The following is a 72,089-nucleotide window of genomic DNA, read 5'->3' as shown; positions in this document are numbered from 1 at the left end:
GAAAGATATGAGAGTTACAAGTTTTCAATGTATAATCAAAGGTGGTGCCAAGAGACATGACTTAGGGTATAGCCCAATGCTAATTTAATGAGGTTGCCATTATCACATATTTTAGGTTGGGCAGACAGCATTGATGCAAAATTTTTAGTATGACTAATAAAATGCAAAAATTTTTAGTATGACTAATAAAAATGTCATTGAAGAAATAAGTTTGACATTATTTCATAGAATATACCTTCTTGCCGAAACCGGTTTGGCTCAAGCCAAAACTGGTTTGGCTCAATGGATAGAGTGTTGGCTTGGGGACTGAAGGGTCCTGGGTTCGATTCCGGTAAAGGGCATATAACTTGGTTGCGGGCATATCCCCAGTAGGGGGTATGCAAGAGACAGCTGATTGATGACTCTCTCTCATCGATGTTTCTAACTCTCTATCTCTCTCCCTTCCTCTGTACAAAATCAATAAAAAATATATTTTAAAAGAAAGAATATACCTTCTTCTTCAGTAATCAGTGAAGAGTGTTCACTTCTAACTTGCTTACCTCCTTTCCTCACAAGGAAGCATCCAATCATGGAGAACACAGTTGAGGAATATGTTGCCATGGCAGTTCAGATGAAAAGATATTGCTATTGTGTCCTTCCATCATATTTTTGGGAACCAACATTTTACAGGAGCAAAGCCATCACACACAAGCGGTTTTCCAAGAGGAAGAAGAACACATGCCAAGAACAAAATCATTGTGTGGGTAGAGGGAACTCTCTGCTATTGGAGACCTATGGCTTGCTTTAATTCACTAGGTTGCATTTTATAAGATAAGAATTTGTATAAAGTACATAGAATCTAGTGGCCTCTCTGCTAAATGTGGCCCACAGATGCCTTATGTTTATCCAGTAGAATGTTTAACCAGGCTTTCTGGTTAGGGAGCAAACACCACAGTTGTTTATAGAAAGTGCTACCTAGCCTCTTCCCAGGTTCAAGTTAAGAGTCTGGCAATTAAAGGTTCCCCTTCTACAGCAGGTACAGGGTTGCTTCTAATCTAGGTGGGTCAAGGTTCATGGCTTGGTGAATGGAACACAGAACTCAGCCCCAACTCACCCCTTTTGTGCAGTTTATAATTATCACAACCATGCGTAGTGTCAGATATTTTCTCAAACTATGAATCTTCAGCTAAAGCATTTTGTCCAACTGTTTTCTGCTGTTATGAACACAATATCCCCCCCCCCCCGTTCTCCATATAAAATTGAAACACTGAATAAATCTTTTCACATAATATAACATTTTCTATCCTCCATGAAATTCAGGTATTCCCAACCACCATCACCACCACCATTTATAATCACTAGTATAGAAAATGCATTGGGAAGATAGCTCTAAATATACTGAATCCTCTTTTCTTGATTTCGATAAATTTGTATTTTTTATTTTTTTGCCTTACTGGAGTTTTGATCATTAGGTGCCATTCTTTTATTATGAAATGTTTGAAGAACATCTTACCCCATTATTCTTATTGATAAACCCAAAGGAGCCCACTATACCCACTCATTTCTCTTTTGGAAAGCCTTCTCTTCCTCCATTAGAGAATCATGTTATTATAACATTTGGCAGTATTTAGCAAATGTAACACTGTTTACAACATGCAGCTGGGTTTCATTTCTAAATACAACAGAAGAAATTATGAATAAGTTCAAAGAAAAAATTTTAGTATGACTAATAAAAATGCACATATTACTCAATAGAAATAACCTAATTGAAGGTTCTTTGCTTTTTCATAATTGATCTCACTTTCTCCTTTATAGTTCTAGGAAACGAATGAAAACACTCACAGAGCTGTTTTTTCTCTAAAATCTAGATGTTGCTAAATTCTCATCAAACGCTGTGGTTGATGACAGGTACAAGGAAATGGTAGACATATAAATGATCCAAATTATAATTGGTAATTAGCTCCCAAATTATTCCTGACTTTTTCAGTTAGAACGAGGACACTTTTAACAGTTATGTGATTGCCACAAAGAAGTATAAATATCTTGTTCAGACCTAATATTCATGTATTTATGTGGAATATAAGTAGCTGAAAATGTTTTTTGCCCATATACAACAGAATATATATATATATATATATATATATATATATATATATATTACACAATATATATATATATATAGCATTTTAAAAATCTTTTCTTTTCTTTTTTTATTGTTTGAAGGATTACAAATAGTAGTACATATGTCTCCTTTTCTTCCCCCTTGACCTTCCCCCAACTCCTCTATTCCCCTCCTCCCCCTACATATGCCTTCACCTATCCCCCCCCCCCCCCCCCCCCCGTCTTGTTTCCACTGTTTATGTTTGTATGCATGCATACAAGTCCTTTGGTTGATCTCTTACAGCCCCTCCCCCCAACCTCCCTTGCCTTCCCACTATAGTTTGACACTTTGTTCAATGGTTCTTTATCTCTATAACTATTTCCCCGCCCCCATTTCTTTTCTTAAAAAAATCTTGCAACTGAAGACTAGGAATAAACATATAATAACAAAAAATGTTTGAGTCCCATTTTCAGTGTCCAACAGTTCTGAGACCCAATTTCAATTTCAAACAGTTCCTATGTGTATATGTCAGCAATGATATCTGGATGATGGACAGATGGTGGCAATGCAGGTCCGACCCTCTCTGGTTTGGTCCTGGCAACATGCAGCAATGCACAGCTGCTGACTGCTTGAAAGAAAATATTTTATAGGTTAAACCATTATCAATAAGGATTCTTAAAAAATGTCTGGCATCATAAACTATCATTATAAACTCTTAGTTTTAGCTAGAACATCCTTGTACTAGGAAAATGTATTTCTTCCCTTCTTCATGATTTCAGCTATTGTACATATTGTTATTCATTTTAGTCACGATGTTCTGCTAATCAAAACTAGCAATATAATCTAGAGAGATCAGGGGAATTAATTAGGTACATCTCATTTGTACTCTGCTAACCTTATCTATGTCTTCCGTTTAGGAAAAAGAGCCCATCATTGACTGATAAACCAAGGAGATTCTATTTGCTTTATAGAAGGATCTCTGAAAAGGCTGGCTATGGTTTCTAAATCTTTTAGTTCCATCCTGACTCGGCAACACTTGAAGGCTGACCCTGAAATGGAAAGCATTGTACTATGTGTGGAAACCAAGTGGAGGTATTACCATTTTAGCTGATTTTATTCATATGCTTTGTCTATTTTATCGAGAGAGGGAGAGAGAGAGAGAGAGAGAGAATTAATTAAAACTACATGCAAGAAAATGGCTTACAGCCTCAAATGATACTTCAAGACCTTACCACTTATTCTTAAATTTATTTATTTTATTTTAAGAACTCACCACTTCTAATTGCAATAATTTGAATGAAGACATGTTGGCAAATTTATCTGCTTTCCAAATTCAACAAAATGGATCTAGTCAGAAAGAAAGTGTGAAACACAAATTTAGTTTATTAACTTTCATTTGAAGGGGAATGATTAAAAATGGAAATAACATTCTTTTTCTTTCTAGGGGTTCAGAAATATCATATTTATAAAAGATTGTTCTTTCTAAGTCAGATTAGAGAGCTAGAAAGTCATGTTACAATGAATAGAAAGATGTTGGTTGCTCAGGGTGTGCAAGGAGCTGGGCATCACTATTCTCCATATCAAACTCTGGGCCAAGAAGAAATAGGACCCTGGACCAGGGCCTAGTTATCTCTCAGGGCCCTTGCCTACTCAGAACGAAGATTGGACAGATAGAGGATGTTACCTATCTCCTCAAATCATTGTTTTCTATTAATGGCCTTTGTGTCAACTTAAAAAAGAAAAATTTAAAAAGTAATGTGACACATTTTCAATGTTAAATAGCAATTTGATAAACTATTAGAATCATTTTTTTGTTTTGTTTTGTTTTTTATAATATCTGATTTCTGGTAATTGCCCAAAACCATTTCTTTTTATAGTTATACAAAGTTCTATAGGATCTCTGTACAATGAAATGGAAATAATTGTTATTCAAAACGTATTTTCAAATTTTACCATCTACAGCAGGTTTTAGAGAACTGTTTTTTCACATCCCTTTGTGTCTGTTGTTAGCTCCTACCCTGCCAATAGCAATTATATGGTGGCGTTAAATTGAACACAGATATATTAAAGCTCTGACAAGTTCATTTTAGGTTTGTTTGTTTTTTGCTATAGTGGTAGCTTCTTAAATCAAATTTCCTTCAGAATATAATAAAATTGTGAGTCTCATGCCCCCTTCTGAAATTGGGAATAACTTTGTTACTGGCCCTGAGAAATTTGTGCTCCATCCACTAATGGATCAGGTTTACCACTCCAGTGCGGGCAAGAGCAACATTCCAATCTTTCATCTGATTTTCCCAGAGACTGTTTTTGCATTGCCAAGGGTAGCAATGGCCCCAGAGCAGTGAATTTATACCTCCATAATGAGTATGGTTAGTCCACAACTGCATGCCAAGTACATGTTCATATCATCTTTATGACCCACATAATATATCATGGAGCTACATGCTGAAAGGAAACCAATTAACCTTTAATGAGATGATGAGGACACTGTAGGACCTTTGGCATTATGGGAGGTCTGCAAATTCCCAGATGGAAACAACATTCACCTGGACTCTATGCCACTATGGATCTGCAGCCTATGTTTGGCACCAGCCTTTTTTTTTCTTTTTTTTTTTTTTTTTCAGCATCTACCAAATCTGTCCTCAAAATCAAAGCAAAGTAAAGCAAGTCAGAATGCTACCCAAGGGAAGCGTACCCAGCTGGGTTGATATAGAGGACAGGGAAATAAGTGAAATTTCTAATATAGCTATCTTTAAAATCTTCTCTAGTTAAAGGGAATTATACACTCTGTAAGCTCTTCACAGACCATTCTGCCTTTAAGCACTTTAACCATGCAGGTATGAAATTAAAGAAACACGCTCACACCAAACAGTGGCATTAATATGCTCACTCTCATCACAATGGAACATGACACGCTTTTTAATACTGCTTGATTCCTATTAAATTTCATTTGAAGATAGAGGTTCAGTGAGTCGAGCTAGACCTAGTTTCCAGGATTCACATAATTTCTGAAATTACAGATACAGGATTTGTTGTCTGACAAATGTGCAAAAGAATAGTGCTCACGAAGTGTTTATTGTTCTATCAATTGAGAGAGAAGTCTCTTTGGAATTGTTTGACCTTCATTTCTGTCATATGAGTTGATAGTTATTCTAGAAAGAAAATACAGAGCCTGTAAAACATCTTTCTCTTCATATTGATCTTTGCATTGAATCTGGACAAACGTTTTTATCTGGTGGCACATTAATGTGGCAAACACTTAGGCGTTTATCTGGGAAAAAGTGATTAGGTCATCTGGGCTTCTCCACAATCACCTGTTCGATTTTCTACACATAAAAAAGATAGAACTTTATTTCCTTTTTTTTTTTTTTAAAGCTCAAAGGAGGCTCAAATAAATTCAAACAAATCAATCTCCTTCCTTTTATTTATTACAATCAAGAACAATTCTCAGTGGTCTTTGCTTATAAACTGCATTCATGTTATATGATAACATTAAGAGAAGACCTTCAATTTTATAGGCTGTTTAATCTATAAAATAATGATGTTACCTCACTACTAGTGATTCATATTTTTATAGCAAACATTCTTATTAATGCTAGCATCTTGTCAGGGCTAGTTTTGAATGCCATGGAACCACTACTTTGTTTTTCCTAAAACAGTACCTTAAGTATTGGCCTCTCTCAAGTTTGTTTAGAAGAATGGAGAAGTATGACAGGACTATTTGGGAAAGAGTGGAGCTCAACATGCTAACAATTTCAAACCATTTTGATTGTATCTTTAGTGGCAAGTGAGCTACATGTAGGATGAAAGTATGATCCCATCACTGGTGTCATGTGATGTCTTGAGAAAAAAAATATTCTGAGACTTGCAAGGAAATGAGTGGAATTTATTTGCATGGAACCAAACCCCTGAGTTGCTTCTCCCTCTGCCATGGAAGAAGTGTAGCTGTGCCCTCAGCAGAGATAGGTTTAAAGCTTGTTGTCCAAAGTTTCCCTTCCATATTTGCACAGTTCAATCCAGTATTGGGCCAGCTTAGCTTGTGTTTCCAGCTGCAATCCATCAGTCCATTGCCTTTGGGGTTGGCATGGCCATGGGCCATGTAGCTTCTGGGAACACTGCTGAAAGCAAGGAAGTAGGAATTAAAACCGAGGAACAAGAAAGCTAAAAAAGAGAATTTCTTTGTCTGAGGAATTAAGTATTTCTAAATTTTCATGGGCTTGCAGTAGCCCCACCCTTTCTGATCAAGGATCTCTGTTCCAAGTTCAACTGACAGGGACCTTCTCTCTGTCACTTTGACTTTACTATTATTTTAAAGTCTTGAACTATTGTCTTCAACAATTGTACAATTTTTTGTCTATTTCTACAATCTGAATAGACTCTTGATTTATAGCCATATTTTCCAAACTCTTTTTAAAAAAATTTAATTGATGAGAGGAGGTTTGTTATTCTACTTATTTATAAATTCACTGGTTGATTCTTATATGTGCCTTGACTGGGGATGGAATGGGCAACCTCGGCCTAACAAGACCACACTCTTACCCATTGAGCTACCTGGCCAGGGTCCTGACTCTTCTTAAGTCTCAACTTTCAAAAATTTATATTTCAGTCATTGTTTATCAAAGTATTAATACAATATAGACTAAAGTAAATGTTACTTGTATCCAGAGATACAAGTTACTTGTAGCCCTTTCCCTTACTAAGCACATAGTCTGAAAGACACGATTCAAGCAAATTGAGATTCTTTTTTATGCAGACATTTCTGGATTGTGTCTACATAAGGGACAGAAGACCATTATAGGTGAGGGAGAGAGGCCTGAAACAAAAGAAACCATTCTTGTCTATCACCTTTATCCTGGACTTCCAATCTCCAAAATTGTGAGAAAATAATTTTCGATATTGTTTTTTCCCCCCAGCCATCAGTCTGTGTTGTTTTATGACAACCCTAGCAACCTACCTAATACAGATGAACTATGTCCAGCTGCACAGTTGTGTTCCATGATGTCAACTAGGGTTTCAATCACATCTTGGCTGGCATGTCCAAGATGGCTCAGTGTGTTTGTTAAAGTCTCTCCCTCTAGTGGCACTTATTCTTTTAAGCACCAAGAGGCTGTTGTACCCTCCCTCCCCCTCTTACTATATAGCCTTCCATGGCTTTGGCATATGCTGACTCTCTTCCCTTAAGTGCTGCCTTTCGCAGGTTTTGAGCTTAATGCTTCAGCCCACCTCACATAGCTTCAAAATCTGGCAAAGAGAGCTTTAGTATATTTCCCTTCTTTTAGAATAACTTGGTGCCAAAATGCTATGAGATGGGGAGCTATTTCCCTGTGCCTTCTGGCTAGCCTCTAGCCTTCTGCATTGTCACAGCACTCAGCAAATTTCATGTTGGGGAAAACAGCTGCACATCTGGGGCTCTTCTAGATCACTATCTGTCATGCCAGTCAGCATGACCAAAAGCTCTTCTGAGTTCCCTTTCCCCTAGTAAGAGTCCTTCTACCTCTAGTTAGGCATCCTCAGTCTCAACAGTCCTCTCAGGGAATAAACCCTGCCCTCAATTCACCCAGGCACACTCTTCTCTCTCCATAATCTAATTTATGGAGTCTTCTTACTTCCACAGCCCTACGATGTTTTCAGAAGAATGATTTTTTTTTTTTAAATAATTCATTCATTTCCTTCCATTGAACCTTATTATATCTTTCTTGGAAGTGGAAATTCCCAAATTAAATATAATCCTAACTGGTATCTATAAGAACCTAAACAATATAAGCTCCAACACATCTTTTTTTTAGTTGTTGGGTTTTTATTTTTTGTTTTTTTTTAATAACACACCCAAATTTTCTACCTCTAAGTCCCTTCTCCTGCTGGTTGAAGCAACCTGTGCCAGGTGGAATTTTGTATGTTCTCAACTTCTCACTTTAAATATCACTCCTTAATGCAGTCTTTTCTTCAATCTTCAATTGGAAATGACCTCTCCTAGCTTTAAAACACATTCCATATCTATTTTACCTTCTTAAAATATGTAATATTGTCTTATCTTTTCTCTTTTTACAAGAAGTTAATAATTTTATTTCCCTCAATAGGGAGATTATAAATGCCTTGCAAGTCAGATGCAGGCAAGTTCTTACACATAAGTACTGTGCTTAACTCACTTTATAGGTTCTTAATTATCCTGCACATAAAAGGTTAAGATGCAGCAACTGATCACTTGACAAATTTCTATTCTCTTCTTACTGTCTCTATCTTTGTGCTAGGCATAGAACAGCCACTTTAAAAATAGCTTTATTGAAATATAGATGACTTACAGTATCAAATACTGGTATGAATTTGATGTATACCAGTTGACACATCTACACTAATGAAAGAGAAACATGCAAATTGACCATCACTCTGCTACGTCCACCAACCAATTAGGAGGGAATATGCAAAATAGGACAAAGATGGCAGGTGCCCATCAGCTCCAGTAATGGTGGCCAGGCAGGGCAGGACTCCTGCTATGAGAGGGAAGGCGGTGTGGTAGGGTGGTGAATAGATCTACAGGAGCGGCACTCTGGCCACAGCAAAGACAAAGACTGTAGACTCTGGAGTCTGAAGCAAAGACGAAGAAGGCAGACTCTGGCTGGAGTCTGCAGCAAAGATGGCAGACTCTCGCCACAGCAAAGGCCTGGGTCCAGGGTGCCAGAGGGAAACTGGTACTGGAAGCCAAGGGAAGAAAGGCCTATTGCACAAGTCTCTTTATGCAACCTGCCACTAGTTTAAATATATGAAAGCCTAAAGGACCATTATGACTGTATGACCCAATGACGGAACAACCAGCCAGTAGCTATGATGCACATTGCCAACCAGGGGTAGATGCTTAACACAGGAGCTGCCCCCCCCCCAGTGGTTAGTGTGCTCCCACAGCCAACCTCCCATGGCTGGCCAACCTCCTGTGTTCCCTCCCCCCGAGACAGCTGGCTCCCATCAGGACTGTGAGATATGGCTCCAATAGGCCCCAATTACCGGCCAGGCTGAGGGACACCGCCTATGCACAAATTCATGCACCAGGTCTTTAGTTTTAACATAAAGTTACTCCCATGAAACCAGATCTACAATCAACAAAATGAATAAACCTATTACTGCAAAGTTTTCTCATTGTGCTTTGTAATCTCTCCCAAACGCAAACAACCACTGATCTATTCTGATCTATTCTGAACCTGTGTTTTCATGAATTTTATATAAACAATTAGAGGCCTGGTACATAATATTCGTGCACTGAGTGGGGGGAGGGGTCCCTCAGCCCAACCTGTACCCTTTCACAGTTCTGGACCCCTTAGGGTTGCCTAAGCTGGCAGGCAGACACTCCCTGATGGGTCCTTAGCACTGCTGTGGAGGCAGGAGCGGCTCCCGCCACTGTCCCGACCCGTGGAACAACAACGGGGGCACGCAGGAACCACCTAAGAGAATGAATCAAACAAGGAACGCAAAAGAATGGAGGCAAGACAAGATTCTGATCAAGCCTCAGTTTTATTCTCTGAAATGGCTGTATTTATACAGCAGAGACAAAGGGGGGCAGGGCCGCCTATGCAGGGGGGGTCTTTGGTATGGCAACACAGGATTGACTAATTGCCAGAGGCGGTGTGACATTCCAAGGTGCAACATTCCAAGGCTGGGCTATCTAGGGGGGGGGGGGGGATCGGGAAGGGGAAGAGGCAGGAAGACAGGAGATGCTAAGCCCCAGGTTAATCTTATCTTCTGGCCAAGCCCTCAGGGCACCTCATAACTTCTGCTAGAAGGAACTTAATTCTATTTCCTTAAGACTGAGTTGCTTGCCTCAACTCTGCAGGCTCCCAACACGCCACCACCGCTGCACTCGATATCCATGATCTCAGCTTTTGGCTGAGTGGCACTCCCACAGAAAAAGTGCCCCTCAGCCAGAAGCCAGGCTCGCTGCTCCTTAGTGCTGCCTCAGAGGCAGGAGAGGTTCCCACCACCGCCACTATGCTTGCCAGCTGTGAGCCTGGCTTCTGGCTGAGTGGCCCCCCGCTGTGGAAGTGCAATGACCATCAGGGGGCAGCTCCTGTGTTGAGCTGCTGCTCCCTGGTGGTCAGTATGCATCATAGCAACCAGTCATTCCACTGTGCGGTCAATTTGCATATTAGGTGCACATTAGGTTTTATTATATAGGATCATATTTTTTGTTTGGATTATTTTGCTCAACACAATTATTTTGAGATTCATACCTGTTGCATGTTGATGGATATTTGGATTGCTTTTATATCATGATTATCTATACCAATAAAAGACTAACATGCAAATTGGTCACGATGCCCTCACAGTAATGACCAAACAGCAGGCTGCGTGGGGCAACAAGGTTGGCAGGAGGGTTAGTGTGGGATGACCAAACGACTGAACAGCAGGCTGTATCAGGTGACTAGGACAGCAGTGGGGTTAGTGAGGGATGGCCAAATGACTGAACAGCAGGCTGTGTGGGGTGACCAGGCTGGCAGGGGCGGGAGGGGGAGAGGCAGTTGGGGGTGACCTGACTGACAGGGACAACCAGATCAGCAGGGGGGGAAGTTAGGGGCAATCAAGCTGGCAGACAGAGGTGGTTAGGAGTGACCAGGCTGGCAGGGGGGAGGGGTAGTTGGGGCAGTCAGGCAGACAGGCAGGTAAGCATTTAGGAGCCAGCCATCCCCGATCCCCAGGATCAGGCCTAAGATGGCAGCTGGACATTCCTCAAGGGGTCCCAGATTGGAGAGGGTGTAGGCTGGGCTGAGGGGACCCCCTGGCCTCTAGTTACAAATAAAGCTATTTTGAATATTCATGTACAAGTCTTTATATGGATATATGTTTATTTTTTCCTTGGTGAATAGGAGTATAATGGCTGAATTATATTATATGATACCGTGTTTCCCCAAAAATAAGACATCCTCCGAAAATAAGATCTAGCGCATGGAAAAATAAAACATCCCCTGAAAATAAGACCTAGTGCATCTTTGGGAGAAAAAATTAATATAAGACACTGTCTTATTTTTGGGGAAACAGGGTAGTTGTATGTTTCAGTGTTTAAGGAGCTATAAAACTATTTCCCAAAGTGATTTTGACCTATTTATTTATTTATTTATTTATTTATTACTTTTTAATCACCACCTAAGGATATTTTCCCATTGATTTTTAGAGAGAGGAAGAGAGGGAAAGAGAAAGAGAAATATCAATATGAGAGAAACACATCGATTGGTTGCCTCCTGCAACCAAGGTAGGTGCCCTTGTCTGGAATCAAACCCAGAACCCACAGGTTCGAAGACCAATGCTCCATCCACTGAGCCAAAGCAGCTTGGGTGATTGTACCCTTTTAAATTCCTTTTAACAGTTACGGGTTCTAGTTTTTCTTTATACTTTCCAATGGTTGGTATGGTTAATCTTTTAAAAATTTATTTAAAATACCCTAATAGATATGTAGTGGTGTCTTTGTATGGTTTTAAGTCATGGTTTTCTAGTGACAAATAACATATGATATTTTTGTGGGACTATTTGCCATACATTCATTTTTTTTTTAACAAAGTGTACACACATCATATAAACACAGAGCTGCTATTGATTAAATTCTAACTAGTTACCTGACTCAATATTATCCAGGTTCCCTAATTTAGGAATATGTATTTATAATTTAGAAAGAAAATTAATCTCTTTGACTGAATATGTAAAATGTTATCAAAGGCACTGTCGACAGTCCTATTTGTTTGTAAGTCTTTGAAGCAAAGAAAACTAATGTGCAGAGAGAGAACAAAATAATATTTAGAAGGAAGGAGAGATGGGAGCAACACAGAATATTACTTGGATTCACACATCTTTTAAAATTCTAGTTCCCATCATTTCTGAATGTCAACTACTTTCTTACCTCAGGTCTGAGGAGGCACAGTTTTCTTCTTGTTGACCTTACCTAGCTCCAGGTATCTTCGGTAATTTGCAATTGAAATTACTCAAGGAATGCTATTTAATTTATTAAATATTTCTGCAGTTGTGGGCAGTAGGTTTTAAAGGTTGAATGACTATTTCAGAGCAATTGAAACATTTATTCTTAAGGTACCATATTTAGCAAGTATATTTAGCAAGCATGTAATATCGGGTCTAGTAATAATTAATGTCGTTTTTAAACATTTGTTTAAAATCTTGCTTGGCGTTGACTTGTATTGACATAACCTTCAAACACGTGGTATCTACAGAACGTGTGAAGTGCAATTAACAAGTTTTGCTTGAAAAAGTTTGTGTTTGGTTTGGTTTTTGTTGCAAAACTAGGGCTAAGAAGATGGCGGATGAAGAGCATATTCGGCACTGCATGCTTTAAGAGTTCCAATTAGGAAGAAAAGCAAGTGAGGCTGCAAAAAACATCTGTAGTGCTCTTGGTCAAGATGCAGTTAGCGCCCAGAAAATGCCAGCATTGGTTTGAGAAATTTCGCGAGGGAAATTTTTCGTTAGATGACAAGAGTGGTCGAGGCCGTGTGTCCAATTTTGATCAAGAAGCTCTTCAAGCTCTTTTGGTGCAAAATCCTCAAATTACCCAACAAGAGCTTGCGACAACTTTAAATTGTTCACAAAAGACAATTTCCAATCAATTGCGTGCACTTGGCAAAGTCCAAAAGTTTGGAAAATGGGTTCCTCATGAGTTGACCGACAACAACAGTAACCAAAGAGTCACAATTTGCAGTTCGCTCCTCTCTCGTCAAAACCGTTTGCCGTTTTTAGAGCAAATTGTTACCGGAGATGAACAATGGGTGCTGTATGTTAATTTGAAAAGGTGGCCTCAATGGTTGGACAAAAATGAGGCTCCGCAGCCCACACCAAAACCTGACTTGCATGCGAAAAAAGTGATGTTGTGTGTTTGGTGGAATTTTAAAGGAATTCTTCATTATGAACTTTTACCATCTACCCAAACCATACAAGTGCAGTGTATAGTGCCCAATTGGAAAGGTTAGCCCTAGCTTTAAGAGAAAAAGAACCCGCGCTGATTAATCGGAAGGGCGTAATTCTTCACCACAATAACGCACAACCGCATACTGCAAGAATCACTGCTGAAAAACTGCGCCAGTTGGAATGGGAAGTTCTCTCTCAACCTGCATATTCTCCTGATATTGCCCCTTCCGATTACCATTTGTTTCGTTCTTTGCAAAACTTTCTTCTTGGAAAAAAATTTAATAATGAAGAATGCCTCAAAAATGCATTGACCGAATTTTTTGCATCAAAATCACAAGAATTTTACAACAGAGGGATTAAAATGCTTCCTGAGCGTTGGGCACAAGTAGTAGAAAACAATGGCAACTATATTGTTGATTAAATTTTGTTATATTGTTTAAATAAATTCGATTTAAAAAAGTATTAGAAAACGACATTAATTATTACTATACCTAATATAGCAGACTTTATTGTTTTCATTTCTAGCTCATACTAACCTCTGAATATAGTGGTTTCACAGGATTAATGACTTGTTGGGGTTAATGACTCAGCTATGCCATGAACCATCAACTTTTCCCAGTTGGCCATTAATCCCCAGGAAATGCCATGTACCGCAATCATTATGGTTTAATTAGTCATTAAAAATCTGTTGGTTAATTGCCACATTACAAGAATCAAGACATGGGCAAGTGGCTTCAAAGACCAGAAGAATCAAAGAAATCACAAAAACAGAAAAAGGTAATTCATACATATGTGTGTGTGTGCACACATGTGTGCTCAGAAGATAATAATTAGAAAATGTTTCTATTTTACCTGATCACTTTCATTTAAGGTGTTTGTATACTTAAAAATATTTTAATGAGAAATATAATTGTGTTAACAGTTCTTGAAGAAGATACCAAGTTTCAAAGTTTACAAAGAATAATTGGCTAAAATTTTTCTGAGTGTGATTTAATATTAGGATGTACAATTGGAATAGTTCAAATTTGGATGTTCCATCAACCAGCTACCTTGTCTTAGGTAAGCCCTTAGTCCTGCATCTCAGTCCTCTCATCTATAAATTGGGAAAATTGTACTACAATTTAAAGTTCTGAAATTTTGTAAAATATTTAATTATTGAAAATATATTTAAGCTAAGAAAAATAAGAATGTTAGTCTTACACAAGAAATATGAATTATTTTAGACTTTCATTGAATCCTATTTATATTATAACCTAAAATTGACAATATAAAAATTATAGTTTCCACAAATTACCAATATTAAGAATAGATTTTTCACTATAACCCTACATATATTAAAATATAGTAAAATAATATTGTGAACAATTTTATATAATTTTAGCAATTTGTATAAAATAAACAAATTCATTGAAAGATACAAACTACCAAAGCTTTCTTAGGAATATATAGATAACCAACCTAAGTTCCATATATATTACAGAAATTGAATTTGTGGTAAAAAATATTTCCCACAAAGAAATCTCAATTAAGTGGCTTCACAAAACATTTAACAAAGAAATTATATTTATTTTATGTAAGTTTTTCCAAAAATATATATCTAGATACATGCTTTTATAATCACCTTCTTGAAAAGAATTTGTATGAGTTATTCATTAGTTTGAATTTGGTAAATGAGTTACTTCATTTTGACACTAAGGCTCTGAACTTGATAGAATTACTTACAATTCTTTTCAGATTAAAAGTATTATTAAATAAAGAGAAATATCCAATATCAATGTTAATTAAGAAAAACTGTTCATGAACTCCAGGATACAAACTACTTACACATAAAATATAAAAAGTGTACAAGAAAGAATATTTAATAGTAATTTTTAAATAATATGACACTATAGAAAATTATACATGGACTGTTTTTCTAAATGACAATAAATTGTGAGGGCTAAGTAAGTTTAAAAGTGTTTGAGAATAAAGTTCATTTTTAAATGTAGAAATTAACATATCTTAAAATGAATTCAATTAAAAAACATTTTTAAGTGCTCATTACTTCATATGCACTATGAGAATTTATGCTTGGAAAAGATGAAGTCCATTAAATTTTAAAAAGTGAGATTGCATTTTTGTCCACATTTTCTGAATGGCCCAGTTCACCACATTCTTATTCACTGAACAGCACTGCTTTTTGGTTGTGTGTATTATACTTGAAAACATTTTGTCCTCATGAGACCATTTCTCTATACACAGTCTGTAATGCTGATAATAATAATTGACAATCTCAGGACCAGAGAGAGGGCAAATACATCGGAAGGTTTCTGTTAATTAGTTAGCATGGCCACTAGGGCAAAAGTGTATCTGAATGATAACTTGTTTAAAACTCAAAGGAATAAGAGTTCTACGTTTATTATCCTAGAGAACAGTTGAGAAAACAGATCGGCCTAATTGGAAATATGTTTTATGATAGCAGAAATCTTTCCACAATACATGATTCTCAATATTAAGACTTTAAAGGACCCCCCCCACTCCCCAAAAAGGTTGGTGTTTGGGGGGAAAAAGAGAGAGGTAGGAGATGCCATCCTCTCTTACTAACTCTGAGTATATCATGATGCTGACATTGTTTTTGGATTCTCTTACACTAAGAATGTGCTCATTCATTCCTTCATTCATTCAGACAATGTATAATATGAGGACACACTATATGACAAGATCTGCTTTAAGTTCTGGCCTCTATGCCACTGCATATCTGCCACATTATTCACAATAGCCAAGATATGGAAGCAAGCCAAGTGCCCAAAGATAGACCAGTGAGGAAATTAGCTGTGTTACATATATGCAATGGAATATTATTCAGCCATAAAAAAGGATGACATCTTACCATTTGTGATGACATGAATGGAATTAGAAGATATTATGTTAAGTAAAATAAGTCAGTCTGAGAAATAAGTCACTTATGATTTCATTTATAAGTGAAATCTAAAGAACAAAATAAATAAATACAATTGAAACAGACTCCTAGATACAAAGAACAGAATGATGGTTGCCAGAGGGGAAGGAGGTTATAGAACTGGGTGAAAAAAGTGAAGGGTTAAGAAGTACAAATTGGCAATTACAAAATAGTCACAGGGATGCAGGTACAGCATAGGAAATATAGTCAGTGATATTGTCATAACTATGCATCATGCCAGGTGGGTCCTGGGAATATTGGGGGAAACACTTTATCAAGTATATGATTGTCTAACCATACTATGCTGTACACCTGAAACTGATACAAAATAATATATATATATATATATATATATATATGTATATATATATATATATTTATATATAAATAATTTTTTTAAAAAAAAGAGAGAGAAGATAGTGTCTGTGGAACCTAAAAGTGGTCTCTCTGATGGCTTCTGAGGCTTCCCCAAGCAGACAGAATGGAGGACACATGTCCAGGTTCCTCCTTTCTTGCATCAGTGCTTTCCCATCAGTGCCTCCCACTGGCAAAGGCAGATGGAGGCAGTTGGCAGAGGAGGCTGGGAAATATAGGTTGCAGGGATCCACCTTCTGCCATAGGGAGGAGAACAGGGGAAAAGACTGGATCTGGAGGCAAACAGACCTTCACCATAGAGCATCCTAGGTAACACTTCACCAATAATAAAGGAGATATAGCACTGTATCACACACCTTACCGGTAAATGTGATACAAATAAGCAAAGGATCTGAGCTGTCTTTCATTAGACAGATCCCCGTCTGACAAAGCACAATTTTAGGAAAGTGCATCTTTCGGTATAGCTCTTAAATAAAGCATTTATATTTTCAGATTTTCTAAAAATAAAACTTACTAAAACTCTGATATTACTCAAATCCCTTCACATCAGAGTACTGAATATGCACCAAAGTAAGACTAGAGAGGAAAAGGCACATTTTCCCTATGTAGCAGTTATCCACAAGATTTGTTGGAATTCTTGACCTAAAGTTGGATATTGGTACACATTTGTTTTCTTAGCAGAGATATACTAAGTAAAGCTACTGCTAGAAAGTTCTTTTCTCTAGTTTTTTTGGTTGATCCATTAAAAACAGGGTAGCCCTAACCGGTTTGGCTCAATGGATAGAGCGTTGGCCAGCAGAATGAAGGGTCCCAGGTTTGATTCTGGTGAAGGGCATATACTTTGGTTGCAGGTACATCCCCAGGAGGGGGTGTGTAGGAGGCTGCTGATCTGTGTTTGATGTTTCCAACTCTCTATCTCTTTCCCTTTCTCTCTGTAAAAAAAAAAAAATCAACAAAATATATATTAAAAATAATAAATAAATAAATAAACAGACAAACAAACAAACAAACAAATAAATAAAACTTCTAAACATCTCTGTCAGTCCACTAGTTGATTTTGACTCCTACAGGAAGTGAGAAATTTAATTAGTGACCAAAGAATCCGATCTTCCAAACCAAGTTTAAAATAACGAAGCACTTCATGTATGATGGTGGTCTCAGTGTATTAAAGTGCTGCTGTTAATTAATTTGTAAAATACAGCGAAAAACACCTGCTCCAACTATATCAGAGAGTTATTATGCGGGGAAAATGAAGGTTAATAAATGCTCTGAGAATGTACAATTATGTACAAATGTGAAGCAATAGGATCCTTGTTAATTTAGTATCGGAGGAGAAGTATTTAATATTTGACATTTTCCAAAGCACAGTCACTTACAAGAAGTAGGACTTAATAAATAATATTATTATGTTTTCCCACTGTGACCCATAACATATGATACTTTGAAAAGAATGACTAGCCCTAACTGGTTTGGCTCAGAGGATAGAGTGTTAGCCTGTGGATGGAAGGGTCCTGAGTTTGATTTGGTCAAGTTCACATGCCACAGTTATGGGCTTGATCTCCAGTGGGGGGTGTACAAAAGGCAGCCAAGCAATGATTCTCTTTCATCATTGATGTTTCTATCTCTCTCTCCCTCTTCCTTCCTCTCTGAAATCAATAATATATATATATATATATATATATATATATATATATATATATATATATATATAGTTTTTTAAAAAAGAATGACTAATGGAATTTACCAGTAGAGGAAATCAAGGCACTATAGTCTATGTGGTAAATAAATAAATAAATGACTAAGTATATGATGTTCTACAGAAATAAAAGTTTGTAGCCCCGGAACAGCTGCAATTTTAAAGAAATAAACTCTTCAAGGAATAGCTAAACAAAACACGCTTTATCTTAATTGTCTCTTGCTCAAAGGGAATTTTACTCCTACACATAATGAATGAGAGCATTTCCTAGGTCAGATTGATTCCATCGCTAAAATGACAGACAGCTCAGGTTACATAAAAATTCATCGACATTCTGCATCTTTAACCAAATTCAGTCAACTGCCTCCTTAACTACATTTGTAAAGATTTTCTAATCCTCCATGGGTGCTTTGTGCATACTTTTGTATAGGCAAGGCCAACTAAGATTAAAGCTAAAATAAGGAACCAGATTTTTTATTTTACAAGATAGCAGAGTTAGAAAGCATCTTTCAACCTCTCCCTTCATCCCATTGTAAAGGGAGTCAGGATGCAACTGAGGGAGAGTGGAAGCAGAGACTATGGGAGTCATCTCAAATATCTGTAAGACTTCCATTCTCAGCATAGGTTTTGAATAGTAGTGGAGTGTTGATGATTTGCTAATTATTTCTTAACAAATAATTATTTACCTACGGTGTGCTAGCCCTGTGCTCCAATTCTGTGATTCTTCTGGGGACAATTTTTGTTTTTACACTCTGCTCTTTAGAATGCTAGAGGCCAGAGATGCAGTAGGCCAGTTACCCACCCACTCCCCACCCCAACAAAAAATTATCAAACCTGAAATGTCAATAGTGCTGAGGTTAAGATGCTTGTGTTAACTACAGTGCTAGGTCACAATGAGGAGCAAAAATAGACATTAAAGCCTCCTGCATGGTACTTACAATTCATTTTTTGGGGGGGAAAATTTCTTATTCAAAAAATATTATAGGATGTATTTAAAAATATAAATTGTGATTATTGTTCTAAAAGGGCAGTAGATCACCTTCAGAGAGCATAGACAGCAAAGGGATTTGACCTCAACAAAAGCAGTTATAGTTATTTCTAAAGACATAGCTAATGGATAAAGTATCAGAATGTTTTAGTAATTCGCTTCTTTTCTGTATTTATGGATTCATTATTGTAATGTCATTATTGTTCAACTGTCTTTTGAGATATTTTATTTGGTTAGGGTAATAAGATTGCATGTAATCAAAAGCTTATTGCTTATATCTTTGCTATGGCCTGTAACTGTCCAGATTTTTGCTGTATAAAAGAACCTGTATGTGTGTATGTATATGTGTGTGTGCATATATAAATATAAAATATTTAATGAATATATATACATATAATACGTGACATGATTGCATATTGATTTTATACCTATTATAAATATTATATTAATATGCACATATAAACATATTTATTGAAATATAACTATAAATGTACAAATGTATATTTACTTATACATTATATAAATATATACTTTATAAGATTACATATATATATATATTTATTTATATATATGCATTGATTTGCCCAGCAGTTTTCAAGATCTTGTTTTTGTTGTTCTTTCCTCATATAAAAGCACAAGCCAAAATATCTTTTGAAGATATTATCTTAATTTTGGACAAAACCAATTATTTCATGAAATTCTCTTAGCTTCTAGCTTTTATTATACCACACTTTCTTCTTTCTTATAATCCCAAGTTCATTCTTTTCCTGTCATCCTTTCTCGTATTTCTGTTTCTTGCTCTGATACATATTCAATATATGTACAAAGTTCAGCTGACAACTTTACTCTTCACTCATATAAAGATTATCTGTCTCTGTGGTTCATATAAATCATTTTCTTTTTTTGGGCATTGGAAACACAGAGTTACTAATAGAATCTGTTTACATATCTAAATATTAAAGTACCTAAATATTTAAATAACTAAATATTTAATATTCAAATCTATTACTATACAAATAACCTTGGATACTGAAGCAATTCAAACTGAACTTGTTCACATATTCTTAGTTGGTTATCATCAAAATCTACATCTCGAACCTTCATCTGCTTGACATTCAAGATCTTTGTAGTGTCTCAAGTTCAACATTTTTATTAGTCTCAAAACCTTAAAAAAATAAAAGCTTTTTCCTTACTCCTCAGGTGGAGTTCTCTCTGTCAATTAGATTCTCCTACATTCATTCACCAACACTATCACCTCAAGCCAATACTTGCTATTCTCTTTCTTTCAATTCCACAGTGGTGTTCTTATTGTTTCACATCTTACCAAAAGCATCATTTTCCTAATTGATAACCTTTGTCTATGTATGTAACAACACCCTTCTTCCAATAATTTATTCCACACAGCATTGACGAAGTAATTCAATATTCCCCAGGTACTATATCAAATACAATAATTTCTCCTTCAAAAGTTACTCAATAAATTCTCTTTGCCATTATCATAAGGTTCACATTTTTTAAATTCTTTGTTCTAGTATGCTCTCATAAAAATCTCCCCCTTGAAAGTATCTTGAAAACATTCTTCTTTAAATAACCTTTCTTTTCAGGAAATCCTAAAATACCTTTCAGAATACAGTAAAACTTTATTACTTGCTTCTTTCTCAATATTTATTATGTCATGAATATAATATTTGAGACTTCATTAAACTAACTTATACTATTGATATTTTATTATCATTTATGATTACTTCATTTCTTCACTTATTGTCAAGTTACTTTTATGTGTACTTGCAGGAACTGCAGCAAAGTTAAACCTTATCTTGGCTCTGTGTCTGCAAGCCGCCTCATTTCTCTAAAACAAATCTGTTCTCAGAAAGTGTGCGAACTTCAAGCATAAAAACTTGGTGATCTTCCTCCTGTTTTCACTAGAACAGCACCTGGCACCTGACAGGCTAATGTTTGAGGAACTATCAAACATGCATGCTAGAAATTTGAAATAAAAATTGACAATCAAGTTCCTGTGGTGGAAAAATTAATTTACAAAATTTAATTTGCTGGTCAATCCATGTGGTTTCTTCTAACCAAATGCTGTTCCAAAATTGCAAATACAGTGATTATTTTACATGTATATTTTTAACCATTTTGTGAATTGTTAGTGATTATGATACACGTGTTTGAGCATACTTTTAACAGATTTTATTAGAAGAGGGCATACCAAAATGTTCATACTAATTTTTAAAAATATATTTTTATTGATTTCAGAGAGGAAGGGAGAGGGAGAGAGATAAAGAAACATCAATGATGAGAGAGAATCATTGATTGGCTGCCTCCTGCATGCCCCACACTTGGGGAATTTGCCTGAAACCAGGGCATCTGTCCCAACCGGGAATTGAACCATGACCTCCTGGTTCTTAGGTAGACACTTAAACACAAAGCCATGCCAGCTGGGCCTAAATTGTTTATGACAGAGGATAATTTTTAAAAAGTCAAATATAAAAAAATTGGTTTGATAAAATCATGCTTAAATATGAATACATAAAAATATTGCCATAAATAATAGTTAATAGCATGAAAAATGAACACTATATCAAGTAAGAAAGTTATTACAAGATTTTATGCATACTAGGACCTTATATTTGTAAAAATAAAAAGTAGGTATATGTCCAACAGTGTAGAAGAACCAAAATCCAATGGTATATAGATTCATAGATAAAGAGAGCAGATTATAGGGCTGGGTGAAAAAAAAAAAATGAAGGGATTGAGATGTACAGATTGGTAGTTACAAAAATAGTCAAAGGGATGTTAAAGTATAGCATAGGGGATATAGGCTGTAACATTGTAATAACAATGTATGGTGCCAGACGGGTACTGGAAATATCAGGGGTACACTTTTTAAAGAATATGATTTTTTAACCACTATACTGTATACCTGAAAATAATACCAAGTAATATTAAATATAAATTTTCATTGAAAAAAATAAAAAACAATTAAAAAGGGGAAATATGGAATGCTTTCCGTAAATGGAAGTTTTCTATGTCTAAGGAAAGTGCACATTATTTTTATTTTAACCTCTTTCTCTTTAGTGTATTCTATAACAATCCTATAATAAGCATGTGTTAAATTTAAGTGTTATTTTTTAACCAGAAAAAAAATGATCCTTGATATAATGAAAAAGGCTAATTTATATGTAATTACATATTTCACCAAAAATCATCTGTACACAACTTTCTTTTCTTTTTTTTTTTTTGCAGAATGACTTTCTAATGTTCTTGATCATTTTTTCCTTTATAATTTCTAAACTAAATTTTAAGATCGATATGAGATTTTTTGAAGTTGAGTTCTTTGCAAAAACAATGTAAAATTCAATCTGAAAATCAAATAAGTTTAACAAAATAATTTACTAGTGTGCCCACTATGCTTCAGACACAGGAACAGCCAGAGGAGTAAGACACAGTTCTCTCCTAAAGGATCACCGTTAAGAAGGAATAAAACATTTGCACTTAGATGTTTGCCAGAAAAACAAGAAAAGGGTCATCGGAAAGATATGGTTTTCCATGTGACACTCTTAGGAATTCCTAAATGTTTGACAAAATAATCTTAACATGCAAAAGAGAACGATGAAATACTCAAAACTTTGTGAACCTAATAGCATAAGATTATTTTACAATGACACCTCCAACCTACTTCTCTCAGGGTAATGATAAATAAATAAAACCCACTGCATTCTGTTTGTTAGTTTAATGCTTTCCGTAGCTCCACTTCCTTTAAAACCACACGCGTGGCTATTAATGGATTATTCTCATCCAGGGCTATATCAATTATGGGAGCAAACAGGAGAAAGGCAGGATGTAAATCAATCCTTTTCTGAACACAGAAGACAAGGGGATGAGCCAATACACATCCCCTAAAGTCTTAGCAGCAAAATGATGTCTGCTTTGAGGAAGGATATTTGAAAAAAAAACAAAAAACAAAAAACAAACAAACCAGCAGCTTCTTTAACATTGACTTCCCTTTGCTTTGGTTTTGCTTTTTGATAAGATGCTCTGATGTTTTTGATTAGTATAATTTTAATAACAAGTGGGAAATGTGAGAATATAATGGTCATTTATAAAGGCTTAGCCAAATAAAATAATAACTGTTCACATATAAGTTAAATTTGAGTAATTTATCCAACTTATTATAATTTTGCTATATCACCTTCAGAATATATTATTCTTAGTAACTTCAATAAATGTTTTAGTGTGAGTAGCTGAGAAGACAACCAGAAATGAGAAAATTTAAATGTTTTCCTTAAAAAATTAACCAGTTTTTTTTTTTTTTTAAAGATACAATGAAAATTTGTCAGAGGTCAAAGAATGTTAATGACTCCTTGTTTTTCCCCAACACTGTCCTACTTATCCCTATATTTATATAGAGCGAGTTCCATTCCCTAGTTGTATAATTGGAAATTGTCCAGTTGGACAAAGACCAGAGTTAGCTCACTGTTGTATTCATCACCTAGAGCACTGTTGGCCTTCAGTCAATGTTAAATATTAATAACAATAAAAGCTTCCGTAAGCGATGCCAGACTAAGCCCAGGAGAATCTGAGCAATCACTCACTCCAACACCGACAACTTCACCCTCATCAGAAAAGATCCTCCGCAGGAGAAGAAGGTAGAATTCCTTGTCCTGTTCAGACCCACTCCCTTTGGAGTTAGCTGGACTGCGTTGGTTTGTGGTGAATCAACAACAAGGTCTAAAAATCCTCCTGGAAATAAATTGAGACCATGTAACATAGGACCTCACAAAGTGCTTTAATTTAATGACTGTTGTTTGTTTGGTTTTGGAAACAACAGGGGATTCTAATTTGGGCTGCCAATGTTACTGTGGCCTCTTAATTTTGCACCATTCCCTCCATCACTCTCAGATCAGCAAGGGACACAGATTAATATTCATTATATGAAAACTTAATAAGAACAACAACAACAACAACAACAAAACAGATTGCACAAAGAGCTGCATTTCCAGCCTGGCTCTTACATTGTATGTTCTAGGGTTGTCTCCTAACAACATATGGGGAAGTATGAAGTGTTCCCAAACAACCTTGGCAAAACCGTAACTGTCAAATCGCTAGCAGAATATTGAGAGCTGTATTTGGCAACCATTAAATAAATGAGTAGGTTTTGGCAGGATCAACAATTTCATGCTCTTTTTCTTTATAATAGAGCAAAACAATAACTTCTTTATATAGTACCAATCAATATAACAAAATTATTACCTTTTCCTGTAATTGAATTGTCCTTTTTTGCTATTTATTTTTCTTAGTGTTGCCTTGTTATTTTCTGTTTCTTCTCTTCAAGATGATAAACCCACAACGGAAGGCTTGCACTAATTACTGTACTATCGTCGTCTTTCACTCATGTTAGCGCAACATGTCAGTCAATAGCTTGCATCTTAAAAGGCTAAATTCATTGCACTCTTTGCTTCTCATTTATTACAAGTCCTAAGGAAGTGTAATGTGACAACAAAACTCTAGCTTGGAAACCCTGTAGCATGTTAACTAAGGAATGCTGCAGGGAAGTGAAAGATTATCAATTGATTCAATTTTTGGTGATCAGACATCACAAGAATATAATCCTTCATAAACAGTACCCATGTACACAAGAAACCCAGCATTAATGGAATATACCAGATATTCTATTCCATGTACAAAAGAAATCTGACCTAGCAAAGGGCTGAATAATATTTACCTAAAATATACATTCATGGTCCTACATGAGTAATAAAAATGAATTGTTCTTACACAGTGAATATTTCACACAGTGAATATTTTTATACTTGGACTATCTCACACAACTGAATCTGAAACTATTTCTTGTATGAAAGTGATCACATTGAGGTAGCTGTCCCTAGGGAATGGTAAAATGGCATTGCTATCTGGGTCCCATCCTTTGTGCATCTCTACATGCTGTTATAGGTTCTGGGCAGCTGCTGTGCAGAGACCAAGCAGGCAGCATGGAGAGGAAAGGTGGTCTCTTCACCATCTGGTCATCAAAGGCCTTTGGGGGGGCTCATATTAGGTCACAAGCTTCTCTGCCACCATCTGACAGGAACTTGGCCAGGTACCATGTTTCCATTTCTCACAGTCCTCTTGAGACAATGTGTGGGATGGTGGGTATGTCCTATATATGCATATCTGGCCTTTTGAAATTCGTTCTCTACAGAGCAGACAGACTTATCTTTATGGAACATAAATCAGATCAAGCCATACCATCGCTTTCCCACTGCACTGAGGACAAAATCCAAACACCTTTAGTTACAACACTAATCTGCTCAAAATTATCGATTCAAAGGAGATATATGTACTACTATATGTAATACTTTAAACAATAAAATAAAAATTTTAAAAATTATCAATTTCTTTTCACATCACTTTTCCAATGGTTTATTAGGCTCCTTTCTGTTTCTTGAATAGGCTAAGATTTTCCCCATTTTTGAGACTTGGCACATTATCTTCCCTATGCCTGGAAATTGTTTCCCCAGTTTTTGGTATGGTCCCTACTTCCCATTCTTCAAGTCATGACCCAGATGTCATTCTCCTCAGGGAGACCTGCTATGACCACCTTCCCTGAATCACCAACCTCCTGCAGTTATTTGCCATCATTCTGTGTATTTCCTTATCTCTATATAAAAAAGGTCAATATGCAGAGTGTCCCCTAAGGAATTCGACCGGAGACTGGGAATTCAATTGCTCACTATGACGTTCACTGACCACCAGGCATGAAATAAAGGAAGGCCCTGGACAGCAGCTGGCAGCTGGGGAAGGAAGGCCCTGATTGCCAGCCAGGCCTAGGCACTGTACCCATGCATGAAATTTGTGCACAGGGCCTCTAGTGTGTTTATAGTCATATCTGATTCTTATGAACTAGTAGCCCTGCTCATGAATCGATGTGCCAGAAGCTCTCTGTGGGGACTGGCCGCTCTGCGCCCACTTCCCAGAGGCTGTCCATGGCCCAGAGGCCCATCCAAGGCTGGGCAGGATCACTTGCCTCATCCCTGGGGCAACAAAGCAAGCATTCCTCCAGGCCACTCACACTGCCCACTCTCAGTGGCCACCCACCCCCAGGACTGGGGGACCCCAGCGGGGCTGAGAGAACTAGACACCACCATTTTGTGGCTATGGGTGCCATCTTTGTGATGGAGTGATGGTTAATTTGCATATCACCCTTTTATTATATAGGATTTTAACAATTTTAGAGAGGTTTTGTTACTTTTCAGGTGTTCTCTCTAGAATGAAGCTTCTTACAGGTGGCAACCATACTTTTTTTTCTCTACTGTTATATAGTTAATTCCAAGCCCTTAGTGGTAACTCAATATATATTTGTTGTGAAATCAATATATGATCAAGTAGCTGACTGCTTGAATGAGAATTAGGGACCATTAGTCTTTGAATATAATTCATTGGAATCATAAATTTTTAAAATGGAATTTATTGTAAGTCCCACTTTTAACCTAGGGATGGTCCATCAAATGAAGGCAGTCATTCTCTTTTACATTTATCTTTTCTAGAATTTCTATAGAGTAGTTAAGGAAGGAACTGTATTATGTTTAGCATCTGTACATTAATTGATTTGTGTACATTATTTAATTTAACCATCTGAATCACCGTGTATGGAGGCCTTCTACAGATAGGAATGCAGAATTCAAGAAATGTTAAGTATCAAGGTGTTTCTACAATAATTTATCTACTATTAATTTATCTCTATAAAGCTCAGATTAGAATTTAAGTGTGTTTAGCTCCTTGGACTGATTTTATACTATATCTTGGTCACTTTTATTGTCAAGGATAAATAACATCAGGCAAAATCTGAGGAAAGACTTAAATCAGTTTTAAAAAATCTCTTGCTATGTAAATTTTTAAAAAGGTATGCCATGACACTAAGCATAGTCAAATAAAGGCCAATAAATACAATCATTGGGTACTTTATAGTGTCCTTCAATGTATTAAGTTTTTGAATTTTTAAAAATTAGCTCGTTATTACAAACAAGTAAACAGAGATAAAAGTAAGTGTTTCTAAGAAAATGAACTATATAAGCTTAACTTACTAAATTACTATTATGCTCTAGTAAGCAGAAAAGATGAATTCACAGCTAAGGGAATATATCACAATATCAGGGGATGTTTTATTTATTACAACCATCTATCTAATTATCAAATCTATATTGTTTCTTATTTTATTGGTCATAATAATGAACAATAACATTTGTTTATAATTTAATGTCTCATGTTATCATAAGTGACAATGAAAGAATTTCCCCAGAGGAGGGAACAGAATTCTCTTATCCATATTTGTTTACTGTGTTACAAAGGTTTAAGTTTTATAGTAAATTTTATTTTCAAGCTGGCCTTTCTAAATAAATTACTAGTTGAAGTATGTTAAGGTAAAAAGCAAAGTTGTGACAAAAGGTACCTTATTTTTTACTTATTTTAAGACCTAGAATACATAGAAAGGAAAAAGTTGAATGATCTCATTTATATATCGAATCTATAAAGGTTAAATACATAGAAGAAAATAATACAATGCAGGATATCAGGGGTGGGGAGTTGGAGATAATGAGCAGGAGTTTGCCAAATGGTACAAAGGTACAGTTATGTAAGATGAATAAGTTTAGAGATCTAATGTACATCATGATGACTATAGTTAATACTATATGAAACATTGGGCATTTGCTAAAGGAGTGTATTTTAGGTGTGTTCATCACAACAAAAATGGTACCTAGCTAGCTTGACTATAATAATCACTTCACTATGTATGTCAAATCATCCTCTTATGCGGCTTGAATATATACAAGTTTTATTAAAAATAAAATTAAAATCTGAGTTGGAGCACAGGGAAAAGTAACACAAGGCACATCCCCATACAAATGAAAAGATCCATATTGAGGATAAACAGAGAACCTAATATTCTATTATTTTTCAGATGACGGAATGCCAGTTTTCCATGTCTCATCATAACTATCCATGAGACCCAGAACATGTCTGTAGCGGTGGACCTCCAAAATACAAAGAGAACACTGGCAAAATTTGTCAAAATCAACATTTTCAGAACTCTGGAAATTAACTGCAGACTTGAAATAATCCAAGGAACATTTATTCAGGAAAATGTCATAAAATGGTAAAAAAAAAAAAAAAAAAAAAAAAAAAAAAAAAAAAAAAAAAGGCTCTGTGTTATTTTAACTTGCTTTATTTATATCCTCTTCTCCATAGCTCTGTGTTGGTCTTAACAATCAAAAACCATGCAACTAGCAGAACTGCCATATGAGAAATACTAAGGGAAGTCTTCTGGTCTGAAATGGAAGACACAGTAACTTGAATCTATACAAAGAAATAATCTGCAAAAGGTAACTGAATAGAAACATAAAACACTATATAAATGTATTTATGTTTTTTAACTGTTCTATCTGTTCCAAAATGTAACACCATAGAGTAATAGTAATAACCTGTATTGTTGAGCCTCTATTACATAAATATATAACTTCTATGATTATAATAGCACAAAGAACAGAAGCTATTTTGGAGCAACACTATTCTGTAATACTAGAGGCCTGGTGCACAAAATTAATGCATGAGTAGGGTTTGTAGGCCTGGTGATGATCAGGGCCAATCTGGTGAGGTGACTGGTGAGGTGATCAGGGGGTCCCTGCTGGCACCTGCCTTAGCCGGTCTGGTGTTGCCTGTTTGCTGGCCCTTCCCCCTGCTGTCCCTGCTGGTTGCCTACTTCTGTGGGGAACCAGTGGGGCAATACAGGGGGGCCTGCTGGCTCCTGCATTGAGTATCTGACCCTTGGTTGTCAGTGGGTGTCATAGTGACCAATTGTTCCACTGGTTGTCCCGCTCTTTGGTTGATTTGCATGTTAGGCTTTTATTACATAGGATTAGAATTTAGTTTCGTTAACCCAGACTGAATTTCTTTAAGTTAAGACATTACCTTTAATTCCCAGGGCAAATAATAAAAAGAAACTTAATTTTAAAAATACAATATAATAAATAACAAGGTAATTACAATGCTACATTATATTTAACACAATAGAAGTCAGTATATATCAATAAGTGGACAAAGAAAATACCTACAACATTTAGAAAACAGTGAGAAAAAAAGGAATTATAAAGTCTACCTTATAAATAATTTTGTTAAACATAAAAAATTACAATTTCTATTTTGCAGAATAACAGCAAATATGGAGAACTACGCTCTCAAATTTCAAAATTTACTACAAAGCTATAGTAATTAAGACAGTGTGTTCCTGGAATAACAAGAGTACAGAAATAAACAATCCAATTTATGGTCAATTGATTTTTTTAACAAAAATGTCAAGAAAATCAATGAGAAAGAAATAGTTTTTGTTCTTTTGTTTTTTTTACAAATAGTGCTGCAATAATTCAATATTCACATGCAAAAGAATAAAGTTAAACCTCTGCCACAGGGCATACAAGCTATCTCAAAATGGGTTGCAGATCTAAATTTAAAAGAGAAAATTATAAAACACTTAGGAGAAAATATAGGAATGCATCTGCTCGTATAATTTCTTAGGTATGATGACAAAAGTACAAGCAACAAAAGAAAAAAAATAAATTGGACTTATCAAAATTAAAATTTTCTGAGTTTTAAAGGACAACATTAAGAAAGTGAAAAAGGCCCTAACTGGTTTGGCTCAGTGGATAGAGTGTCAGTCTGCAGACTGAAGGGTCCCAAGTTTGATTCCAGTCAAGGGAGTGTACTTTGGTTGCAGGCACATCTCCAGTAGGAGGTGTGCAGGAGGCAGCTGATCGATGATTCTCTATCATCAATGTTTCTAACTCTCCATCTCTCTCCCTTCCTCTCTGTAAAAAATCAATAAAATATATTTTAAAAACTATAAAAAATAAAAAATAAAGTGAAAAGGATAAATCATATCGATAAAATTAAAATATATATATAAATATATATATATATAAGTATATATATATATTTATATATATATTTCCTATCTAATAAAGAGGGAATATGCTAATTGACTGCCATGCCATCAAAGATGGTGAAAACATATAAATAGGGAAAATTCCTGCATGTTGGGGCCCAGAATTGAGAGACATTTTCCTCTGGACCCACCTGTAATAAATGCAACTCCATCTCTCTAAGTATTGCTTTGTTCTTCGGTTTTGTGTAACATTTTAAGTCTCTGTTAGTTCAAAACATTAAGTTCAGAGATAATACTCCTTCAAAGTTAAACAGGAACTTTTGGGGGTGAAAAAGACAGGTTTTAGGACATTTTAGAAATTAAAGGGACAATGGAAGAAGCACAGGGCTGCAGAGCAGCAGAAGGTATATTTCCATAGAATGAGGAAACTGAAAAGCTGCAACAGGTACATTTCCATAGAATGAGGGAGCTGGAAATAGCAAGTGGTCTATATTTACAAAATAAAGAGAAGAAAGCCCTTCATGTAGAAGGAGGAGAAGAAAGCACAAAGGGAATAGGAAAACAATAAGGAAGAAGGGGGTGGGGGATAGAGAATCTCATTTTTCCCTTGTGAGGTTCCACCTTTGAGCCCAGGAGTTACTATAGTAACCAGTCTATGGGAATAGTGACCAATCAGAGGGATCATCAAGGCACCAGAATCTGCAGCCTTTATAAGCCATAGGGAGAAGGAACTCAGTGGGACTCTTTCCCCTTCCCTACTTGGGAGTCCATTCTGTGGGACTCTTTCCCTTTCCCCATGTGGGAGTCTGTACTTACTCTTCAATAAATCTCCACCTCTGCAATACCACTTTCCATCCTTGGATTCATTCTTTGATTCTGGTGGACAAAGAGTCCGGGTTCCAGTCCAAAAATTCAGTTCAATAGTACTCTTGATTTTTTTAGCCACCTGGCCTGACCTATTGTGTTTGATTAGCGAAGTGTTTATTTTAAGAAATAAGATTTTTAATGCTTTGAGGTTTGGAAGGCATTCATGCTTCCCGGCACAACCACTCCCTATCGTCACACATTATTATTTTCATAGCCTCTGAAGACATTTGAATTTGCTGTATCTGAGACACAATGAATAGCATTTCTGCCCATATGATCCCCTTGCTTTCCCCTCCTATATTGAGTTTAGCCTCTAACCTAGTCTTGATTTCATTGGCAGGGTCCATAATCATTCCATCTTTTTCATTTAAAAAATAATACCATTTTTATCAAATTCTGTTAATATGGTCATAACAAATATTCATTTAGCGTGACTCTTTTTGTAAGTCACATTGTGATTTTAATGGAAAAATTGCTTTAAGAAGAGAAACCAATCTCACAGAATGGAATTTCAGACTGTCAGTGGCTTATGTGAGCCACTCAAATGCAAACTTTTGTTGGTATCCATTTCTGTATGAAAGAAAGAACAGAAATCCCATGGCTGACCATTTCTGTTAGGTTAATTTATTCTATTAATTGAATTATTGACATTCTTTCCTTCAGCTAAGTTGGAAACAAGAATTGTACTGAATGATTTTCCTATTCATGTTTATAATATGAGAAGAATTAGTGCTTTGTCTTTAGCTCTTTAAGAACTTTGACCAGTTCTCAAAAAAATTATACTCATTTAAGTAATATACAGGTAGTAATTCATGTGTTGTAATTTATTTACATCTAATTAAACCTGTTAACAAAGTTCTGAAATTTTCTTGGAAATTTTTATCTTAGAGTTCTAAATTCTATAAAATAATGTCAGAGAATGTATAGAAAATACTTACCAAAACATAAATTCTTTTTTTGTTCGTATTCTTTTATATAATTGGTAGCAGACTATTTTGTTCTAACTACCTAAATGGAATTCCTTTGGAATATTTTGATAATCTATAAAAGCTTTATCTCCCATGCTAAATAGCCATATCATAATGAAAACATGAGCCTTCCTGTCAGTTTTCAACTTTTTAATCTTTCAGAATTTAGATCAAATTCTCTGCTTGAATTGACAGTTCCTGCCTAATCCCTCCAAATTCTGGAAGCTTTATACATTATCATCTTAGCATGTAATGAAATATAACTACACACAGTGCAGACATAAATCCAAAATGGCTACAATTAAAAAGAATAACCTTATTTTTAAGAGATGTGTATTCATAACCAAGACTTTACCCACAATAGCTTTGGACTTTCCAAAAATCTAATAAAATAGTGTTTGTGACACATTTCCTCCTTGTTCTTGACAATTTCCTAAGGTGCATAGTTTAAGAAGTATTAGCATATGAAGTACAAGCATAGCTTGGGGGTATTGTGGGTTTGGTTTCAGGCCACTACAATAAAGCAAATGTAGCAATAAAGTGAATCTCAATTTTTTTTTTTCCAATGCACATAAAAGTTGTGTTTCTACTATGGTGTAGTCTATTAAGTGTGCATAACCTTATGTCTAAAAAACTGTCCATACCTTAATTAAAAATACTTTATTACTAAAAATACTTTATTACTAAAAAATGGTAAGCATCATCTGAGCCTTCAACAATTCATTTTTTTTTTTTTTTGGTGGAGTGTCTTGAATTTATATATATAAAAAAGCAGCATCTTGGAAGTATAATAAAGCAAAGCACAGAAAACGAGATATGCCTGCATTTACCTTCCTTAAAATAATTTATTTAGTTAATGATAAAGATATTATATGTAATAAAATAAAGTGCTTAGGAGCTAAATAAATATTTCATGCCCTCTTTGATCAATCTGTTTAGTAGAGTGAATTTTTAAAATTCACCTGACTCTTTTAGTAGCAGTCAACCTGCCTAAAATTATCTACAGATTATTAATGCATCATTTCAAGCCAAAAACAGTGTTGTTTCATTGGGAAAGTATGGGTGTATTTGTATAAAAAGCTTCTGCCAACCAAAAAGAATTGTTATTATGTAATAATAATAATATTGATTAGACTTAGAATAGCATGGATTTTAGTGTTAGGAAAGGGTTCAGAGTAAAGTGGTCTGTCCTCCATAGAATCAATATCCTTCCCACTTCTCAATTGTGTTTGCCTCCATTCAAAATGAGGGCATTCTTCCTTATAGGGTACTAGTAGCCCAGCACACAGGCCATTAGCTCTCTAGTAGCTTGCCAGTAGCTCTCTAGTAGTTCACCAGTAGCTCACTGCTGCCCTCCAGTAGCTCTTTGTCTGCTGCCCTCACCCCCTGTAGCTCCCCCCACCTGTCCCCTCCTGTAGCCCTGTGCTGCCAGCTTGTAGCTTGTTACCCCACCCTCCTGCTGATCTGTGATCCAGTTGTTACGCGGTTGGTCATTACACTTCATGGCATAAGGACCATTTGCATATTACATCTTTATTATATAGGATGATTTAGATAATTTAATTAGGTGTGAATAGGATTTCAACTCTGCAGTGGAAATACAATGATTTTATTCAGTCTAATACTAGATTTGGTTTCTTTGTGCTTCAATACAACTTAAAAATCTGCATAATGCTATTTTATAAAGTTCCATTAGAATTTTCAAAAGCTTAGAGAAAATTCCTGAGATTTTTAGATTAAGTTATCTAGGAGTATTTTTTAAAAATATATTTTATTGATTTTTTACAGAGAGGCGGGGAGAGATATAGAGAGCTAGAAACGTCGATGAGAGAGAAACATCGACCAGCTGCCTCCTGCACACCCCCTACTGGGGATGTGCCCACAACCCAGGTACATGCCCTTGACTGGAATCGAACCGGATGCTCTATCACTGAGCCAAACCGGTTTTGGCGTAACTAGGAGTATTTTTTATCAGCATATATTATGAAGATGTTTTCCCCTATACATCCTATTTAAATGTTTCCTGATCCCTCATAGCTAAAATACCCTGAATATTTGAGCCCACAAAGTATATGTATAAATATATCAACTTGAGCTATTATTGCAAGGTGTTTTCTGACTATTTCTTTAACTTTCTATATCATATAAGACAAGAAATATATATGTACATGTATCATGTATATGTATAGAATAATTAATATATGTCTATTAAATATGGTATATACTTATATATATATCCTATATACATTTTATTAAAAATATTCATGGCTGAAAGCTGATAGCTAATTACAATCCTCTGAGAGCATAAAGATGGCAATCAAATTATTCATCTTAAAGTATTTCTATCCTGTGCCCAAAGTATTCATGGGTTCCATTTAATTAAAAAAAACAAAAGTTCTACCAACTTCTTACCCACACATTCAAAGCTCTCCATGATACATGGCCAATCTCTGTTGGAAAACTCTTCTCACTGTGCTTTTTATATAATATGCATGTCTTGTTTCATCATAGTAATTTTCCTCACTCCATTCTCCCTTACCAAAATGACCATCCCTGGCTTTTTACATGTCTGAATTGTACCTACTCTCTAAGAGTCGTCATATATGCCACTTTGACGAGGAAGCCCTCCCTGATTTTATCTAGAGGTATTTATCTCTCATTCTTTAAACTTTATTTCTGCCTCTCTCACTACACTCAATACTTTTAGTCTCCATTAACCAAAGTCAGTATATGAACATGACTGACATTTGTATTCTTCAGACATTGTGCCTACTAGGTGACTCAAGCAGATAAGTCACCATGACAATAAAGGTAATGTTTATTAACATGAATTGTATACTTTTCAAGTGCAAATCACTGAGGTAAGCACTTTATACTCACTAAGGAGAAACTAACATATGTATAGTATTAGTCAATTTCCTTCGATCTAAATATTCTGGGTATGTGTCCTCCAAAATTACCACTAAATAATTTTAGAGATAATTACCAGAAATATAAAAAGTACGTTTCTTCTATCCAAAGTGAATATAACAATCTGTGTTATTGCTATGATAGCTTAACACCCTAAAGTTCTCTGCTGTTTTATGGTTTGGGGAGATGTTATAAATAATATGCGACTTTAAAGAAAAGATCATAAATTTCTGATGCTTCTTACTCCCACAAAGTCTGAGAAGGTTAAGGGAATGCTGGGAAATGCCACTGAAGCTTAGAAAAGTGTTTCTAGACCTCATATATTTCCTCTGTCTGTAAGGAAACATTGTGTCAGACAACAGGAAGAAGAAACTGGTAACAGGAATTTCGGCAAACTCTGTTTTTGTTGATCCTCTAAGTTCAAACCTTTCATATCATGGGCTGCAGCCCTTAAGAAGAGAGCTGGGAGAGCTGGATTATTCATTTCTATAATTAAAGAGATACCCAGTCATTGAAATAGAATGCCCTTCTCTGTGACTGACAGCTGCTAGGATTGGATGCTAGCCACAGACCACGTGGAAAATGAATTCAGGTAATCTCTAAATTTTTTTTTTCTTCCCTGAGAAATGCTTCAAATTGACACTAATTTGATAGTCTGAAATCCCAGAGCCCCTTGGATACTGAGAGTGGAATGTAAAGAAATTCTCCTTGGTGTCAGTCAGTAACTTTCTCTTTTCTTTAGGTTATAAAGGGTGATTGACAGGAAGAGAAGGCCTGCTCACTCTGCTACAACAGAGATGAACTTAAAAACTGGATTGGCAGATATCTACTCTGGATTTTTTTCTCTAATTGGAATACCAGTGATAATAAAGAATAGATAAGTGTTCATGGGAAGATTGATACCTAATAGCCATTGTCAGAGTCAGATGGCACAACAGAGAAGAAGCCCAACCAAAATAAGGTCAAGGTGCACTAAACACATTTTCCTTCTTCCTTTTATCTATTCACTTAGCACAAAATTAAAGACTGGAGGCAAAAATGCAAAGACATCTGCTCTGTGCTTTCACTGCTTAGGACTTTCTCATAAAATAATTTCCCCAACTCATCACTTCATGCACATAGTAAACAAGGAGTAAATATAAGTTGAATAAAAGAAATTGAAAAACAGAAAATAACACTCTAAAAACAAAACCAGTAAAGCAAGTTGCCTATTTGTATATTTTATTTATTTTTTTAAATTCTTCTTTAATTTATTGATTTTTGAGAGACAGAAATATCAATTTGTTGTTCCACTTCTTAATGCATTCATTGGTGAATTCTTTTTATTTTCTTTCCATCACCACTTAACCCTTTATGCTCTCTTCCACCTCCACCCAACCTCCCAATCACTCTCTTGTCCATGTCCATATGCTTCTCCCTCCCTCTCTCTCTCTCTCTCTCTCTCTCTCTCTCTCTCTCTCTCTCTCTCTCTCTCTCTCTCTTTCTTTCTCTCTCTCTCTCTTTCTCTTTTAATCCCTCCACACTAAATCCCCAATACTACATGGCCTGAAAGAGGCCACACACATATATACATTATGGATGCCAGAGGCAAAGATGGTGAGTGGAACAGACAGGCCACTGGAGCAGAATCATGTGCAGCGCCTCTCAGTACACATTACTTTGTGCTGGTTAGATGAGTCTTTGTACTCCTGGTCAGATCTCAGGATTTTGGGTTGCCTCACAGTCCAGTTATACTTCCACCATTATCTGGAAAAACCTGCACAATATATGTTTCTGAGAATGTATGTTCTGTATCAACAGGGCTGCTTTCTCATTCAGAGGTGGGGAGAGCAGAGTAAGTATGCAGGCATTACAAAGCACTATATCCAGCACCCTTGAAAGCAGTTTTACCTTAAATACAGTGCTTTCTAAATACAAAAAAAAATCAAAGCAGAAATATATATTGAATTATATATTAAAACTCCAGGTAATAAAATTAATTTATTACCTGGTATTACCATAAAAAAGGAAATCTGAGTGATTGTACTTTGTTTTTTTTTTTTTTTTAATATATTTTATTGATGTTTTACAGAGAGGAAGGGAGAGAGATAGAAACATCGACAAGCTGCCTCTGTACACCCCCTACTGAGGATGTGCCCGCAACCAAGGCACATGTCCTTGTCTAGAATTGAACCTGGGATCTTTCAGTCCGCAGGCCTATGCTCTATCCACTGAGCCAAACTGGTTTTGGCTGCATACTTTGGAATATGAATTCTTTGTGTTTTCTTTTTGCACTATTGTCAGCACCCAGAAGACCTCCTAGTACAGCTGTTTTACAATTACTTATTGAACTAATGAATATGCAAAAATATTCAGAATACTGGGCCATCTCCAGGATATTGTTCAGAGCTCTGATGATCCAAGCTATCCCGGAAATAGTCAATACCCTGGGCATTTGCAGTTTCACACTGGCTTCCATTAGTCACATGTCCTACTTCAGTGGTTGGCAAACTCATTAGTCAACAGAGCCAAATATCAACAGTACAACGATTGAAATTTCTGTTGAGAGCCAAATTTTTAAAACTTAAACTTCTTCTAATGCCACTTTTTCAAAATAGACTGGCCCAGGCTGTGGTGTTTTGTGGAAGAGCCACACTCAAAGGGCCAAAGAGCCGCATGTGGCTCGTAAGCCGCAGTTTGCCGACCATGATCCTACTTGGTTGTTTTAAGAAAGATCAAGGAGAGTTTGTTTAATAAGAAGCAAGTATTGCTCTGAAAACAATTTCAGCTTCCACCCTTGCCCTTTTCATCTCTGCTATCTTAATACAATGTTATGTCCTATGTGCTTCTATTATAGAAGTGTTTACACTGAAGGAGTACATTCTAGGAGTCATATTTGAGTTGCAGGTAACATCTGGATGCAATTCCTTAGGAACTTGTGGGCCAAGTCTTTTGCCTGGTAAGAGAAAAAGTTCATGGTAAAGAACAGATTCTCCAGCTTTCCAAAGATACCTCCACCAATCCTATGGCAGATTATTTTAGCACCGAGAAGAAGACTGTCAGGGGTGCTGAGGTAACCATTTAGTTACACCAGCGGGTATCTGTCACAGGGAAAATGTACACCCTGCATTTATTTTTCTTACTCAACCAATATTTATTGAGCATTTACCTCATGTAATCAGTATGCTGTGAGCTTGGCTAAAGTAAATATATAGTCTCTGCCCTCAAGGAACTCAAAATCTGGGGATGGAGATATGGGGGTGTCCTTGGTCTAATGTCTCTTAATAAAGATATGCCTGCCAAAAATTGGCAGGAAAAAAAAAGACTTTGTTGTCTGCCCCGCCCAAAAAATAAAGATGAAAATTAAAAAGTGTGATTATTAAATTATCAAGTGATGGACAGTAATTTCTGTGTGTACAAACATCACAAAACAACACAGGTAAACAAGGGCTGCAAGAAATATAAGACGTAGTACACCCAAGTTCCTATTAAATCACCCTTTATGTAAAACCTATTCCTTTCTTCTCTTAATGTTGCCCCTAAATAATAGTTCCCAGTTGGTTAAACCTGTCTCAAAAGAGATAATGGAATCATTAGATGTTATCACTGCCAGTCTTTCTGTCCCAGGGAAGTTACTAAGATAAATAAGACTTTCTCCACCTTTTTAAATTATTCACCTGACCACCCTCCCGCATCTCCTAAACCTTCAAAGAAAAAAAAGAAAAAAAGTAAAAATTCGTGTTTAAGATCATTCAAAGTATATCATAAATAAATGGATAGAACAGCCCTCTGACAAGTTTCTCTCTCTTCCTGACCCACTGTTTCATGGCATGGCTCATGATGAACCACTGAGTTGCACTCAAGACAGAAACGTTCTCAAAGCACCACACACACACACACACACAGATATACACACACACGTCCATGCAAGCCAGTGAGAGAGGTCTGGGAACAACTCTGCTATCCACCTCACCTGTGGCCACGACGCAGGAATTACAAACCCGAAGCCAGGGACCAGCTTTCATAGCCTGCACCTGAGAGACACGCCTGCCATCCACCCACCCGGCTTTCAAAGCCACGTGGCACGTGGCACGTGGCTCAGCCCGGGAGCCAATGGGCTCTGAGATGCTCGGAACTCTCGCGGGAACTGGGAGCCGCCTCCCAGGGGCACGAGCCGAAGCTGCGAAGCCCACTCGCTGGGAGGGTGCGCGCCACGGCCCGGTGGCCCGTCTCCAGCGATCACCACCTCATTTCACCCACCTTGGCAGCCTGCTGCGTGCTCGAGGCTTTTGTTATCCTTTTTTTCTTTTCTTTTTTTCCCTTTCACCTCTGATGGCGTCTCCACTGTTGGTCCTTTGCGGTGTTCCCGGGGGTAAGTACCTCCCAGAGAGGAACGTTGACACGCACCCGGTGTCCTGGGGATATTTCTCGAGTTCCCGGCTTTTTGCTGCTGTTGCCCAGGTGACCCCCGGGAGGCCTGGGGCCTGGGCCTGGGCCTGGACCTGGGCCTGGAACATGGAAGCCTTGGTTCTTGGGAGGCACTACCCCCAGGCTGCTTCACAGACAGCCGAGTGAGTCACCCACAGATCCCCCCGTCATTGGGTGAAAAAGGGGGTCCACTGGTCCAGAAGCTGGGGCCAGAATCCCGGGGTGGGGTGCGGTAGGATGGTGGGAGGGGGTGGGGTGGCTTAAACACACAGAGAACAGGTGGATGGCTTCCAGCGGTGGCACAGGGCTTGGGCAGAATGCGTGAAGGACACCAAAAGGCACACGTTTCTGGTTATCACGTAAGCCATGGGGTTGTAATGTACAGCATGGTGACAGGCATATCTCGCAGAGATGGAGGGTTTGGTTCCAGAACACTGCAATAAAGCCAGTTGTACTCTTGTTGCTGGCGGAGGGGCTTGCCTACAATTTGTAAAAAAAAAAAAAAAGAGAGAGAGAGAGAGAGAGAGAGAGAGAGAGAGAGAGAGAGGGAGGGAGGGAGGGAGGGAGGGAGGGAGGGAGGGAGGGAGGGAGGGAGGGAGGGAGGGAGAGAGGGAGAGAGGGAGAGAGGGAGAGAGAGAAGAGAAAAAAAAGAGCACCTGTGAGTCACAATAAAGCAAAGTGCAACAAAATGAGGCATGCCTTGTCTGTCCTTCACTTGATTGCACCTCACAAATGTTACATTTTTTAAACCTAACCATTGAGTAGCCATTGCTCCAGAGATTTTGTCTATTTCTGCTACTGAGTCATCATTTCTGGGATTTCTTTTAATTCCCCAGTTTTTCAGTCTCTGAGCTCTGACTGAAAAAAGGCTGGTTCACTTGTTGAGAATTGGAGTCTCTCTTGGCCCCCAATGTGAGAGCTAGAAGTTGCCCAGTGTCCTGGAAATTAACTCGACGCATTCACAGTGTATGGTGCAACAACAGACGAGGAAATCCTGCCCAGAACTCTTTTTCTCTGTAGCTTCAGGCTCTCCTGAGCTCTGCCTCATTCATCTCACCCGCATCTTCTCCCTAAAGCCCAAACACCATCTTTTCCACCGGCGGGATCACTGTCCTGCAGGTAGGATTACCATCTTTGACCAACCATCTGTAAAGGATTTTTCAGGCAGAAATCGTGGCCAGTTGGAGGGCTCACTGTATCCAGCATGTTTCTTTTGGATAGGGCACACTGTTAGATAATGTCCAAAAGAAGTTTAGAAAAGGTGACATTTCACGAATGTATAGGTATAACTAAACTCATCAAGTTGTATACATTAAATAAAGATAACTTTTTGCTTGTCAGTCATCCCTCAGTATCATAGTTTTTAAAAATCTAAAGTAAGGAAACAAATGATGGCTCTCAAGACTAATTTCCTTAAAGACACCTTGCTTATAAGTGGTGGAGCCAGGATTGAAAGCATCCATTCTAACCGCTAGTTTAGCTCTTAACCTATTATGATGTAAAACTACCTCTTTTTTTTTTTTTTAATATCACAGCTTCATAGACTAATAAGTAGAATTTGAAGCATTAAGTAAATGTATATTTTCTGTTCTATCACCATCTTTATATGTTTCATTTTTCTTTATCCCTCCACCTCCTTTGGAAAAAGAACTGTATATCTTATATTTTCTTTGTACTTCCTCACTCTAGTTGAAATCAGAACTATTGTATAAGGGACTGAAAAAGTAGACACTGTTCAAGTGATTTGGGGAAACCCGAGATTTGTGCAGAAATGCTTGCTTTTTATGTTACAGTCCTGAAGGAATTCACAGCATGGGGTACAATTAAAAGACAAAAATGTACAAATTAAAAATCAAGGCTGTCTTTCCACTTGCTTTACCTTCAAGTTGGCTGGATTGCTGGATTGCTGGCTTCCTTTCTTCCTTTTTTCCTTCTTTTCTCCCCACTTTCATCTTGGTTGTCATCTCCCAAGCTCATTCCCCTGTATTCACACCGATGTGTTGGAGAAGCATCATTTTCACTAGTATGCTATCCAGTAACATGGTTGTTTTGTTTTATTTTTCCTAAATGGCAAATGCTATACTTCTTCTGTTTCTTGTGTATTCAACATAATCTTTCTCATACACTATATATGTGGCAGTGTGTGTGTGTGTGTGTTTTCTGGTGCTGTACAGTATCTCTATTGGGTCTTGCATTTATCTGGTCCATTCTCCTGAAATGGACACCTAGCTTTTCTTCAATTCCTTGTTAGCACAAACATCACCATGGATAACCTCATTCATGTCCCATCACCGACCCCAGGAGAACTTCCATGGGACATTGAAGTGAGATTTATGGGTCATATAGCATGCATGAGAATACTAAATTTAACTAAATCAGTTCTATATTGCTCTCCAGATAGTATCATAACATTACACTTCCACTAGTACAGGAGAGGTATAACCCTAGGTCCAACTTCCTAATTTTTGATAACATAAAGAATATCAAGTGACATCACAGAGTTTTTTTTTTCCTCCTCTGAAAGATATTCTCTATTAGTAGAAAAGAAGATCTTTGACATCATTTTTTTTACAAGAAACAAGGCAGACTTTACATAACTTAGAAAACCAAAGGAAAAGCATTCTGTTGGCACTGATCATTTTATCAGAATTAGACTGTTTTACAGCTAATGAGGGGGTCAAACATATGTAAGTGACTATACCAATAATTTGTTCTCTGTTCTGCTGCCTTTTGAAAGAACAGAATATCCAACTGACTTCTTCTAATTACACAGGAGACTGAATCACAGTTCTGTAAATGTAATAAAGAACAATTTGTCAAAGGAGGAAACCACTTCCTGACAGACTTATATAAAATAGGACAGAACATTTGGCTTGACTTAGCATTTGTGAGAAATAATCCATAAATTTTGTTAATTAAAAGTATACATTAACTATTAAAAGGGGGCAAACATATATCAATAAATTCGAAGTTTTTTTTTTAACTTTTAAATCCACTCAAAATTATCCATTAATAGCAGTTCTGAAAAATAGCTTATTGAAAAAAAAATAGTGCTGTTAAACTATGAGTCCATATTTTAAAATAATTTCTTTCTCCAACATTTAATTTATATAATTATGTCCTAAATGATTAATATAATTCATAGGTAAATATATAAAGTTATTTTATCCTTAATATGCTTATAAGCCCATTTTACAGAAATAGGCTATTTTACAGCTAATAAGGGGAGGGGGGTCAAAATGGATATGTTACTATGTGACTAAAAAATAATAGAATTTAATATTGACCAGAAAATTTAGTACCTTTGAATATATTTTGTAATAATTTATCTTCACTGATGACAATAGAGGTATATATGAAATATAAACAGAAATCTCAATCTCACTTCTGAATCAACTACTATAAACAATGCTTGGTATATAGTTGATGTTTAAGTAATATTTATTAAAATAACATATTTTAATAGGTATTTCTGGTACCAAGGGTGTAATGGATTTAGAGGTAGGATTTATGGGTTTTAGTTCGGAACCTTTCATTTATGCTGCTGCTGAAATAAATGCACACACAACTCTGTGTGACCGACCTACCTTCTGCTGTGCATGGAGCTTGTTTCAAAGCTGTTCTGTTTTCTTGAGAGAAAGGGTCTGGCTTCTTGAGTAAGGCATGTTTTAAAAGAAAGCAATGCAACAGAAAGGCAGTTCCAGGAAAGCACTCCAAGCACAGGTATCACGATTCATTTTGCAAGGAAGGGTCCTAAGAAACAGAGGTAAGGTACATAAAGGTTTCAGGCAGTCAGTAATAAGTGGTCTTGGGAACCTATGAAATGCATTTGAAGCATGCTTTAAAATGGGAAGAAGGTCTTTGCATTTACCTAGTGACAGGTATAGTTTAAGAGACTTAAAATGGGGCACTACTGTTAAGAAGAGGCTGAGATTAGAGGTCTTTACATGGTTAAAATTAGAGTTTCATCTCTTTCTATCTATGTATTCTTGCCTATTAGTGTCTTTTTAAAGTATTTTTTAATTAATTTCAGAGAGTAAAGGAGAGGGAGAGAGAGGGAGAGAGAAACATCAATGATGAGAATCATTGATTGGCTGCCTCCTGCACACTCCCTACTGGGGATGGAGCCTGCAACCTGGACATGTGCCCTTGACTGGAATTGACCTGGGACCTTTCAGTCCATAGGCCAATACTCTATTCATTGAGCCGAACTGGCTCAGGCTACCTATGTATTGAGCAACCTTTTAACAGTGTCCTATCCAAAAACTGGAAATAATAACATCAACCAGTGTGGACTATTGTAAAGATTAATGTGTATACATTTCATGATTTACTATTAGCACTCAATAAATATTAACTCATATTGCAGCATTGCAGCTACCTTTTAAGACATCAACATTAACACACCATAAATACTGTTTATAAGGTGTTCCTTCCAGAAGGTCTATACACTTTAACAGCTGATAGCTCACTTTTGAAAATGAAATATATTTTAATAAACTGCCTTTATAATTATTCAAAGTGTGTGTATATATTATAGTAGTATATCTTTCTATGCTACTATATTTTGACTTCTATTTTATTCTAACCCTGGTTCTCAAGTAGTGTAATACAATGGAACTTGCATTTTCAAGAAGCTGCATAGGAACTTCTTAGTTCTCGGTCCTCCATTCCTTAAGAAAAACATAAAATGTGCATTAGCCACTTCCAAAGGTCCCTTGGTGACAGGTGTTCCAAGGGCATGGACTACCTTATAATACTTGTGCCCATTGTACCATATTCCATAGGTGCAGGGGTCCTTCTGGCTTCTGAAAACTAAAGTGCAGGGGTAGCAAGATCAAAGTAATATTTTATGGGAAATCACTGAGATCTTGATGAAAATATATGTAATTATATATAATATAAATTTTGTGAAGGGGTTAGCTAAAGAACATATATCCATGGACACAGACAACAGTGTGGTGTTGGCCGGGGGGAAAAGAGGGTGGGGACTTGATGGAGGGAGCATCTGTAATGGTGTCAACAATAAAAATAAATAATATGAATTATTTCTTTCTCATTATCTGTCTCCATAAATTATTTTCAAGCTGTCAATACATTCAAAGTCTAAAAGAAAAATATTTACCTCATTATAAAGTCTACTTACGCATTTTTCAGGAACTATCAAATACATTATATTTTCTTTTTTTCTTTACCAAATGCTGTCTGACACATCTCCTATTTAAAGATCAGACTTGCCCAAGAAACAGAATCATTTCCTTGGGCATGAATATCTGTAATAATATACCAGTACTTTGGTTGTAAAGTGAATTAAGAGCGCATCAGCTATTACAAGTTCATGAATGGCAAACATACTCATGCCTCAAATGTAGAACAGAACAGAAACTGTAACATTGACATCAGGATCAACTGCTTTGGTAATTTGTCATTGATAGTGATGGGAGCATACTGCTATGCTCTTGAACAACAGGGCCTCTTCTCTGCTATATTTATCTGAGCTATAAGATAAAATAAACTCCTCGGAACAATGTTATACAGGTTGCAATATTTCTGGAGCAGTATTTGGTAACATATCTGGGCGATCTCTCATCTAGATGACCATTTTTCAAATTTACCGTAAATCATAAGAGAGAGGTGAACAAAGATGTTCCTTATACAACAGTCCTAACAACTAAAAAGTAGAAACAATATAATTTTTCAACAAATGAGAATTGATTAAAAGAACAATGCTAATTCATGCTAGAATACAATGTAAGCAGTAACAATTATCTGTGGAAATACATATATGTAATATATATTGATAATACTGTAGTGCCTAATGTGTATATATATTGATTGGTAAAGGTGTTTACAAATATCTGTAATGCAGATCACCCAAATTATTCTCTTTTCTGTTTTCTTCTTAAAAACCAATTACAATGTTTTCAGTGTCTAAGTGGTTTATTGTGGAAAATCCAAAACTCCACCACTTCCACCACTGTCTTTATAAAGGGAATGTTTCTTTAACAAAAAATTTTGAAAAAGTAGAAAGTTGATCTGAACTTTGCTTCAGTTTATACTGTAGCTTTTAAAAAGTTATTTAATTTTTAATAGTGAATACGTTCATGAGCTGAAAATGCAAAAACAACACAAACATGTAGAAAAACTTTCCTTTCCTCACCTGTTCACTTTTTTTTTTTACTATTGTCATTGTGTTTGAAGTGAATTTCTTGTAGACAGCATATTATTACACCATGTTTTCAATATGTCCTATCAGTCTCTGTTATTTTAATTGGCATATTTAGATCATTTACATTGAAGGTCATTCTTGATATGTTATAATGGTTTTTGTCTGCCATTGTATTGTGTATTTTCTTTGCTTCTCTTATGTCACTGTACTGTGGCTTATTTGTTCATTATTTAGGGTTCATCTTAAAGTATTTCTGAGTATTAAATTTTTGGAGGATTCCAGGCATTACAGTATACGTACATAACTTATCATAGTCTAACAATATTGACATTGTATAACTTTGACTGAAGTATAGGTTCTTTTATCTGCCCAACTTTTTATAATTGTCTTAAGCATTTCCTCTGTAGACATTGAGTACCACATTAGATGATGTGATAATTTTGACTTCAACCATCAACTTTGTGGATTAAATTTTGTATATTCCCCTTTATGCCTCAAGCCAAGTCTAATATTCCAAGACTTCTTTTGTTATCATTTCCCCCTGTTTGGAGGACTCCTTTTAACCATTTAAGGGTAGGTTTGCTACCAATAAATTATCTTAGAATAATCTCCATCTGAGAATTTCTTTTTCCTTCATCCCTGAAGGATATTTTTTCACAGAATATAGAAATTGCTATTGATAATTCTTCCTGTTTGAAAACGTAGTGTTTCTCACCAGGCAACTCCCATCCCTTCTTCTCAGCTTCAGGCTTCTCTTCATAACATTTGAATCTCAGTGATTCAGAATAGTCATATTTTATGGTATATTGGTGCCATGTCCAGGGAGCCTTGCCTTTGTCAACAAAAATGCTCAATGGTAGGGACTATCTCCTATCCAGACATCCACCCCAGTGCATAGCTTTAAGAAAGTGGAAGCCTGGCAACCAACTTTATAGCATTTATTTTCCTGTTTATATATATATAATGACTTTTTATGAACCTAACACTGTTATAATAAAATTGAAGTTAATTTAAAGCATTTATGTATATAGTAGTATATGCATATAAAATATCAAATATGGTTCTTATTCTTGTGATGCATCAGAATAAACTGCAATGCTTTTTAAGAAATGCTAAGGCTGGATCCAAGGCAGATAGCTCCATTGGTTAGAGCATCATGGATGCAACAAGCTACACCAAGGTTGTGGGTTTGATCCCAGATCAGGACAAATAAAAGAATCAACCCATGAATGCATAAATAAGTATAACAACAAATTGATGTTTCTCTCTTTCTCCTTTCCTCTTCCTGGAATCAGTGACACACACACACACAAAAGGACAAGTAAAATAAAAATGCTAAGTCTGGGGACCTAAACCCATAGATTTTGATTTAATTTGCTTGAGTGGGTCCCAAAGTATATATTCACACATTCACAAGGGCAGAATCTCACCTCATCTGGGATTCCTCTTGCATGTTCAATTTCTATATAAATAATTTCCATATATACATTTGTGGTATTTTTTTCAATATCAACTTTTCCTTTCTATGTTGCCTACCACTATGCTAATGTTCACTAGAATTATCATAACAGCCTCTTAAATAGTCTAATTTTCTTCATGGCACTAGGTTTATAACTGAAATGAGTAATAGTGGCTATTTACTAAAGACTTCTATTACACCAGGTATATTATGCTATTTAAATCAACAAGGACCTGGAGATACATAAATTATTTTCTTTTCCATATTATAGGGATGGAAACTGAAGCAATGAGGGGTTAAGCACCACATCTAAAAGTGACAAAACTGTGAGTGAAATACAAATCTATTTGATTTTCAAATGTCTCCCACTAAAACATTTCTTCTGTTCTTCTCTCTCTCCTTCTCTATGAGATGCTCCCTTGTGTTAAAATTAGATGCTTCTTTAGGCATCTCTAGTCTACTGCAAGCTCCTTGAAGCTGGAATTTTATGTACTTTCACACACAAATTGCCCTGTAAATTTTACTGTTTTTATATTATTTAGTGGAATTTACATAATAGAATATTTTAGAAGGTATCTTCTATTTGAAATTTGTAACATTAATGTTCTATCTTCTCTGAGATGATATATCTCTTAAGGCAGACATGATCCTCCATCTTCATATTATTTCTATTTCTGTTTATTTTAATTGCAATTGAAGTACAATTTTTTAATTAGTTTCAGGTATACAACATACTTACTGATTAAATATTTATATAACTTGTGAAGTAATCACCGATAAGTCTAGTACCCATCTGACACATAGTTATGGCAATATTATTGACTATATTCCCTACGCTATATTTTATATCCATGACAGTTTTTATACCTGGTATTTTGTGCTTCTTAATTTCTTCATCTTTTTAACTCATCCCCTAATCCAACTCAAATTTGGCAGCCATCAACTTATTCTCTGCATCTATGAGTCTGTTTGTTTTGTTTATTTATTTTGTTTTTTTCGATTCCACATATAACTGAAATCCCATGGTTTTTGTCTTTCTCTGTCTGACTTAGCATAATACCCTCTAGGTCCATCCATGTTGTTGCAAATGGCAAGATTTCATTTTCTTACGGCTGAGTAATATTCTATTATTTATATACACCACATTTCTTCATTCATTTGTGTAGTGATGGACACTTAAGTTCTATATCTTGGCTATTGTAAATAACCCTGCAGTAAACATAGGGGTGCATATGTCTTTTCTAATTAACGTTTTGGATATCTTCGGATAAAAACCAAAAAGTGGGATTGCTGGGACATAATGGTAGTTCTATTTTTAATTTTTTTAGGGATCTTAATCTGTTTCATATAGTATCTGTACAATTTACTCTGGTTCAATCATTCCAATATATGAGGGTTCCTTTTTCTCCACCACCTTGCCAATACTTGTTTGTTGATTTATTGACAGATATAAGGTGATCTCATTGGGTTCAACACCTATGCAAATATAAATATTCATATTACAGGCAATAGGATTTAGAAGCTAAATTGAACATCTGTGTCTTGGCTTGCATCAGTCTTAGTGATGGGAAAGAGACAAAGCTCTGGTTTTAGAAATATCTTCCATTATCTTTACAAAGGAATAATCTCCAAAGATTATAAAGTAAAATCTTAGATGTTTTGTTATTAACATTACAATCATGAGCCTTATAATGACATTTTGGTCAATATTGAAGCATAAATACAGCTTTGCTCTCATAAGATTATAATGAAGTGGAAAATTCCTATTTCCCAGTGACTTCGTAGCATTGTAATATTCCAGTGCAGTGTATTACTCATATGTTTGTAGTCATGCTGATGTAAATAAAGCTGCACTGTCAATCATATAAAAGTGTATTACTAGCGATTATGTCCCTAATGATTATACTTTTTATCATTATTTTAGGTTATTCTCTTTCTACTTAAAAAAATAAAGTTTGCTATACAACAATTATGCTCACAGCAGCGTCATACATCTCATGTTTACCCCATCTCTCAGTTGCACAATTTTCTTTTGTGTTCCCTTTAATCTCATGTTGTTTTGTTCATCATGGCTCCAAATCATACAAAATCCACTGCTAATGTTGCCAGTAAGAAGCCACATCAAGTGATTGACCTGGAAAAAAATTGAAAGTGATTAAGGAATACAAAGGTGGGAAATCATGATGGTGCTTGCTCACCAGTCAGGCTTGTCCCATTTTACTAATTTGAAGAACAAGAACAAAGGGATGGACAATGTTAAAGGTCTGCTTCATTGAAGGCAATAAAACTAACAACTATTCCAGAAGGACCTGTATCAGACAAGGAGAAACGTCCAACAACACAAATCAAAGACCAGACCCAGAAGCATCTCTCTCTCAGCACCATGGTGATCATGACCAAAGCAATATGTTTTTGTTTTTGTTTTTGTTTTTGTGATGTTGAAAGAAAAGGCTGAATCTGACTGTATTGTTAAATTCACTGATTTATCTGGGTAGTTTAACAATTCAAGAACAATTATTACATAATGTGAAAGGATTATGGCGAGTCTGTTGAGTACTGATGTGAAGGCACCTGAAAAATTTTAGAAACTCTAGATAAGCTAATTGTAGCAGAAAATTATGTGCCAGAGCAGATATTCAATATGGCTGAATCCTCCCTATTCTAAAAACAGATATTTGAAAGGACTTCATTCATAAGGAGGCCAAGTCAAGGCCAGGTTTCAAGGCTTTTATGGGGAGGCTAACAGTCTTGCTTGAAAGCAATGTTTCAGGCTACAAATTGAAATCCTTTGTGATCTGTCACAGTGAGAACCCCAGGGCCTTTAAGCATGTCAATAAGCATACATGGTATTGTACTACAGAGGCAATAAGAAATCCTGGATGACCCAACTTCTCTTCTAAAATATCCTTCTGAATTGCTGTGCTATTGAAAATGCTATGCTCCCCAACTATCACTTTGCTCCTTCACAATTGCTATGCTCATTGACAGCACGTCTGTTCCAAGAGATATAATGGAGAAATACAATGAGGTTAATGTTGTTTTTAGAATATCCATTCTGTAGCCCATGGATCAAGGAATAATTTCAACTTATAAACCTTGTCACTTAAGAAATGCATACATGTTTAAGGCTATAGCTGCCCTAGATAGTGATGCATCTGGGCAAAGCAAATTGAAAACCTTCTGGAAAGTGTTCACCATTCAGATGCCATTTTGAATGTTTGTGATTCGTGGGAAGAGGTCAAAATACCAACATGAACAGGAATTTGGAAGAAATTGGTTTTAACTCTCATGGATGACTTTAATAGGGTCAAGATTTCAATGAAGGAAGTAACTAGAGATAGCAAAAAGAACTAGATTTAGAACCTGAAAATTTTACTGAATTGCTACAAGCTCATGATACAAATATGGCAGGTGAGGTGTTGCATCTAATGGATGAAAAGTGGTTTCCTGAGATGGAACCTACACCTGGCAAAGATGCTGAGATTTGCAATGACAACAAAGGACTTAGAATATTATATAAACATAGTTGATAAAGTGGTAGCAGGAACTGGGAGAACTGACTCAAAATTAGAAAGAATTTCTGTAAATGCTGATACTCTGCTATCAAAGAGTATCAACATGACAAACTTAGTTGTCTTATTTTAAGAACTTGCCACAACTTCTCCAGCCTTAAGTAATCACCACTCTGATCAGTCAACAGTTAGCATCCCGAGGCTAGACACTCCACAGGCAAAAAGATAACTCGAAGTTTCACGTGATGGTTAGCATTTTTAAGCAATAAAGTATCTTTTAACTAAGATACTTTATTGCTTAAAAATGCTAACCATCACGTGAAACTTCGAGTTATCTTATTTCTCATGCACTTTTATTTAGAGAAAATGCTATTTCACACTTAAAAGATACAGTATAGTTTAAATATAACTTTTATATACACTGGGAAACACAAAAATTGTGTGACTCCATTTATTGCAATATTTGCTTTATTGTAGCAGTCTGGAACTGAATCTGCAATATTTCCAAGGTATGCCTTCAATGTGTCCTTCTTATTTGTATTTTGGAAAAAATTACTTATTTTTGTCACTGTATTTTTCAAAATGCTTCTCTTGCAGCAATTGCTTTGTTCATTGTCATCAAAAGTAAGTTGTTATAACAGCTATATTCCTATAAAATATAATTTTTTCAAATTGGCTGCAAACTATCACCTGTTTTCAGATGATCCAGGTTATGCATTTTATTCATGGGAGGGGAAGTGAAGTTGAGGAAGAAAAACAATATTTAAAAAAAAAAAGAGTCTTCCCTAGGGTAGAAACATCAGATTAGAACACTCTTATATGAGAAAGCAGACAAAGTAAATACAGAAGGAAAAACCTAACAACTGAGATAAACCAACAACTGGAGAAGAGGCATGAAGCACATGTAATATGAGTCTTCCTTTCTCATTCATCATTACCTCATGTTTTAAAAATGTATACATAGACTCTGAGTACAATTTTATATAAGTGTTCATTCAATGTCTATTAAATGTCTAAAAATTTCAAACACGTGAGTAGTACGATATGAAATAAGAAGGATTCACTGCCTTTAAGTAGTTAGCCCTGTTGGAAAGATAAATCACTAAACACACACAATCCTTTAATATGCAGATCGGCCAAACAGTGGAACAACTGGTCACTATGACACACACTGACCACCTGGGGGCAGATGCTTAATGCAGTAGCTGCCTCCTCAGTGCACTCTCACAAGGAGAGTGCCACCATTTAGCCAGAAACCGGGCTCACAGCTGGCGAGTGCAGTGGCAGTGGTAGGAGCCTCTCCCATCTCCGTGGAAGTGCTAAGGATGTCCGACTGCCAGCTTGCTGGCACAGGCCAGGCTGATGGACCTCCCCCCTCCCCCACTCCCTCCCCCTGGGTGCACAAATGTCATGCACCAGGCCTTTAGTCTATATACATAAAAGCCTGTTCAACCGGTCCCTATGATGTACAAATGACCACCAGGGCGCAGATAACTTGGACAGATGAAAAGAGACATGGGCGATTGAGTCTATAAAAGATCTCAAGCAGGTGAGGCTGAGCTGCAGTTCACATTGGGAGGGTGGGCCATCAGCCCAAATTCTGCTGCTCTCCAGATACAGCTCCAGAGGCACTGTGCTCCCGACCCCCAATAGCCCCTTTGGCTGAGCCCTTCCTGGGCATCCCCTGGACCAAGGAACCCAAGGGACAGAGGGAGGGGAAAAAAGAGACCACAAACTCTGCCCCTAGAGCCCACCTACCACAATCAGACTGGAGCCACCCCAGGGTTTGCAGGAAGGCACCACAAGTGCGTGGTCTTGCGGCACAGCTAACGTGACTCCCTGGTCTTCCCTAGGCACATCTCTGGTACTACCCTACTTCTCCAAGCCTCAGTCTGCACCCCTAGCAAGGCCATGGGAGCTCCGCCCTAGGGACCTACTTCTCCATAGATGGGTGAAGCAGACCAGGAGATACAAAGGGGCAGTGGTAGAATTGAGGGAGAGGGGATGGGGAAAAGGGAAGGGAGCAGCAAGTGCTCAGCTGACCAGAATGAGCGGGAGCAGCTCCATTACTACATCCCTTAGGCGCTGGTGGGTATGGGTTTCAGCCTGATCCTTGCAGACCACACTGAGGGACCCACTGATGCATGAATCCGAGAACTGGGCCTCTAATTATGCATTGAAATCTTATAGAAGATAGTAGTTAGGTGCCAAAATGAATACTATAAAGTGAACACCAAAGGAGATTAGAGGAGAAGGCAGTTAACACAGATTAGAAGAGGACACTTAATAGGATTGGAAAAAGATCTTGGAAAATGTGATCAGGAATTAGGTTTATGATCGGAGGAGGTTTTTCTGGATAAAAAGCCCAGAATAAGCAAAGACATAGAGAGGTAGAAGCAGTGTTGAGGAAACAGTATGTATTTAGCTAATATTAAAAATGAGTTGCATTAGAGAGTGTGAAATTTAATAATAGGAGAAAAATAAGTACCTAGCACATACTGAACATTACTATATATCAGACACTTTACAAATTCTCACAAATAAATCATGAGGTAAATATTATTATTTCCATTCTAATAATTAAGAGAGAAATTTGGAATGGATTAACAAGATTTATAAAAGGAAAATACTACATGCTGTGTGCTAAGTGAGAGGCGATCTGCAGAAGGGACTGAGGTAGGTAAGAAAAAAGAGAATAGAGTTTGGGAAGTAGGGACAGTACTCATTTGTGACTTAAATTTCACTTTTCATAGACCCTTGGCATTTAAAGAACTAATATATATATATATATATATATATATATATATATATATATATATATATAGTGAATTAAAGAATGCAAGTCTAGGAAAATTTCTAGCTTCAATGAATAAATTCATAATATTAGCACTGAACAGTGAGAAATAAAAGTAGCTTCTCTTTTGAGGTAATGGTAGGTCTCATTTCATATAATTTTTTAAAAAGAAATTTCATTCATACTGCAGATTCAGAAACATGCCATACAGATTCTACTGTCTGTCAGTAGCTAAGTAGGTATTATACCCATAAAAAGTCTAAAGTGTTTTCTCAGAAACAAAATGGGACAAGTACAGAGGAAAGAAGAGCTGGACATAACTTTCAGAAGATAATAGACTTAGTCATTCTTCTCTTCTTTGCTCTAAGTTTGTAGAATACTTAAATCTCTTTTTCTCACTTGCTCTTTCTGTCTTTATTCTTTATGATTTGGATACTGGTAAATCATACTGTAGGACAGTGGTCGGCAAACTGCAGCTCGAGAGCCACATTGCAGCTCTTTGGCCCCTTGAGTGTTCTAACGCCACTTCTTCAAAATAGACTCGCCTAGGCAGAAAATTGACTTTAGCGCATGGGCCATAAAGTTTCAATCACACTGTATGTGGGACACTGCACGTGGTATTTTGTGGAAGAGCCACACTTGGGACCAAAGAGCCACATGGGGCTTGTGAGCCACGGTTTGCCGACCACTGCTATAGGAAGTACAAAGAAAAGATAAATCATTATGCAGTTAAGAAAATCAGAATGTTAAATTCTGTAAGGTTCTGAAAAAATATAATTAATACCAGTAAATAAAGTCTTAATACCAGTAAATACAGAATATTTGCTTATTCTGGGCTTTTTATCCATGCCCTCCGGCAGGGGAGGGCATTTAGGGGCAACCAGGCTGGCAAGGGAGGGATGTTAAGGGTGACTGGGCCAGCAGTGGAGGCCAGTTGGGGGCAACCAGGCCTGCAGGAGAGGGAAGTTAGGGGTAATTAGGCTGGCAGACAGGTGAGCAGTTGGGAGCCAGTAGTCCTGGATTGTGAGAGGGATGTCTGACTGCCCATTTACTGCCCAGGAATTCTGTCATCAAAGCATTTGGGATTGTTTAAAATTTTTACCATGTAAGACTTCCTTCTAAAAGCTTAGTACAGAAAAATTAATGGAGCATTTTAGCTAATTTACATGGGCAGTTGGATATCCCATGAGGGGTTCCAGATTGGAGAGGATGCAGGCTGGGTTGAGGGACACTGCCCCCCCCCCCCCCCCCGTGCATGAATTTCATGCACCGGGCCTCTAGTACCTTAATAAAGTTGTTTAAAAAGTTGGAATTTTAGCAGTTTCACACGTTCAATATATACAAACAGTTCATTCTGTTTATTCAGAAATATATTTTGAATGAATAGGATAGATTCTATATTAGTTTATTGCTTTGAAATTACTTTATCATTAAATCCTTATTCATTTAATTATCCTATATAATACAAGGCTAATATGAAAATCAACTGAACAGTAGAATAACCAGTTGCTATGATGTACACTGACCACCAGGGGGAAGATGCTCAAAGCAGGAGCTGCCCCCTGGTGGTCTGTGCACTCCTATAGGGGGAACTCTGCTCAGCCAAAAGCTGGGCTCATGGCTGGTGAGCACAGCTACAGTGGCGGGAACCTCTCCTGCCTCCAGCAGCACTAAGGACCCATCAGTGGACATTCCTTGAGGGGTTCCAGACTGCGAGAGGGCGCAAGCTGGGCTGAGGGATCCCCCCACCCCAGAGCACGAATGTTGTGCACCAGGCCTCTAGTTGTGTATATATGTTTGACTATGTGTCAAGAATTCTGTCATCAAAGCATTTGGGATTGTTTAAAATTTTTACCGTGTAAGACTTCCTTCCAAAAGCTTAGTACAGAAAAATTAATGTAGCATTTAAGCTAATTGTAAAATGGCCAGTGTAAGAAGTTTAGAGGAAATAAAAAAATAAGGGCCTTATAAAGATCAGTTTTGTTTCTCTCTGTCAATATCCTCAATGCTGCCCACCTTGGCAAACTACTATTCCAGTTTTGTAAAGATATGATTCTTCGACACTGTGGTCACTTAAGACAATATTTGTGAAATGCCATAAGTAACTAAAAAGAAAGGAAACAAACCAAATTATTTTGTTCTCTGGCTTAATAAAACATTGGCCACAGGTAATTTGAGGATCAGTGTCATTAATAAAATTCATTACAATTGTAAAGTATTATCAAAGGAGCATATCAGATTCCAAAGCTTATTGTCCAACCTAATCACTCTCAACAATGAAATGATACAACAGCACAAGAAAGAGGAAGTTATCTAAATTGATCTCTGTGGTTTCAGAAAATTTTATCAACTTACTCATTGATCTTCATTTTCATGGGTCTTTGAGAAAGCCATTCAGAAGCTTTTAAATGCTATCATATCACTCAAGAAACATATTCACCTTACCCTAATATTGAAAGTAAGGTGACACGCAGCAATTACAGCCAATAAACTTGGTATCCACCACTTTAACAACTTTAAAATGAAATATTAATTAGAACATTTGTAAATATTTATAAAGTGATGCTTATTTGTCAGCAACATGGTTGCAGTAAAACAAATCACTACAGACTTTATTTCCACTTTTAAATTGTCTGCCAGAGAATGAATAAGGGAAAGCAGAGATCATCTGGGTTTTAGTAAGGCTATTGTCAATGTTTTCCATCCTACCCATATATGTCAAGTGGAGGAACAAGACTTTAGTAAAAGAAGGTCCTTGTACACTGAACCTTTTTTGTGATTTAATCAGAAAGCATCTTTACTTTTTATCTCTTAGTATTCTTTAAATTTACTCTGAGAGAGATGTACTTGTATTCTCCTAGGTGAAAACTTCGCTAATTCCTTGAGTTTTCTGAACCCTAGTAATCAAATATTTTACAGTCATTTTAAGCTGCAAATATAGACTCAATTTAGAAATTAGACATGAATTCACATAGTACCAAAACTTCTGTATTTAATTCCAAGTAGTTAAAAATCTCCTCTCACCCAAAAGGACATTCTAAATAGGACGCTGAGGAAAAGTTCACCTCTTTTTTGCATCATCTTGCTTACGACAGCTTTTTGACACTGTTCATGTCAAGGAGGCTAGTAATGATTTCCTTGTGATACAGAAACTATTCTGCTAGCAGAATTTTGAGTGTGTTGACCTATGCTCACCTTGTGCAGTAGGCATGACTAATATTTACTTATTAGCCTCTTCTGTTCTAATTATTTATTTATGGGTCATCATTCACTAATTTGACTTGAGTTGTTTTGAGTGTAGGAGCCTTGAGAGGGGTTTGCAAACTCAAATTTAATATTCCTTAAGAGTCTTAAAAATTAAATGCAGCCCTGTTTATTAAGAGTTCTGCTTTAATATAAAAACATGTACAGGTAGAATACTTTATTTTTCTGTGGCATCTAAAAAGAATAAGTTATTTCTCTTTGTCTCTGAGTACACAGACTCACATGCACAACACATTTTTAAAAGTTGCAAAAAAGAGTAATTGAATAAAATAGGGGAAAGAGAGAATATGAGGCCTTTATCTGGACTAGACCCATAAAGTCATTAGACTCTAAAAAGGAATACATTTCTTTATATGTGTATATTTAGATATCTCTGTCTTTATATTTGTACAAATAAATTCATAAGTATTTTAACATACATTTTTCTTTCACAAATATCAGCAATAATTTCAAATGAAACTGTTAACCATACTGGCTTACTGTACTTATAATCTTATCTAGACAGGCATGTTTTTATCACATAAACCTCAACTCATGTGTCATACCTAATAGATCCAAGATTGGGCACCACACTCACGGAAAGCCAATGGATAGCTTTCCTGTGACCTATGAAAAGGATGTTATTGTGAATTAGCCCACATTTATTGGTCCAAACAGATTTCTTCTCTTGGGTGTTTGAACTACAGCAAGTGAAAAATGTTAGGCAGAAAGAGATCTGTGAAGGAGTACTTCATGAGGAATAATCTCAAAATGAAGTTGTTATGAAGTAGAAAGGGTGGCTGCATGTTTATGTTTCCCCAAAAATGTATATGTTGAAACCTAATACCCAAAGGATTGGTATTAGGAGCTGGAGATTTTGGGAGGTGATTAGGGTTAGACTGAATCATGAAACTGGAGACTCCATACCAGGATTAATATCTTTATAAAAGGAATTGAGTTCTGTATCAGCCAGAACCTTAATCTAGACCCATGGTCAGCAAACTGCAGTTCACAAGCTACATGCGGTTCTTTGGCCCCTTGAGTGTGGCTCTTCCACAAAATACCTCAGCCTGGGTGAGTGTATTTTGAAGAAGTGGTGGTAGAAGTTTAAGTTTTAAAAATTTGGCTCTCAAAAGAAATTTCAGTCATTGTACTGTTGATAGTTGGCTCTGTTGACTAATGAGTTTGCCCACTGGTCTAGGACATCCCAGCCTCCAGAACTGTGAGAAATAAATGTCTGATGTTTAAGTCCTGCTCTCTATGGCATTCTGTTATAGCAGGCTGAGCTGACTAAAACAAGGACTAAGACAAATCAGCTGAAACTCAAAGTAAAATTATAGATAAGAGGGTTAGATTAATCATCTGTAGTGAGAGTTAAAATATTTATAAAGACTTCAAGAATAGATTGAGAAGCTCAATTCTAGAATTATCTCAAATTCTAAGGATAATTCTAGTTCAGGTGAATTCCCACTAGTTCTCCTTCACTCTTTCCTTGTCTTCTTATTTACCTTAAAATTCTCATTCTTGCAACTAAAAAATATTCTAAACTTACCAAGATTCAGCATACATAAGTTGCTTAGAAGAAATAAAAATAGGTCTGGCTAGGTGGCCCAGTTGGTTGGAGGATTGACCCATATACCAAAAGCTTGCTTGTTTGCTGCCCAGTGAGGGCAAATACCTAGGTTGCAGGTTTGATCCTCAGTCAAGGCACATAGGGGAAGTGACAGATCGATGTTTCTCACATCAATGCTTCACTCTCTCTTTTCCTTCATCTCTAAAAAGAATTAAAAATCAGTAAAAACCATATCTTTGAATGAGGATTTTTTTTTTTAAAAAGGTCAAATATTAGTTTTATTACTTACCAACAGCATAATCTTCAACATTACAGAATCTTACAAGTTACTTAATGGTCAGTTTCTCATTTTTAAAAGTTAACTTTATTAAGCTATAAGTTACATAAAAAAAGACATACCAATTTGAAGTATACAGTTTGACAAAATATATATACCTATTGTAACTATCACCTCAACACACAGAATGGTTTCCTCCAAAGAAGTACCCACATGCAGTTTTGTAGCTAGTATCTCCATGCTCTCCTGGTCTCAGGCAAACACTGGTCTTCTTTCAGACAGTTATATTCATTTTTGTTTTTCCCAGAATTGTACGTAAGTGCAACATTACAGAATTTTACAAGTTCATTCATATTGTATGTATCAGTTGTATATTTCTTTTTATTACTAAGAACTTTTCCACTGTATAGATATACCATAATTTATTTATATAGTCATATGTTTGTTGAAATTACTTTTCCTAGGTTTTGGTTTTGTTATTGATAAAAGCTGTTACAGACATTTGTATACAAGTCTTTTGTAGCCTTTTATTCCCCCTCTTGGATTTTATATTGAAGAATGGAATTCCTCAATCATGCATGTTTAAATTTTAAGAAGTTGCCAAACAATTCTCTAATATATGAGACTTCCAGTTTGTTAACATTATCATCAGTGCTTAGTAACACTAGTTATTTTTATTTTAACTTTTTTAGTAAGGGTGTATTTACCTCATTATGCTTTTATTTTGCATTTTTTGAACATTAATGACTTGAAATATTTTTTTTCATTACCATGTTGGCATGTTTTCTTTTGTGAAGTATCTAACTCTTTGTCTATTTTTAAATCAAATTATTATTCTTGCAGTTGTGAAGTTGTACAATTTTTATATGTACTTGTTAAATTTATTCTTAAGTTTTTGAGACTATATTAAAAATATAAATTATATATACATGTATATACAAGTGTACATATACATATGTAAATATATATATGCTTTTGTTTTACAACTTTTCACTGATACTATTTAGAAATACAATTGATTCTATTAATATATATTTACTTGAATTTTTTAATATTAGTAAATCACTTATTCTGATATATTTATTTATTATATTGTATTTATTTTTTAATTCTTTAGGGTATTATATATATATATATATATATATATATATATATATACATACATACACACACACACACACACACACACACATATTGACTAATGGTAAAGATAGCTTTACTTCTTTCAAATCCAGGTGCCTTTTCTTTCTTTCTTTTTTTTTTTAATATTGCAATGTTAAACATCTAGTACAGAGGTGAATAAAAGGAGATAGAGTAGACAACATTAATTGTTATGAATGGATGTTGAATTTTTTATTTTTTATTTTATTATTATTTTTAATATGTTTTATTGATTTTTTACAGAGAGGAAGGGAGAGGAATAAAGAGGAATAAAGAGTTAGAAACATCAATGAGAGAGAAACGTTGATCAGCCGCCTCCTGCACACCCCCTACTGGGAATGTGCCCTAAAACCAAGGTACATGCCCTTTACTGGAATTGAACCTGGGACCCTTCAGTCCACAAGCCGACACTCTATCCATTGAGCCAAACCAGTTTCCGCATGGATGTTGAATTTTAAAAAATTAACATTTATTAAGATTATCATATAACTTACCTTATCTTAAAAATATCTTTATTGTTAAAAGTATTACAGATGTTCCCCTTTCCCCCTACTTTCCCAGTCTTCCCCACTCCACCCACCTTAGTTCTTGACCTCACTATTATCTGTGTCTATGGGTTATGCATATATACTTACATGTTCTTTGGTTAATCTCTTCCCTACTCCTTCCCTCTATCAATCTGTTCATGCTTCCATGACTCTGGATCTAAATTTTTTTATTAGCTTAACTCATAAATTTTATTATTTTTTTTTATATTAACTCAAACTTGAATTTTTGGTATAAAACCTTCATGGTCATAATATATTACCATTTTCACATATTGCTGGATTTTCTTTGCAATATTCTGTGAAATACTTTTAGATCTTAGTTCATGAGAGATCTATTTTTGTCCTCTTCTTTTTTGTGATGTCTTACTCTGGTTTTAGTATCAGGTACTTCTGGCGTCATAAAATTGGTTGATCAGAGTTTCCTCTCTATTTGCTGAAAGGACTTGTGAAGTTTTGATGTCAATTGATGTCACCTCTTCCTTGAATGTTGAATTGACAAGTACAGTCACTTGGGCCTGGAGTGTTTTGTTTTGTTTGTGGAAATGTGTGTTTTTTTTTATTACTATAAAATCAGTTTCTTTAATCTATATGTGACTATTCAGATTTTCCTTTTATTTCATTTTGAAACTTTGGCTATGTGTAATTCCATATCTTAATTCATAAAATGAAGATAATAGTTATATACTTCTCCTAAAGCTACTGGAAAGATTATGTGAGTTCATATATTACAAATACTTAAAGCAGAATTTGATATAGTGTAAACGAACCCAAGGGCAACTGTTAGCTGTTAAAATGCAACAATTATTAATATGCACTGAACTGAGATCAAAAGCACACAGGATAGTCTTTTATTCTAGTTAAAGTCTGAGAAGTAACAAAAATCAACAGTTATTTAAATCTATTGAGTTTGTGACATGTCCCCAATTTATAAACAAATTGGATTTCTAATAATCTTAATGGAATGTCAAATTAAATTTTTAGAACAATTAAATTAAATAGTTAGAAACCATTTCAAATAAATAACTCGAAAGTTTGAAGTCCTGTGTAAGTAGAGATTTAATATGTTCTTTATATTTCTTATTGTTAATTAAAAAATAATAGATATCGCTGAGCCTTGGAATTTTACACATGATGTTAAGACTGAAGACAAGAAATTATATATCAAATGCTTAATAACAGTGCTTGATTTCATGTAGAATTGATAATGCTTTTGGTTACTAACAGAAAGCCATATCAGCATGGCTTTTTAAAAATTCAGCATACTGGAATATATAACTAGAAGTTTAGATAGAGTTAATGTTGGCTTCAGAATTGATTAATCTAAAAGATAATTGATTTTAAGTACCCAATTTCTTTTTCTTTATCTAAATTGTCTTATTCACCTTAAAACTAGATCCTAAATCCTTCCATGTTCAACACTTATCCTCTTCTTTTTGAAGGGATAGAGAGTGGGTCAGTATTAAACATTATATGCCATAACTAAAAATTAACTGCCACCAAGTGAATACCATGCTCTGAATGGCTCAGGCCTGGCTTCCTTAACAATCTCTTCTAGTAAGTGATGCTGTTACCATAATTGGTTGAGACTACACAGGGTCCCCTGCTAGAAATGGAATCATTTCCCTAAATTACATTGCACTTATGCAGAGGGACAAAGGGGGCATAGATGTAGTGGTATCATTCACATTATCCATTATCCTTTATTTTACCATAGCATGCACTGTTATTTCCCCCCATATTCCATTATTTCTTTCTTCGTTAGTAAGGGAATATTCAGATTTTTAGCTATGTACATGGACATTTAACAGAGATACTCTGTTGTACAGGCTAGCATGCAGCTAGCTGTGTTTATATGGTTAATTTCTGCTCAAAGAAATGTCATGTGCAGTATAATATCCTTCCAGGATATGTCCTTAAATAAGGAGCATGTTCTCCTCATCCTTCTCTCTTCCTGAAGTTTTGGGATTGATTTGATCACCACAGCTTAAAAAACCATCTGGCCCATGTTGAGGATGGCTGAGGAAAAGGAGCCGGATCCCTGATGAACATGGAGCTCACATCAGCTCTGGATTATTTAGCTCTGCACTTCCTCTTGGTGAGGGTTCCAAATTTACATTTTATTTCCGCCATTATTTCAAGTGTTTGGGCATTTATAGATACATCTAATCTTATACTTAATTAATGTCCCAAAACAAATGACTGTATTGTATTACTGCATTTAAAAAAAAGACTCATTCTAATAGTATAAATTGATTGGGACCAATATTTGGGGTTGTGAATCCCCAAGCTCCATATTCATAGTTGAGAAACATGAAAAAAAAAATCTCTAACTTTCCTTAGGCAAACGCCTGCAGGCTGTCATCTACTAAATCTTTCTGGAATGCAGAATATATGTTAGCCAATGTTTATTTATATATTAATACTAGTAAAAAAAAAAACCCACAAAAATGAACTACATAAGTAGGCTCTCTTTCGGTTATCAAACCTGAATGGTAGCTATAGGAAATCAGTGAGTCCCATTTATTTACTCTGCTCATTCCTTCCACTTCTATCCTTCCAGATTGGTTCATCAATTCCACTTTAGTTTATCTCAGTTCCTATTTTTGGCACCTGCGAGACACTGATGCTTTTTGTTTGTCTACTCACCTCAGCCCCAGACTCTTCCCACTCAGTCCCTGTGGGGATACTCACACTAGAGAAATCCATTTTCCTTTACCATGAACACATTTATCTGAGGCCCAACAGATCTGATCTTTATCTTGAAAAGTTAGAAAATTCATTTACTTTGGCAACAACTCAGGGATCAGTTAGGTTCTCCAGGTTTAACATAATAGAACACGAATAAAACACTTTTTGTTTAAGAGGTTCAGGCAGTAAATAACAGGACAGAAAACAAGGCCCCCTAAAGGGGAAGCAAAGTCCTGAGCCAAACTTTAAGGTGCAGGTTCCTAGGAGGGAGGGCAAGGAGGATGTGTTCCATCCCTCTGGCTGCCTGGCTGCCTCCGGAGCCTCAGGGCAGAGCATCCTTGCAGTGCTGTTTCAGGTAATAATGCGCTGCTCTGGTCGGGCTTTGTCTTTATTCACAACACATTCATGTGTCTCAGCAGGGAGGGGGGACTGCACTGTTGCCTGCCAGTTGACTCTGCCGAATAAGCAGAGTGTTAACTCTCCATTAGTGAGGAGAGAGACACAGAGAGAGAAACAGAGAGAGAGAGAGAGAGAAACAAGAGAGACAGACACGCTTACACTGAGATACAGAGGAAGAAAAACCACGCAAAAAAGGAAAGGAGGGGGTGCTAAGGATGCTCGGCACACTCATATGTTAGGTCTCTGCGAAGGCAGAAGGCTGCAGGAGCGGCAGCAGCAGGCTTTCGGCAGTGATTCTAACTACTGCCCATAAACACCGTGGTCAGGACGACTTTGAAGAGGCAATGTATTACTTAGGCATAGAACACTAGCTCTGCTAACACTGGGAGTGCAAACACCCCCTTGTTTTCTCATTTAGAGACTTGCATCTTTTCGGCACTCCACACTATCAGGACACTGCTTCTACAGGTAAGACACAGTTAAGATTTACGTATCTGTTACATTATTGTAGTTTTTCACACTTTAATCATGATGACTTTTTAATATAATGCCAGCTTTCTCTTGAACTACTATGTTTTTCTTACTAGTCTCTCTTCAAGAAAATATTTTTTAATGAAAAAACAAAACAAAACACTGCAATTAAATGAAGGAACTACCAAATCTTCCCTAAAAGGAATGTGTATGATGGTCTGTCTCTCCATGAGCTCTGAGTTTATAGTTGGGAACTTGATCTCAAACTGTGATCTGAGATTCAATTCATAATGTATATTATTTCTAAATGTACAAAATTATTCATTATAATTTGGATAAGACATAATTCTTCCCTGCCTACAGTGTTATGCTGTATATATACTTCCTAGTATTTTATTAACTTCTGTAGTTTAGGTGAACCAATGATGAGGTTTATACCTTATACATTTTGATCAGATCATTACAATGTGGGGTAATGTACTCATTCACAAACGTGCGATGATAGTCTTATCTAGAAAATTTTATCAAGAGCCTGTATGTATATAATTAACAGGTACCCAAAGACATGTGACATGGTGATATTAAGAGAAAATGCAAGGCATTGATAATTTATATACTGTATCATATCACTGAGTCTTAAGTTTGTTTTTTGTAATGAAAATTTACCTTTTTTAAAATTCTCCATTTTTACTTGTCATTATTTTATTATATATGTTTATATATGAGTAGCTCTTAGATGAGGTCATTCAAAATTGCTGATATTGCTTAGAAAACTAATAATAGAAACATATTAAAATGTGTTATGAGTTTATAGAGAATCTAGGAGTGATATTGTCAACAGGTTTGTCAAAATTTGCTCTCCTGAGTTTTGATAAGAACATCTTGCAGTGTTACTCACTTGTAACTTGGTTTACAATTTGCTGTCCCATTCAGGGTCCCACTAACTTGGTAGGCCAGTTACATTGCTGTGTATGATCAGAGTTAAAGGCACTGGGCGATGCTAATTATCAAGCCATTTTTACTTGACATTTTAACTTCAGTTGACCCCAATGACTATGTTTTCTTTCCTTGTGTTTCTGTAGTGTTTTCTTCTGTCCATCATATTTTATATGGAATCAAATTCTCTCACATGAAGTATTTACATGCTAGTGATCTGGAATTACTAGAGTGATATTTAGCAGTCAATGGCTTTTACTCTTACATACAATAAAATATATAGCATAGGATTAAAGCATATTCTAGAGGAGTACATGTTTAACAGTAAAGAATTGTGAAAATAGAAACATTTGCATGCATAAATACATAATTCATTGGAAGACTTGTGATTCTTGTTCCTATGCATGACTTATTACATTTTCCAACTTCACTTACAAAAGGTTTAAATCCATGGGGAGTATATGTAAAATATTCAATTGACTGAGAATGTGGAAATTAAAGGAGGAAAGAATTATTACTGCAGTGACTTTTTTAGGACTATTGGGAAGTTGGTAACTGGTACAAATGTAAGGAATTCATTTTAGAGTTTCTCCTAGGGTGTACTAAAAAAGGAGGAAAAGATGATGTGAAATATATGTTGGCATGTGAAATTATTTGGGGAAAAAGTAAATGATGAAAAGTAGAGAAAGGGTATATAGTCTGTAAAGGGAAGAATATTTTCAATAAACATGGAGTAAATTCTATATTCTTTTATGATTGGCAGGAAAAGAATACATATCAAGAATACCATTTCTCAAGGATATATGAAATCTCAGTTGGCCAAATATCTAATTGAAAAATAATGATTCTTTTTACTTAGTTACCATGTTTGAATATACAATTACCAAATGTATATCTTTCCTGAATGGATTCATAGAACTATAAAGTTATCATTTTAAAGTTTTTATTTTGAAACTTAAATTTAGTTTAAAAATTACTTACCCCAAATGGTTTAGTCGTTATCTCTGTTATCAAAAAAGATAGAGGTCTAAATTTTCTTTTTTTAATATACTACAAAAGCACATGTTTTTATTTACATATAGCAGAGCAGTATGCATAATTACATGATTTTATAAACATTTGGTATAATGTTCATTTTGTTTTCATTTCCCCAAACTCCCTAGTTTTTACACTGTATTATAACTTTAAAAATGTCTGATAAGAGTAAATTCATAATTCACAGGATTTCATAGGCACTGGAATTTTAAACTATTTCTGTGAGAAACTATTTTTAAATTATAGAGAATATGCATCATATTAATAATACTTTTATTTATTTATCCCAAAGTTACCTAAAACATATTGGTGGGAATATGTCCTTTCTCTCAATTTCTTTATAGTTTCAACTTTATGATTAAGAAAGTTTGGAAAAGTTTATTTTCGGTACCATTTTTTGTTGAGCTAAATCACAAGTTGGAAGTTTACCAATAGCTTCATCTTTTAAAGCTAGGTAATATAGTCATCATTGCACCACCTGCGGCATTTGTTGAGTTTTATTGTGGCACAGAGCATATTAGCTAATATGGAACTTGGTTAAGAAAGTTTGAGGCTTGACTGATGTAACAAGAATCAAAAACAAAACAGCTCATTTCCTACTTATCTAGGAGGAATTTAAACTCCTTTATCTATGTGTATATTTCATCAACTATTTACAACTTGTTGGCTAGATTCAGTTTTCATTGATGTGGCATTGGTTAACTGAAATTCTCCTCTTTGATTTTCTACAGGAATTTTGTTTTGATAATTCTGGGGTATCATCTATACCTTTCATTTAGAATCATGGACAGTTCCTTTGAAATTACAAAAAAATACATGTAATTCTAGCTCTTTTCATCATTGAAGCATGAGTAGAAATAGCTACAACTAAAAAATTTTGAAGTAACAAGCTAGAATAAGTAATGAGGGACCTCCAGCTAGTTTTCTGGTTCAGCTACTTCACTTAAAAATATTCTTGGACTGTGATGTGGATCCTAGAAATCAAAGCTCCTTGCAGATCTCAGTGACAGAACTAGCTAGTAGCAGCTTCCTCGTGCTCCCTGCAGGCACAGGTGAATGCTGAGCCTCCAGAGAAAATTTTTGGACTAAAATAATTGTTGTATTTTAAGTTATGTAAATGTAAAATATCAGAGCCAAAAAAAGTTAAGAATAATCATCATTGTAAAATGGCTGATTGCCTGTTTTGAAGTCAATTGCGGTCAACATTTTAAAGGTCATATTACAGAAGCCTGAAATAGTCATAAACATCCAATGTCAAAAAATATGACCTCAGTATTCTTTTCACCCAATAATAATGTTTCTATGCATGTATTACCCAATAATGTTTAAAAATATCGTGGCAGGTATGCTTTTCCTCAAGGAAAGGAAAAACAGGAAAACCTGTTCATTCAATAAAATGCTAAATTACAATGTTTATTATTAGTTTTCTTAAAATTTCCCCCCAAATCTAGTTAAAACAGTTTTTAAAAGACAAGTTTATTCAAACACATCCCAGACCATTAATGTTATTTAAAAATTGTTTTATTCACACTTTTAAAAAAACATAAGCACCAGACAGCAAGGTACATTTGGAAACACAATTACATGAGTATATGTGTGAACTCATAATAAAAACAATGCTAATTTTAAAACAAAGTGCTCATTCATTTACTTTTCTAAAACTGTGTACATGCAAAATGGCAAAACCAAACCATCTTAGTTTATAGAATTGTTTGTATGTTATGTAATAGCAGCATACCTAACAAGGTAAATTATCCATATGTAGAAGGGGTAAGCTGTTGTTACTTTGGTATTATATGAAAGTTGTAGATTAAAGAGTTTTCCTTTCATGAACTTTCTTTATCAGATTACAGGGTTCCTGACATTTCAGGAAAGTTCTGCTCACATTAGCTCCCAGCATTTTCTTTAATCTGCACAGGCAATTATTACATGCTTTAAGGTTACTCTTAGAAAGTTACAGAGTCCAATTAATTAGTTTCTGCAGATAGATACATACATTGTAAATATAAACCATTGGGTTCCAATAGAGAGATTAATTCAATTTCTATGTGAGAAGACAGGAATCAATATTCTCTTTTAAGTATTATAAGACAATATACTAACCATTAGACATTTATTTAATGAAGGCCAAATTCTACACATGGTTAAAAGAGATTATATTAGTATTTTAAAACAAAATATGTAATGTTTGATCTGTTTAGTAAACACTGAATATGACTTGGGAGTCTTTGGAAATTGATATTATTCTAAAGATCCTTTTACTTTTTAAAATGCAAATAGTCATTGTTTATTTTTTTACAGAAAGTGTTATATGAAGAAATCAATTGCCATATAATTCAATTTGTTATTATTTTTCTTAAGGCAGTAATCAAAATATTTATGTGGACTAGAGGAGATACATATGACAAGCATTTTAGTAAAACTATTTCTGTTTAAAAGCTCATTTTACACCCTTATTTGCTATAATAAATCCCAAATCATATTTGCAGAATACATTTCTCATCATCTGGAACACCTCTAGAATGTTCATCATCTCTTTTTTAAAACCTTGGTCTTCTAAATGATGTTTCATTTCCAACTGAAAACATGTGGTAAGTCCAGATGTTCAAACACTATCACTCCCCCAAGGCTTACAGTTACAGGTTGATTCAAGCATGGCTATGTATAAATATACACATCAGATCCCTAACTTAAAATTAGAACACAGACTGCGAAGTGCATCAAAATGGTAGGAGACCACAGTTGGCTGTGTAAATTCCTTGTTTAAATGAACATGCATTTTCTTTCCCACCAGTGCAGCACATCTGCTGGAGTCAATAAATTCTTGAAAAAATACTAATATATATGTAAAAGGATAGATAATATGTATGGCTTTATTGTCTGCATAAGAAATATGGTTTATGTGGTAACCCTGTTTTAAGCAACTTTGAATGGCATCATTGGTTCATTTGGGAAATTCAGGGTTCAAGGAGTTTAAAATGATTCATTCCTCTAGTAATTTCAATGATGAAGGCATAAACAAAGAAGTTGGTTGTAAGAATAATAACTTACATGTTCTGATTTCCTAATAGTTTATACAAACCTCAAAATAACAAGAAGAATATCAGAACTCCCTCCCTTAAGGGAAGCTAGCACCTGCCAACTAAGGATATTTATGATGCTTTGCTGGCTCTTCATACAGACAGATAAAACGGAGGTTCATGATAGCACAATAGTGAAAACAGCAGACAGATTTATGAACCACAGGGTGACTCTCCTGGGACTCCCCCATAATTGAGTTTTTAACAATTATGCACTCATTGCTTTATTTTCTTTCTGCCCACTTTTTATAGTCACATTTACAAGAGTCTGAACAAGGGTATGAAAACCCATCTTCAGCATTTTCTTAGTTCAAAATTCATTATACATGTTGTAATGAGATCTCCCAAACCAGTCAATAACTTTCCCTCTGGTCAAAGCACTGTTACTAAGCCAAAACTTGTAAGGTTGAAATGACCAAGAGAAACTCCACTATCAGTGATTGGTACATGGTATTAGTTTCCACATGTGTGGGAAGGAAATAGACTCTGCCTGGATGCAGGTTATGTTATAAGAAGCAAAGTCTTACAGTCTAATTAGTCCCCTGATTTAAATCCATCTTTATTCAATCTTTGTCTCACTGTACTTAAATTAATGGAGGGCACACCTTACAAAAATAGGGAAAAATAATCAAGTCTACTGGAAAATTTGATCCAAGAGTAGAACCATGAGGCTAATATAACAGACACAAAATGTTCTCTTTATTTCTAACAGAATAGGGCAAAAGGAAAGAAGAAGCTAAACAGATTCAATTAGCTCCTTTTACCTTCTAAACATCACAGTAATTTGGCCCTTGCTCAAGCTGTAATTAGAGAAATATTTCCTGACCAAAAGGAACTCTTATAATGAATATTAATTACTAGTACTGCTTCTGATGTTGCTGCTACTAATACTGATTGAGTATCTTACCAAATGTCATTCAAGACACATTATGTGTATTATGTAGTTATCAAAAGTGTATGAAGTCAAAGTTAGTATCCCTATTTAAATAAGATAAGGTAGACATGGTTAGTCAAAGTATCTTGCTCAAGGACTTATATGAAAGACAATTCTATGTCTCCCAACACCTATAACTACTAGGATTTGATCTGTATGATTTTATTCTAGAAATCCACAAATTATTTAGTGGAAGTTTATAAGATATACAAAAGTCAGTAGAAAAACAGAATGGAAGAAATAAGAAAAATACAAAGCTTGAAGTGTTTTAAAAATTTATGAGTAGTTAACTTCAGCAATCAATCCTTGCTAGCAACTATACTCATTTTCTTTTCTTTTTTTATTTTGTCTATTTTTTTTTTTTACAAATCTTCAGTGTGTACTTCCTAAAAATGCTGAAACTGAACTGAGTGCAGTTTTCTTTTTATTCCCAGAATTTATGAAGTAGTTATTTTCAATCAAATTGTCTAACTCATGGATATGTCAGAATATCATTGTTATGTCCTGTCATAAAAATGTGAATAGGTTCTTATTGTGGCTGAGAGCCTCCAGCCAAAAACAATGGATCTACTTGCTACATTTGAGTTAGGCTGGTTTATTGCCCAAAGAGTTAGTTATTCTCTCATACATTTTTTAAGATTTTGAATCTGGTACCAAATTACTTCTGCTATGTAATTTGCAATAATTTATTATATTTCTCATAGTCAAAGTAACTTAGTCAATGATAATCTTCCTTCAGATATTCCCACTCATATCAATCCTTTTGGAAATCAAGCACTCTGAATCATCCCAATTCAGTTCATGAAGTCATTTAAAAATATAGATGATATAGAATTCACAGATACTTCAAACACAAGCTGCAATGTACATCTGAATTTCAATTATATTTACAGAAAACTTTTTGATTTTTTTAATGGGTAAGTCTCCAAATTCTTGACAATTAGTCCTTTGATTTAAATCTGACAATCTATTGCCCACTCTACTTAAAATAGCAGAGGTAAAACCTTATATTGCATGTAACCTTTCATAGGTCCTTGTCTAGAAACACTTGTATATTTGTGTGTATGTTATTGTAGGTCATTTTGTGGTTTGATCAAACAGGTAGCTAAACAGATAAATATCTCCACATGCAAACTAAGATTTACTGATTTGCTTGCTCAGAGTGAACTTCAAAGGCTATCATAAATACGGACATTTGGAAGAATTTAGGTTTGTCTACATTTAGAAAAATACAAAGTTTTCAGGCAAGAATTCTAAAGGCTCAGAAAGAAGTTTTATGATTTAAAAGCAATTGCTGACTTTCTAAAATTTGCTAAAACTACATTTAGAGTAAATCAATACCCTATAACAGTGTGAGACACTCTTACTCTAAATTGTTTTTAATTTTTTCATGTGAACATTTCAGGACTTCTCAAGATTTATTTCATCTTCAATGGTACATACTTAGTTTTCTTTCTCTTTTTTGGTAAGGAAGATAATTATAGTCCTGCCCTTCTTGATCATTATTATCAAAAGTTCCTTGATTTCAGGAATGCTAGAAGAGTATGCAGGCTGATTAAGTAACTACTTAGCACCTACATTTTCCTTGACAAAACTGGATGGAACATTACTACTTCCTGGCCTTTGATGTTGTTTTGATAAGGCCAAATTGGATAAGGCCATCATTCTCAGCTGTCATCGTGTTAAGAAACAGGGACCCATTGGTTACCAATACATTTCCCATACCATAACTTTGTTTGCAAGACAAGAATAGAGGCAAACAGCTGGAGCTGCAGATCCAAGCCAAGTTTATCAAATGTGCAAATCAAGGATATAGTTGACAGCATTTGGCTAATATTCTTGTGGGTATACATGAATCATCTGACTGTTGCTTAAAATACTGGTTTAAAAAATCAATGATAAAATATAGAGTTTTAGATTATAACCCCAAATGTAAATTAATGTTTATGGTATCATTCTTATATAAACTATTGAAAAAATAAATGGGAGAATTGATACATCTTTTGCATAGAAGTATTCCAAATAATTCATGTGAACACTTTATCTTCCAGGAGTGGGAGCCTAACTCCTCATTTCTTAAGTGTTGGATGCTCCTAGCTCCTAGCTACTTCCTTCCATAAAGTATAGTGTGGAAAGGGGTGGGATGGGAGGAATTTTATAGAGAAGAAACTTGACACACATCATCCCAGCTACTTACATGGTCAAAGTTAGCATCAATAGTGTATCAAATAAAAACCAAGACTCACCTGGTACCATACATAGTTATTCTAATATTACTGCCTATATTTCCTAATCTGTACTTTATATTTCCATGACTATTTTGTAACTACAATCTGTACTTCTCAATCCCTACACTTTTTTCACCCTGCCCCTCTAACCCCCTCCCTTCAGGCAATCATCAGGGGTGAGGGGGAAATATTCTTTATAAAGTATATGATTGTCTAATGACTATGCTATACACCTGAAAGTAATACAAAATAATAATGAATGTAAATGGTAATTTAAAAAAAATTAAGTATTTGCTTTAAAAAAAAAAAAGTCCAGACTTAGATAAGGAGAAACTTTATTCAAAAAGACTACAGTTATGTGCCACATAAGAAGTTTTAGTCAAAGATGGACCGCATATATAATAGTGGTCTCATCCTCTTATATAATAAAAGCCTAATATGTAACTTGTCCCCTTGACCTGGAGTTGGACCAGGGAGCAGGGCCGGTGGTGGAGTGGTGGTGGCTGGCAGCCACTAGGGATCCTACCTGT

The sequence above is a fragment of the Pipistrellus kuhlii genome, unplaced genomic scaffold (genome assembly GCF_014108245.1).
Source record: "Pipistrellus kuhlii isolate mPipKuh1 unplaced genomic scaffold, mPipKuh1.p scaffold_m20_p_8, whole genome shotgun sequence".
NCBI classification, from domain to species: Eukaryota; Metazoa; Chordata; class Mammalia; order Chiroptera; family Vespertilionidae; genus Pipistrellus; species Pipistrellus kuhlii.
The sequence above is the reverse complement of the archived record's forward strand: the minus strand, read 5'-3'. Positions refer to the sequence as shown.